The 69,379-nt window shown below is 36.5% G+C and overlaps 1 protein-coding gene and 2 long non-coding RNA genes across 3 annotated transcripts; 2 read left to right on the forward strand and 1 right to left on the reverse strand.

Annotated features, from left to right (window-relative positions):
* The first annotated feature begins 22,595 nt into the window (after window positions 1–22,595).
* On the forward strand, window positions 22,596–23,873 carry LOC116403413. Its single transcript, XM_031884548.1, has one exon. The coding sequence runs from the start codon at window positions 22,596–22,598 to the stop codon at window positions 23,871–23,873; it is 1,278 nt and encodes a 425-aa protein (XP_031740408.1).
* Window positions 23,874–45,197: 21,324 nt separating this feature from the next.
* On the reverse strand, window positions 45,198–46,631 carry LOC116403214. Its single transcript, XR_004215865.1, has 2 exons — window positions 46,163–46,631; window positions 45,198–45,380 (listed from the first exon to the last, which is right to left on the reverse strand). It is a non-coding gene; the product is annotated as an uncharacterized LOC116403214 (long non-coding RNA).
* A 3,833-nt stretch (window positions 46,632–50,464) lies between these two features.
* On the forward strand, window positions 50,465–51,489 carry LOC116403216. Its single transcript, XR_004215867.1, has 3 exons — window positions 50,465–50,680; window positions 50,842–50,887; window positions 51,315–51,489. It is a non-coding gene; the product is annotated as an uncharacterized LOC116403216 (long non-coding RNA).
* Window positions 51,490–69,379: the final 17,890 nt, after the last annotated feature.

The raw sequence follows: 69,379 nt of genomic DNA on the forward strand, positions 1-69,379 counted from the left end.
CAAGTTCGAGTATATAGCCTAAATAGTCTATAGTATATGAAATAAAGGTTGGGCGCCTTATTTAGAGAAACTATGGATGCGGCCCACTTTGTAGTACAAACGAAGTGATCCTAATCGTTCATGTAGAGACATGAATGTGGGGGCATCCTATGTAAAATGTTTACATAAGACTGAACCATGAATTAGTCTTTTTTACGTTATAACACCGTTTACTGTTTAAAACTAACCATCTCAATTATTGATGACCTAGGTAACTTAGTCTTAATCCTGAGTTAACTATGAACTCTTGTTCACACGAGATTATCCTTAGATTTGCATAGGTGAGGGCAGCTCATCAGCGTTGGCCCAATAAGCCTCCCATTTCAGGGGTAAGATCAGGTGGATAGCTGGGAACATAGGGTACAAGATGGAATTCACTCCTACCCGCTTTAGGGTTAGTAGATAGGTTGTTCTCTTAAGCACTGAATCCAAGTCTTGAACAAGGGGCCCCACCCTCTCATTGGCCCGAGAGGGATTAAGTTTATAGGTTGAACCTTAAACCAATTGTTCAATAGTGGATTAGTGGGATTTAAGGAGCAAGATGTAATCTTAGGGGTAAAACGGTATTTTGACCCAGCCAAGGTTACGAGCAACCTATGAAGGATTAACTTACTGATTATGGTTTTATCAAATGGACACAAATATATCTATAGTGAGGGGAGTGCAACTACGGAACTTTAGTGGAATGACCCGTTAGTTAACGAATGTTGATTAACTCGGTTTAAAAGAGTTTAGCTAGTTAATCTTGAATCGTTGGAGCCCATGATCTATAGGTCCATTAGGTTCCTCTACTAGCTCATATGGATTAAACATAGAACAGTGTGATGAAATAAGTCGAATTGTTCGAATTGGGGAAGAAAGGGAAACCGACAAATATAGTGATATAGCCGTCGATCTTCTAATTAGAAATAGAGCTTTATGTTTTACATACTATAAGTATGAATGCGGATTCATACTAAGAAGCTCGGAATTGATGGAATTGGTCAAAAAATAGTAAAAAGTCAAAATGTTGACTATTGACTTTGAAAAGTCAAACTTTGACCGGGCTTATATTCAAATGTGATTTGTATTTTGGAAAAATGAATGCGGATTCATGCTCGGGAGGTTGGAATTAGTCAAGACGGACGAAATGGTAAAAAGTCAAAATATTGACTTTTGACTAAGTTTTGACTACAAATATCTAATGACCATTTTACCCTTGGTTCTAAGTTTAATCCATATGAGCTAGCAGAGGAACCTAATGGACCTATAGATCATGGGCTCCAACGATTCAAGATTAACAAGCTAAACTCTTTTAAACCGAGTTAATCAACATTCGTTAACTAACGGGTCATTCAACTAAAGTCCCGTAGTTGCACTCCCCTCACTATAGATATATTTGTGTCCATTTGATAAAACCATAATCAGTAAGTTAATCCTTCACAGGTTGCTCGTAACCTTGGCTGGGTCAAAATACCGTTTTACCCCCAAGATTACATCTTACTCCTTAAGTCCCACTAATCCACTATTGAACAATTGGTTTAAGGTTCAACCTATAAACTTAACCCCTCTCGGGCCAATGAGAGGGTGGGGCCCCTTGTTCAAGACTTGGATTCAGTGCTTAAGAGAACAACCTATCTACTAACCCTAAAACGGGTAGGAGTGAATTCCATCTTGTACGCTATGTTCCCAGCTACCCACCCGATCTTACCCTTGAAATGGGAGGCTTATTGGGCCAACGCTGATGAGCTACCCTCACCTATGCAGATCTAAGGATAATCTCGTGTGAACAGGAGTTCATAGTTAACTCAGGATTAAGACTAAGTTACCTAGGTCATCAATAATTGAGATAGTCAGTTTTAAACAGTAAACGGTGTTATAACGTAAAAAAGACTAATTCATGGTTCAGTCTTATGTAAACATTTTACATAGGATGCCCCCACTTTCATGTCTCTACATGAACGATTAGGATCACCTCGTTTGTACTACAAAGTGGGCCGCATCCATAGTTTCTCTAAATAAGCGCCCAACCTTTATTTCATATACTATAGACTATTTAGGTTATATACTCGAACTTGATCCACGTTTATGTTTACACATAAAGTTCAAGTTTATTCAAAAATAGCCTTGGAACTTGATTTATTGGATTTAAGATTATAATATTTAATTTCTCAATAACAACTTTATTGAACAGAATATGATTTACAAACTACGAGTTTTAGGACAAAAAATTCCAACAAACTCCCACTTGGACTAAAATTCCTAGTGGTATGAGAGATGTGGTGTGAGAGAATATATATGAAACTAGGGCACTTGGCCAATAAGTCTCCCACTTGTCCTAGTTTACAAACATCGTAGACCTAAACTGTGTAGGTGACCCTCAAACACTTTAGCCGTGAGGGCTTTTGTAAAAGGATCAGCAATGTTTTGCTGAGAAGAAATCTGGGTTACTACAACGTCACCACGATGTACAATTTCCCTGATAAGATGGTACTTGTGTTCAATATGCTTTTCTCTTTTATGACTTCTAGGTTCTCTTGAATTTGCAACTGCACCACTGTTGTCACAGTATAAAGTGATTGGTAGATGCATATTTTGTTAGCCATATAGCTTCTTTTGCTGCTTCACAAGCCGCTAGGTATTCAACTTCAATTGTGGAATCAGCTATATAAGTTTTGCTTTATGCTTCTCCAAACTACTGCTCCTCCATTTTGAGTAAATACTGATCCTGATGTAGACTTTCTAGCATCTTTATCAGTTTGGAAATCTGAATCAGTGTATCAAGTAAGGATCAGATCCTTTGTACCATACATGAGCATGTAGTCTTTTGTTCTTCGAAGATATTTTAGAATGTTTTTAACGGCTGTCCAGTGATCACGTCCAGGATTGGATTGATACCTACTGACCATCCCTACTGAGTAGCAAATGTCAGGTCTAGTACATAACATTGCATACATTAAACTTCCAACAGCGGAAGCATAGGGAATATTTCTCATATCCTCAACTTCTTGAGGTGTCTTAGGACATTGTTCCTTTGACAAATGAATTCCATATCTGTACGGCAGCAGACCCTTTTTGGAATTCTGCATTTTATATCTAGACAACATTTTGTCTATGTAAGATGCTTGAGACATGGCTAGTGTTTTGTTCTTACGGTTTCGAACAATTTGGATTCCGAGAACGTATTGTGCATCTCCCAGATCTTTCATTTGAAATTGCATAGCTAGCCATTTCTTGATATCAGTAAGATATCCTACGTCATTTCCAATAAGTAGAATATCATCTACATATAAGACTAAAAATGCTATAATGGAATTGACGACCTTTTTGTAAACACAAGGCTCGTCAACATTTTTTCAAAGCCATAAGATTTGATCGCAGTATCAAATCTTATATTCCAGGATCTAGAAGCTTGTTTTAATCCATAAATGGATTTTTTAAGCTTACAAACCTTTTGTTCTTGATCTTGTTCTATAAACCCCTCTGGTTGAGACATATAGATACTCTCTTCAAGATTACCATTCAAAAAAGCTGTCTTGACATCCATCTGCCAAATTTCATAATCATAAAAAGTGGCGATGGATAAGAGTATTCTAATTGACTTTAACATGGCAACAGGAGAGAAAGTTTCCTCATAGTCTACTCCCTCTCTCTGGGTATAACCCTTTGCCACAAGTCGAGCCTTGAAAGTCTGTACTTTACCGGCATGGTCTCGTTTTCTCTTGTAGATCCATTTACAACCAATAGGTTTTACGTCATTTGGTTGATCTACTAGAGTCCAGACAGAATTAAAGTACATAGACTCCATTTCGAGGTCCATGGCTTTGATCCATTGGTCACGATCTACATCTTTCATTGCCTGTTTATAGGTTAATGGATCCTCTATGCCATCGTCAGGTATGACGACTTGAGTTTCAATTAAACCCAAATAGCGATCAGGCTGATGAACAACCCTCCCACTACGTCGAGGCTCTCTCAACTGTTGAGAAGGATGTGATTGTCCAGATTTCCTAGTCTTATCAACTACCTTAGTGGATGAACTAGGTTTATCTATAGCACTTTTGGAAATTTCTTTTAATACTAGTTTACTACGAGGTTGATGATCCCTGATGTGGTCTTCCTCTAAGAATGTGGCATTTGTTGACACAAATATTTTATTTTCTTGAGGATCATAAAACAAACCACCTCTTGATTCTTTTGGATAACCTATGAAAAAGCATAATTTTGAACGATGTTCCAATTTCTTTGGATTTTGTACCAACACGTGTGCTGGACAACCCCAAATTCTAAAATGACGTAAACTGCCTTTACGCCCTTTCCATAGCATAAGGTGTTTCTGAAACACTTTTAGAGGGAACATTATTCAAAATATAAGCAGCTGTTTCTAAAGCATATCCCCAAAAAGAATCTGACATCTGAGAAAAACTCATCATAGAGCGAACCATGTCTAACAAGGTCCGGTTTCTTCTTTCTGATACACCGTTCTGTTGAGGTGTACTAGGTGCAGAGAGTTGTGACTGGATTCCATTTTCTATTAAATAGTCTCGGAATCGTAAGTCCATATACTCTCCACCTCGATCTGATCGAAGTATTTTTATTGTTTTACCTAATTCGTTTTCTACTTCAGCCTTATATTCTTTGAACTTTTCAAGACTATTAGACTTAGATGTATTAGGTAAATATGACCATACCTTGAATAATCATCAATGAAGCTAATGAAATATTCATATCCACCTCTTTGACATTCATTGGTCCACAAAGGTCCGAATGTACGAGCTCTAAGGGTCCTTTGGCTCTTAGACCTTTTCCAGTAAAAGATCTCTTGGTCATTTTTCCTTCAAGACAAGATTCACAAGGAGGTAAAGTATTATCTTCTAACTGACTTAGAAGCCCACTTTTAACCAATCTCCCAATCCTATTGAGATTTATGTGACCAAGTCTTAAGTGCCATAAATAGGCATTAGAAGAAACTTTTTGTCTTTTATTCTGAGTTTCAGCTGTTCTGAATATTTCAGTATTTAAGACAAAATTTGCTCTAGTTGGTCTTAACTTATATAAGTTGTCTTCAAGTATAGCAGAACAAACTAGAATACCTTTATAGAAAACGAACGCTTCATTAATTTCAAAAGATATTCTATACATTTGTTCCAAAATACAAGAGATAGATATTAAATTTCTTTTCATTTGAGGTACATATAAGACATTCTTAAGTATGACATATCTATCTCTAAAAAACAACTTTAAATCTCCCACTGCTGAAGCTGAGACCATCTCTCCTGTTCCAACCTTGAGAGTGATCTCGCCTTCTGAAAGCTTTTTCCAAGAACTATTTTCCTGAAATGAGAAGCAAATATGGTTAGTGGCTCCTGAATCTAGTATCCAGGTAGAATTTTCATATTCCACTAAACATGTTTCTACAACTAGTAAATCATATTTACCTTGTGTTTCCTTCTCTGCCTTTTTTTCTGCAAGGTATTTTGGGCAGTTTCTTAACCAGTGCCCGTTTTGGCCACAATGGTAACACTTACCTTTTTCTGCAGCTTTCTTACCCTTGTTCTGTTTGGGAGTCTTTCCCTTTCCCTTCTTTTTTATTTGAGCATTAGGTTTTGAGGGTCCAGCTTTGGTTTTAGAGGACGATCCTCTTATAAATTTTCTTTTTGTGGTAGCAACATTTGCTTCCACTTGTTTTCCTTTACCCATAGTTAGGTTTTGGAATCGCTGGAGTTCATTCAGAAGGGTTGTCAAGTTAAATTCTATCTTGTTCAAAGACGAATTCGTTTGGAATGGAATGAAGCTCTTTGAAAGAGACTCTAAGATAAAACTAACTTGATTAACCTCTTTGATGGGACAACCATTCACTTCAGCGATGTTGAAGTGCATCATCACGTCCAGAACATGTTCTCTAACAGAGGTCCCTTCCTTCATACGCTTAGTGTAAATGTTTTTGACTGCCTCGTGTCTTAAGGACCATTCTGGTTGCCCAAACATTCCCCTTAATGAATCCATAATCTCTTTAGCCGTGGCTAAGGATTCATGTTTCTTTGCCAATACATCAGACATGCTGGCAAGAATGTAGACACGGGCTTTTTCATTAGCTTTTATCCATCGATCATATGCATCCCGACTAGTTCGGTTAGCATTAGAGGCAGGGTTTTGAGGACATTCCTCAGTTAAGACAAATCTTAAATCGTCAACCACTAGTATTGTGTTAAGATTTGATTTCCAAGCCGCATAATTATCGCCATTAAGTTTTTCGGAAGCTAAAAGTTGAACTATTGAGCTATTCATGCTGAAAAACAAACATATTTTTTTTAGGAAAAAACTATAATCATAAAAAATATCCAATCTAATTTAGCAATTACTAATAATGTACCCTTTCATTATTTGTATTTTGCAACAATATTTCAAAGGTTTAGAACAACCTTCTCCGAAGGGTAGTTGATTATTCCTCCTTTGAACCAAGACAATCTTGACTAGATGCTATCTCTAGAATAACTGCTTTATTCTTTATAGCACTTAGTTATCGCTACTTTAGTCAAGAATATACTAACAACTTAGTAATTCTTGTAAGTGTTACCCGCCATTTTCAGACTTCATAGATTAGAATCATTTATGAAAACTAATCTAAGAAAACCTATCCAGATTTGGAGTTCGCGGTGTTCCGAATCCTATAATACAACCCTCCGAAGGGAACGTCGCTCCAGGGCAGACAAGTAGGCATATTATAGAAATCTCACGGTGCGACCTAATGGAAGAGACCGTGGGATGTGCTGCCACAAATCCCTCACCCACTTACTATGAACTACTTCCCCTATACACCTTGATTTTGATCCATGCAAACACTCTCCGAAGGGAGGCCGCTCCTATGCACGGCACAAAGCCCTGCATGGACCTCACGGTGTGAACTCTTAGGGACACTAGAGCTAAAATACATTATTTTTCTCTAGTTGAAGTGTTCTATTTTAAAGAAGAAGAAAAAAATAGGGTAATCCAAGCTTCAAGATTTATATTTAGGCTAACTTAAAGAAATCTTTAAGTCTAGATAAAACGTCCAAGTATAACCATTATACAGGATTTTAACCTATGATGTCTAGGTGATAAACCATTTTTATTACCTCACACCTCTTACGAATGCTCATAAAACTAGGTTAACTAGGCTCAAGAACTGATTACGATCTCCAGGTAGGAGGTGTTCCGTAAACCGTCAACTTAAGAACCTCCAGCCTTAGTCATCTTATCTGACTTGTTGACAAGATTGAACCAGGTGAGCCTTTTGTAACCAGTTTTACAAGATATCGACCTATTTCTATGAAAAATGGAAGATATGTTTAACCTAAGTGAGCATGCATTTAATCTTTGTTATTGATTTTAAAAGTCTAATTTATTTTATAACACTTATAAAAACTTTTAGACTTAATCAATCATTTTATCAATATATAACCTTATAAAAACAATCAATTAATATGGATTTTAATTTATTTAACTTTAATTAAATCATATTTAATTTTTAATTTAATTAAATCATATTTAATTAAATTAAATCAAACAATAATTAATTAATTTGCTTAAATCATATTTAATCAAGAATAACTTAATTAATTAAATAATCAATTAATCACATTAATTAATTTCCATATTAAGACCTTTTCCAGTAAAAGATCTCTTGGTCATTTTTCCTTCAAGACAAGATTCACAAGGAGGTAAAGAGTTATCTTCTAACTGACTTAGAAGCCCACTTCTAACCAATATCCCAATCCTATTGAGATTTATGTGACCAAGTCTTAAGTGCCATAAATAGGCATTAGAAGAAACTTTTTGTCTTTTATTCTGAGTTTCAGCTGTTCTGAATATTTCAGTATTTAAGACAAAATTTGCTCTGGTTGGTCTTAACTTATATAAGTTGTCTTCAAGTATGGCAGAACAAACTAGAATATCTTTATAGAAAACGAAAGCTTCATTAATTTCAAAAGATATTCTATACATTTGTTCCAAAATACAAGAGATAGATATTAAATTTCTTTTCATTTGAGGTACATAGAAGACATTCTTAAGTATGACATATCTATCTCTAAAAAACAACTTTAAATCTCCCACTGCTCTAGCTGAGACCATCTCTCCTGTTCCAACCTTGAGAGTGATCTCGCCTTCTGAAAGCTTTTTCCAAGAACTATTTTCCTGAAATGAGAAGCAAATATGGTTAGTGGCTCCTGAATCTAGTATCCAGGTACAATTTTCATATTCCACTAAACATGTTTCTACAACTAGTAAATCATATTTACCTTGTGTTTCCTTCTCTGCCTTTTTTTCTGCAAGGTATTTTGGGCATGTTCCTAACGAGTGCCCATTTTGGACACAATGGTAACAGTTACCTTTTTCTGCACCTTTCTTACCCTTGTTATGTTTGGGAGTCTTTCCCTTTCCTTTATTTTTTATTTGAGCATTAGGTTTTGAGGGTCCATCTTTGGTTTTAGAGGACGATCCTCTTATAAATTTTCTTTTTGTGGTAGCAACATTTGCTTCCACTTGTTTTCCTTTACCCATAGTAAGGTTTTAGAATCGTTGGAATTCATTCAGAAGGGTTGTCAAGTTAAATTCTATCTTGTTCAAAGACGCATTCGTTTGGAATGGAATGAAGCTCTTCGGAAGAGACTCTAAGATAAAATTAACTTGATTAATTAATTAATTAATTTTAGACTTAATCAATCATTTTATCAATATATAACCTTATAAAAACAATCAATTAATATGGATTTTAATTTATTTAAATTTAATTAAATCATATTTAATTTTTAATTTAATTAAATCATTTTTAATTAAATTAAATCAAACAATAATTAATTAATTTGATTAAATCATATTTAATGAAGAATAACTTAATTAATTAAATAATTAATTAATCATATTAATTAATTTCCATATTAATCAATTAACATGCATACAATATAATATAACCTTTATATCATACATTTTAATGCATGAACATGTTAACCTATGGTTGGATTTTAAATCTATATGACACTCAAAATGCACATACAAATTTAAAGTAATTTAATCATACATCACATGCATAAATAAAAAAAACACCCTAAAATGGACTGATTTTTGGCTCCTAAATTAAGCTAAGTACTAAATTATTACATAATTAATTTGGTGTAGTACAGAACCACTCCCAAAAACTTCGAACCGGCCTAAAAACCAAATTTATTGGCTTGAACCGGGCCAATTAACTAAACAGGCCCAGGCGCACACAGGTCAGGCGCAGGCGGGCGCGCGGGCGCAGGCGGGTCGCGAAGCGGGTCAAGGCCGGGTTTTCGGGTCTGTGACCTTCTTTTCTTCATTTTTTTTCATTTCTCTCACCCGGTTGAACCAATTACAGCCTAACTTCAACTCTAATGACTTTTTTTTATTTTAAAAAAATTACAAACACTTTGCAACAATAAAAATAAGCCATTAACAAGGCTAATTACAATAATTAGAACAAAATGTTGGATTTTCCGACTAACTTAGTCCAAGGGTAAAATGGTCATTAGATATTTCTAGTCAAAAGTCAAACTTTGACTTTTCTTAGTCAAAAGTCAATATTTTGACTTTTTACCATTTTGTCCGTCTTGACTAATTCCAACCTCCCGAGCATGAATCCGCATTCATTTGTCCAAAATTCAAATCACATTTGAATATAAGGGCGGTCAAAGTTTGACTTTTCAAAGTCAAATGTCAAAATTTTGACTCTTTACTATTTTTGACCAAATCCATCAATTCCGAGCTTCTTAGTATGAATCCGCATTCATACTTATAGTATGTAAAACATAAAGCTCTATTTCTAATTAGAAGATCGACGACTATATCACTATATTTGTCGGTTTCCCTTTCTTCTCCCAATTCGAGCAATTCGACTTATTTTATCACCATGTTCTATGTTTAATCCATATGAGCTAGCAGAGGAACCTAATGGACCTATAGATCATGGGCTCCAACGATTCAAGATTAACTAGCTAAACTCTTTTAAACCGAGTTAATCAACATTCGTTAACTAACGGGTCATTCCACTAAAGTCCCGTAGTTGCACTTCCCTAACTATAGATATATTTGTGTCCATTTGATAAAACCATAATCAGTAAGTTAATCCTTCACAGGTTGCTCATAACCTTGGCTGGGTCAAAATACCGTTTTACCCCCAAGATTACATCTTGCTCCTTAAGTCCCACTAATCCACTATTGAACAATTGGTTTAAGGTTCAACCTATAAACTTAATCCCTCTCGGGCCAATGAGAGGGTGGGGCCCCTTGTTCAAGACTTGGATTCAGTGCTGAAGAGAACAGCCTATCTACTAACCCTAAAGCGGGTAGGAGTGAATTCCATCTTGTACCCTATGTTCCCAGCTATCCACCCGATCTTACCCCTGAAATGGGAGGCTTATTGGGCCAACGATGAATAGCTGCCCTCACCTATGCAGATCTAAGGATAATCTCGTGCGAACAAGAGCTCATAGTTAACTCAGGATTAAGACTAAGTTACCTAGGTCATCAACAATTGAGATAGTCAGTTTTAAACAGTAAACGGTGTTATAACGTAAAAAAGACTAATTCATGGTTCAGTCTTATGTAAACATTTTACATAGGATGTCTCTACATGAACGATTAGGATCACCTCATTTGTACTACAAAGTGGGCCGCATCCATAGTTTCTCTAAATAAGGCGCCCAACCTTTATTTCATATATTATAGACTATTTAGGTTATATACTCGAACTTGATCCACGTTTATGTTTACACATAAAGTTCAAGTTTATTCAAAAATAGCCTTGGAACTTGATTTATTGGATTTAAGATTATAATATTTAATTTCTCAATAACAGCTTTATTGAACAGAATATGATTTATAAACTACGAGTTTTAGGAGAAAAAATTCCAACACGGAGGCCCCGAAAATTCACGTCTAGCTACTGGGTGGTTAGATTCTGAGTGATCTCAAAGTTCCTTGCCCACAAAAGCTGAACGGTGATGCCCTAGACTCGGTTTCTTCGTTCCGTCCCAAAACGCCAAAGAAAGGCACAATCGCCTAGAAAGGAACGACCGGACTCAGACTCGGTTTCTTGGTTCCGTTCCAAATCGCCGAAGAAAGGCACAACGACCTAGAAAGTAACGACCGGAGTAAGAACGGGGTCGGAGGACCTGCAAGTGCATATCTAACCACTGGGCAGTCCGATTCTGGGTGATCTCGAAGTTTCTTGCCCATAAAAGCCGAACGGTGATGCCCTAGACTCGGTTTCTTCGTTCCATCCCAAAACGCCGAAGAAAGGAACGACCGAACTCAGAACGGGGTCGGAGGATGCGAAAGTTCACATCTAACCACTGGGCGGTCCGATTCTGAGTGATCTAGAAGTTTCTTGCCGACAAAAGCCGAACGGTGATGCCCCAGACTCGGTTTCTTGGTTTCGTCCCAAAACACCGAAGAAATGCACAATGGCCTAGAAAGGAACGACCAGACTCAGAATGGGGTTGGAGGCCTCGAAACTTCACATCTAACCACTGGGCGGTCCGAGTCTGAGTGATCTCGATGTTTCTTGCCCACAAAAGCCGAACAGTGATGCCCCAGACTTGGTTTCTTGGTTCCATCCCAAAATGATGAAGAAAGGCACAACGACCTAGAAAGGAACGACCATACTAAAAACGGGATCGGAGGCCTCGAAAGTTCACATCTAACCACTGGGCGGTCCGATTCTTAGTGATCTCGAAGTTTCTTGCCCACAAAAGGCGAACGGTGATGCCCCAAACTCGGTTTCTTGGTTCGGTCCCAAAAATGCCGAAGAAAGGCACAATAGCCTAGAAAGGAACGATCGGACTCAGAATGGGGTCGGAGGCCTCGAAAGTTCACATCTAACCACTTGAAGGTCCGATTCTGAATGATCTCGAAGATTTTTGCCCACAAAAGCCGAACGGTGATGCCCCACACCCGGTTTCTTTGTTCCGTCGCAAAACTCCCAAGAAAGGCACAATGGCCTAGAAAGGAACGATCGGACTCAGAACAGGGTCGGAGGCCTCAAAAGTTCACATCTAACCACTGAGCGGTCTGATTCTGAGTGATCTTGAAGTTTCTTACCCACAACAGCCGAACGGTGATGCCCATACCCGGTTTCTTGGTTCTGTCGTTAAACGCCCAAGAAAGGCACAATGGCCTAGAAAGCAACGACCGGACTCAGAATGGGGTCGGAGGCTTCGAAAGTTCACATCTAACCACTGGATGGTCCGATTATGAGTGATCTCGAAGTTTCTTGCCCACAAAAGCCGAACGGTGATGCCCAGACTCAGTTTCTTGGTTCCGTCCCAAAACTCGGAAGAAAGGCACAACGACCTAGAAAGGAACGATCTGACTCAGAACGGGATCAGAGGCCTCAAAAGTTCACATCCAACCACGTGGCAGTCTGATTCTGAGTGATCTCAAAGTTTCTTTCCCACAAAAGCCGAATGGTGATGCCCCCGACTCGGTGTCTTGGTTCGGTCCCAAAACGCCGAAGAAAGGCACAGTGGCCTAGAAAGGAACGAGCAGACTCAGAACGGGGTCGAAGGCCTCAGAAGTTCACATCTAACCATTGGGCGGTCTGATTCTGAGTGATCTCGAAGTTTCTTGCCCACAAAAGCCAAACGGAGATTCCCAGACTCGATTTCTTGGTTCCGCCGCAAAACTCCCAAGAAAGGCACAATGGCCTAGAAAGCAACGACCGGACTCAGAACGGGGTCGGAGGCCTCAAAAGTTCACATCTAACCACTAGGCGGTCTGATTCTGAGTGATCTCGAAGTTTCTTGCCCACAAAAGCCGAACGGTGATGCCCCATACCCGATTTCTTTTGTTCTGTCGCAAAAGAACCAAGAAAGGCACAATGGCCTAGAAACGCACGACCAACCTTAGAACGAGGTCGGAGGCCTTGAAAGTTCACATCTAACCACTGGGCGGTCTAATTCTGAGTGATCTCGAAGTTTCTTGCCTACAAATACCGAACGGTGATGCCCCATACCCGGTTTCTTGTTTCCGTCGCAAAACGACCAAGAATGGCACAGTGGCCTAGAATGCAACGACCGGACTCAGAACGGGGTCGGAGGCCTCGAAAGTTCACATCTAACCACTGGGCGGTCAAATTATGAGTGATCTTGAAGTTTCTTGTCGACAAAAGCTGAACGGTGATGCCCTAGACTCGGTTTCTTGGTTCCGTCCCAAAACGCCAAAGAAAGGCACAATGGCTTAGAAAGGAACGATCGGACTTAGACAGGGGTCAGAGTCCTCGAAAGTTCACATCTAGCCACTGGGCGGTCCGATTCTGAGTGATCTCAAAGTTTCTTGCCCACAAAAGGCGAACGGTGATGCCCCAGACTCGGTTTCTTGGTTCCGTCTCAAAACGTCGAAGAAAGCCACAGTGGCCTAGAAAGGAACGACCGGACGCAGACAAGGGTCGGAGTCCTCGAAAGTTCACATCTAGCCACTGGGCGGTCCGATTCTGAGTGATCTCGAAGTTGCTTGCCCACAAAAGCTGAACGATGATGCCCTAGACTCGGTTTGTTGGTTTCGTCTCAAAATGCCGAAGAAAGGGACAATGGCCTAGAAAGGAACGACCAAACTCAGAACGGGGTCCGAGGTCTCCAAAATTCACATCTAACCACTGGGCGGTCCGATTCTGAGTGATCTTAAACATTCTTGCCCACAAAAGCCGAACGGTGATGCCCTAGACTCGATTTCTTGGTTTCGTCCCAAAATGCCGAAGAAAGGCACAATGACCTAGAAAGGAACGGCCGGACTCAGAACGGTGTCGGAGGCCTCAAAAGTTCACATCTAACCACTGGACGGTCCGATTCTGAGTGATCTAAAAGTTTCTTGCCTACAAAAGCCGAACGGTGATGGCCCATACTCGGTTTCTTGGTTCCGTCTACAAACGCCGAAGAAAGGCACAATGGCCTAGAAAGGAACGACCGAACTCAGAACGGGGTCCGAGGCCTCGAAAGTTCACATCTAACCAGTGGGCGGTCCGTTTCTGAGTGATCTCGAAGTTTCTTACCCACAACAACCGAACGGTGATGCCCAAACTCCGTTTCTTGGTTCCGTCCCAAACCGCCAAAGAAAGGCACAATGGCTTAGAAAGGAACGACCAGACTCAGACAGGGGTCGGAAACCTCGAAAGTTCACATCTAGCCACTGGGCGGTTCGATTCTTAGTGATCTCGAAGTTTCTTACCCACAAAAGGCGAACGGTGATGCCCTAGACTCAGTTTCTTGGTTCCGTCCCAAAACGCCGGAGAAAGGCATAATGGCCTAGGAAGGAATGACCAGACTCAGAACGGAGTCGGAGGCCTCGAAGGTTCACATCTAACCACTGGGCGGTCGTATTCTAAGTGATCTTGAAGTTTCTTGCCCACAAAAGGGGGAAGGTGATGGCCCAGACTCGGTTTCTTGGTTTCGTCCCAAAACGCCGACGAAAGGCACAATGGCCTAGAAAGGAACGACCGGACTCAGACAAGGGTCAGAGTCCTCAAAAGTTCACATCTAAGCACTGGACGGTCTGATTCTGAGTGATCTCGAAGTTTCTTGCCCACAAAAGCTGAACGATGATGCCCTAGACTCAGTTTCTTGGTTCCGTCCCAAAACGTCGAAGAAAGGCACAATGGCCTAGAAAGGAACGGCCGGACTCAAAACGGGGTTGGAGGCCTCGAAACTTCACATCTAACCACTGGGCGGTCTGATGCTGAGTGATCTCAAAGTTTCTTGCCGACAAAAGCCGAACGGTGATGCCCAAACTCGGTTTCTTGGTTCCGTCCCAAAACGTCAAAGAAAGGCACAATGACCTAGAAAGGAACGACCGGACTCAGAACGGGGTCGGAGGCCTCGAAAGTTCACATCTAACCACTGGACGGTCCGATTTGAGTGATCTCGAAGAGTCTTGCCCACAAAGCCGAACGGTGATGCCCTTGACTCGGTTTCTTGGTTCCGTCCCAATCGTTTCGACATCTTTACTCAATCGGAGGTAACTATACAGACAACACAATTCAGAACTATAGGTGAGTCCAATAGTAGAGAATCCCTTACCTTATAACCTTACTTAAGCTTATTTTTCAAACTAAAGTGCAACGAACCGACCTGAACATAATTGAAGAGAAATCAATCACTTCTACAAACAATTTAATCCATTCAATTCACTCTATATGTAAATTCCATAACTTACCCAAATTGTGGAGAATCAAATTCTAACGGAGACGGATCGGTGCAACAAATAACCGAACAATTCAAATCTAAACATACATGGCGTGACGGAACCGGAGTGACTCGGTCTAACGGTGATGCGACGATAGGACAAAATTTGATTGACGTTCGGTGTAGGTGGAAGACGATGATGAAGTTGATTGGAGAATGAAAAGAGAAGGAAGAAAAGAGACGGTGGTGTGGCCGTAGGTTGAAGAGGAAGAGAAAGGAAGAAGATGAATAGGAAAAGAGAAAAAATAAGATTAAATATTATAAATATATATATATATATATATGAAATACAAAAATAAAAGTAGAATAACGATGAAATTTTGAAAAATGAAAATTTGGATAAAGTAAAATTTGAAAATAAAGATTTGATACAAATCCAATATTTGGAGGTAAAAAAAGTGTGTTAAGATAATGTAGGAGGAAATCAATATTTATGCTAAAATTTTGCATATTTCAAAATTAGTTACAGTTTAACTAAAAAGCAGGCGAGGAGATTTTAGGGTTAATGAAAATTCAAAACACGTGAAATGCTCATGTTTGCTATTCTTCTAATAAAATTTTGCTATTTTCTCAAATGAGTGTAATCCAACAAAATGAAGTTGTGTGTGTGTGAACAAAAATGAGGTAAATAGCTTTGATGATGATGGCAAATGGGTAAAGAAAATCTTATCTTATTCTTCACTTTTCATTTAATTGACAAAAAGTAACCAACCATATGAAGGGAAAAACAAAATGCTCTCTCAGTTACTTTACTCAGTTCTTAGTTCTTTGTGTGGGAGATATTTGAAATGGAGATGAAGATCAAAATGAAAGAGAGATTATGCATACACTGTGAGAAGCACACAGAAAAATTGAAAATAAATTGAGAAGAAGTGAGAGATAAGCCTGAGGGAGAAATATTCATGTAACGCCCCAAACTTGAAGGCAAATTATTTTGAGAGAATTATTTCGATTTGTTCAAGATTTTTTTTTTAAAATATGTTGAAGGGGAGAAAGAAGATTTGAAAATGTATTAATATAATTAAATATGTATATGTATTTAATTATATTTTTATTATTATATTTATTTTACATTTTATTAAATAAAAGAAAAGAAAATGAAAATTTTAAATATATATATATATATTTATTTTATATTTTTTATTATAATTATTTTATATATTTTTTTAAATAAAAAGAAAAGAAAATGAAAATTTCTTTTTTCCCTTTTCTTCTTCCGCCCAGCGCCGCGACCCTCCCTTCCGTTCTCCATCTCCGTTCGCGAAGCAACCTTGCAGCAGTCGTCCCGCGTGACTCTCCGTTCGTCTGTTTCCGTCTCCATTCACCGAAGCCGAACCCAACCGCCACCCTCTCTTTTCTCCTTCGGATTGAAACCGCCGCGCCCATCCACCTGTAACTGTCGTGCCTCCCCGCTCACAACCGTCGTCCAGATCTGCATCGCCGAGCCGTCCAGGTCCTCGCTGCCGCTCGTGCTTCACCCTTGCAGTTCGCAGTAACCCAGATCCGTCGCTGCAACCGTCGGCCGGTTCGTGAAGCCCTGCCGCGCAACCTCTGTTTCCAGCCGTCGCCCATTTCGTTCTCCTCTGTTTTCTGCACTGCCACGCGACTCTCCGACCGCGTCTGTCTTCACCTCCGTGAAGTCGTCGATGCATACATCTTGTGAAGCCCGGTCGCCGCGTCAGATCGTCGGTCGATTTTGAGGCAGCCGCCACGTCTCCTTTGGCTGACCGCTGACCGACCCACACTTAGGATTTTTGCTACGAGTTCGATAGTCGTGCGTTGAGGTGTTGGGAGTAACGTTGGGCTCCCTTAAATTCACAACCAATATATGAATTGTTGAGGGTTCAGTTCGCCAATACTTCAGTGAGTTGGAACTTACGTTGAGGAAAGTAAGTGAGATATGTATCTTGAAAGTAATCGAATTTTTGGACTAAGGTACCTTTCGATCTCTAAATCAATAAATAATTTTATGTTCAAACATAAGTTGGACAACCTTTGTTAAAGAACTGCTTCCCAAAACAAATAGCATTAACCACCCTTTTTTAATTCAACACATGGGAATAGAGATCGAATCTCTAATTTTTTGGACTAAGGTACCTTTCCTAAACTTGTCGAATTCTATTTTCTACACCAACTTTAATTCGACCTCCCATGAGTTCTCTTCTTCTAAGGATTAACTTTTCTCTAAGGCTCTGCACTCTACTAAAAAGCCTTGATCTTCTTCCCCCCAATGTTTTCGTAAACTTCTTAAGACAGACCTTGGCCTTGGTTAGGCTCGGATCTCCTTGGATTATCACCTTCTTCCCCTGATATGTAAATGTTAACATCAGATTCTTCCAATTCACTCCAGTCGTTCCCAAGGAATACAATCACTGCATTCCAAGTATGGCAACTACCCCTCCCAACTTCAAGGATAAAAACTCATTCACTACCTTCTAGTCTCCCAGCATTAACTCAACATCTTCACAAATTACCTTCCCTTTGACTACAGTGCCCGAGCCCAAAATGACTCCATAATTTGACGTTTCTCTTGTACTCAGTTACAACTCTTTCACTATTTTTTTCTGAAATGAAATTGCGTGTGACTCCACAATCAATTAGTATTATAGCCACCTTCCCTTGTATCATCTCTTTTACCTTCATTTTCCCTAGGTTGGATAATCCCACCACATAATTAATGGATAATTCCACCATCATTTGACTCTCCTCTACGATCTCAGGGGCATTCAATTCTTTCTGATCAATTCCTCCTTCTTCAATAATTTCATACTCCTCGCCTTCTTCCTTCACAACAATCATTCACAATTCTCTTTGATCTTTCATCTTGCATTTGTGGTCATGAGAATATTTCTCATTACAGCGAAAGCACAATCCCTTCTTTCTAGATTGAAATTCAGCATCAAATAAGCGCTTCGTCTGTCCCTCTTTCCGTACTTCCTCTTTTGTTGTTCCTCGTAGAGTAATAGTTCTCATCGGCCAATTCATTCCTCCTTTACTTTCTTCTGTATTCGCAATGGTATTAGCCTTGGTGCTATTATGGGAGTTTATCACCTTTTCTCCAGAATATCCAAAAAGATTTGCTTCCTGACGTATATCTTCCTTGTTCTCTACCTTTTGCGCAATTCGTATCATTTGTGCTAATCCCTTCGACTCACATAAATCCATCTCCGCCTAGATCCACAGTTTCAATCCCGACATAAATGTCTCTTTTACCACCTTCTCTAATAGGTCCGACAAAGGAGCTACGCACTTATCGAATAAATTTTGATATTCCTCTATCGTTGTCTTTTGTTGAATTTGCAAGAACCTTACATACAACGATTCCTCCCTAACGGATCGAAATCGCACAATAATCTTTCCTTCATATTCACCCAATCTACAAAGTTCTCTCGTTCTTCTTGAGAACGGTAAAAGTTCAATGCTAGTCCCTCAAAACTAATAGTGGATACAGTCATTTTCTCAAATTCAGTAAGTTTATGAATGTTCAAATACCTCTCTACGCAAAACAGCCAAGAATCGGGATCATCTCCATTGAATATCGACATCTCCACCTTCTTAAACTTATTGCAGTCACTATTACTTTCATCATCTATTTTCTTTCCTTCCTTCCCTGTTTCGTTCTCCCATCTTGGTCACCCTTCGCCTTCGTCCACATTCTTCGTCGATGAATTGTGCATTGTTGTCGATTCCATAATTCGTAACATCATCTGATTCTACCTCTCCATATTTTTGGATATTTTGGCCAACGTCTTTTCGATCACCAGTATCTTACTAATCTCTTTCTTAATGTCTTGTATTTCCTGGTCAAACGTCTCCATCTCTTCGATCCGAGTCTGAACCATTTGCATTCTTCTTGCCCGAGATCAATGCTCTGATACCAATTTGATGGAAACCACTCTTGGAATGAAATTGCTACTATATTATTAATGATAGAATAGGAATGAAATCCTAATTACATTATGAAATCCCACTCCTGTTATCCTCTCTCTCAAGGAAGAATAGAAATTCACTTTCTCAAACAAAACCTAACTTTCCCGCCCACGATTACTTTTTATTTATACTAACAATAAGGTAACTAACCCTCACATGCTATTCATGTGCACGTGATATATTTTTTTTAATTTCTTTGTCCCTCTTCCGCTGTACAGATGTAATATAGGGGGTCTATCAGATTCCTCCTCTTTTCAAAGCCTCCAATCAAACTCAATGCTAAGTTTGACTGCTCCCTTCAGAGTGACGACCCTCATTTTCCCCCTTCCGTGGTTTGGGGAGGATTCCTCCTCTTTTTAAAGCCCTCAATCAAACTTGATGCTATGTTTAGAACGCTAAGAATAGGTGGTCTAGTTTTGGTTAGGCCAAAAGTGAAATTTTCCCCCAAAAGCACTAATAGTTAGGGAACTCAACACATTCTACTTGACTTAATCGACTTGACTCTCTAATTTTTATGAGCTTTTTTCAATGCATATTGCATATGTTTTTTTTATAGTTGTTGATTGTCTCACATTTTTATGGTTTGCATTTACAAGCCTCTTTTTTCTTTCTTTGGTATGAAATATGGTAATAGGCCTTGCTAGAACCGGTGGGGTAATCTCTCTATGGTTCTACACTTAGTTTCAAAGTTTGATTACTCCCTTCGAAGTGACAACAAGCCTCGTTTTCCCCTATTGTGGATCAGAGAGGATTCCTCCTCTTTTCAAAGCCCTCAATCAAACTCAATGCTAAGTTTAACTGCTCCATTCGAAGTGACAACAAGCCTTGTTTTCCCCTATTGTGGATCAGAGAGAATTCCTCCTCTTTTCAAAGCCCTCAATCAAACTCAATTAGAGTAAAAAAGGAAAAATTTTCATCTCGGGCGCGTGTACCTCACACGCGTCTCTCTAGGATTTCCAAGTTCTCTCACTCGGGTGGTGAAGGAGGCGAACGGCTGGTGAGTGCTGCGGTCAGCAAGGGATCAAATTCGAAGGTAATTCGTTCGGTTTTGGCAGATTGAATGTGAAAACTAATGTCATTTGGTATCCATTTCGAAATTGATTACAATTGATCAATTGAACCATTACGAATGATATTCGTTTTGATTCGGGAGAATTAACGTCTGTCTAGAAATTGTTTAAATCGATTTCCAAGCTGAATTGATTTGAACTATCTTGAAAGTATTGCGTGTGGTACGAATCGATTTATTGGCTATCAGTTCTGGGTTTGAAGACCGTGATTTAATTCACTCGCTGAAGGGATCTCGCATGAATCTCCTCGGTTGAATTTCAATTCTTTTTTAGTTCATTCGTGTTCCCAGATTGGGCCGAAAAGATCATCACGGGTGTTGGGTTGATGTCCTAAGCATGAAACGATGAAGAAATTATCCAGTGACATTGAGGAGGTGAAGAAACGTGTGATGTCAAGCCTTCAACGCGTACATGATATGGCGGCGAACGACCGAAGGGCGGCGACTGCAAAGGCTGACCTAATTTCTGTGAGGAAGAAATGGTCGGACATGAGTGGACCCGAACCGGTTTACGTGAACCGTGAAACATATAAAAACTGAAATACAGGAAATGGACCGAGCGGAGATGGTCCCATGAAGATTGTTGGCCCAAAGGCGTGTGGGCCGATTGTTTTGAATGAAAACGTGATGAAGCCCAGTGAGCCGGTAAAGGGGCTGAAGCCGAATGGTGTGGACACATTTACGAATGGAATTGGTCATGGATTTCTGGTTGATGGGCCATCGTTGAATGATGGGCCGTCCATCTCACACGAAACTGGGATCTCACAGAAGGAGTGCTTACCTGCTGGTGCTTCAAGTGTTCAGCATGTTGGGCAAATTGCAACAGCCGAAGGATATGGACCTGGGCTGGATGCTATTGCAAGTGCCCCAAAGATTGGGCCGGTTGATGGGCATTTGAATGATGGGCCAGCCATTAGAGAATCGTTTGGTATTAATTCAAATGGTGGGCCGCCTGTTTCGATTCGTGGGCATGAGGTGCAGAAATCTAATAATTCTGGAGGTGCAGGCAAAATTCATGGGCTTCCTTATTTGGCTCAACAAGAGGTTTCTCTATGACCTATACACCTCTGACTACCGTGGGAGAGAAAATTGTGGTGACCCCGTTTGAAGAAGTTATTAGTCAAGGAGTTAGAGTGTGGGAGAACTCCCTCGTCAGCCAATTAATTGATGCAAAATTGCTGTATCTAGTCATCTATCGTCTTATAGAGAAGATTTGGGGTAGAATTGAAATGCCAACAATTACTCTGATGGAGAATGGGCTCATCTGCTTTCAATTCAAACATCTGAAGTCGATAGAGTGGATCTTATCCCGTGGCCCATGGCACCTTGGAGGCAAACCTATGCTCCTCCGCAAATGGACTCCAGGTATAGTTCCTGAATCCTTTGTCTTTGATTCAGTTCATGTTTTGATAAAGTTAGGGAGGATTCCGTTGGAGCTATGGACGGATGCTGGTTTGGCTGTGGTAGCGAGTGCAATAGGAAAACCTCTTTCAGTTGATCTTGCTACTAAAGAGAGGCGTCGTCTTTCTTATGCCCGTATATGTGTGGAATTGAATGTGGACAGTATTATGCCTGCCGAAGTAACAGTCAACCTTAGAGGAGAGGAATTTATTGTAACTGTCACTTATGAGTGGAAACCGAAAAAATGTAACTTGTGTCGATCTTTTGGACACTCGCAGAACACCTGCCCTAAGAAAAGAGGCAATGAAGATAGTAAAAAGGAAGCTGCAAGTAAAGAGGTTCCTGTTAAAGAGGTTGTTCCTACTAAAGAGGTGGTTCCAATTTGTGGGGAGTATGAAGATGTTGTGTTGGAATCCTTCCAACACATGGAAGAAGGAGAAATTATTACCCATAAACTGCCTGAAAAGGTGGAGGTAAATTGGGAGGAATTTACCCCAGTTGACAGGAAAAATAGGGGAATGATCTCTATTTGGGACAGAGGGAAAAGGGCGGAAGTGAGTATCACTAACTCCTTTAACAACCTCATGGAGGTGGATAAAGGAGATAAATGGCCTTTATCTATAGTGGATGCCTCCCCTCCTCCCTTACGAGTAGATGACTCTTCTATGGTCCTTTTGAGTACTGCAGGTGATGTAATTCCTATGGGAGAGGCGGCTCCCATACGACCTCATGGTTAGTTGGTGTACGTGGAACGTGCGGGGCCTTAATAGCCCTATAAAGTGTAGAGCGGTGAAGGACTTCTTAGCTGTGTCTACGGTGGGTTTCTGTTGCATCCTGGAGACTAGAGTTCGAGAGGAGAACTTTGTCTCGATATCTAGAAGATTTGTGATTCGTGGGGGTTCATTAGTAACTACAGCGATAGTGGAGCAGGTCGAATGTGGATTATGTGGAAACGTAACAGTTTTGTGTTCACGACTAACGAGGTTGTCGACCAGTTTATTTTTGGTGTAATAACAGATTTGATCTCTGGGGAGAAGGTAGAGGTTCTGTGTGTGTATGCCTATAATAGTAACATCGAGAGACGTGTTTTATGGAGGCAAATGGCTGAGATCTCTGCTGGTTGGAGAGGACCGGGTATGGTCTTGGGTGATTTTAACACCATCAGACTCCAGTCTGAAGCATTCGGGGGTGCTCCGAACGTGGGGGATATGGAGGAGTTTGACATGGCTATTCGAGAGGCGGACCTTGTTGAACACGCGGTCCAGGGGAACTGGTTTACTTGGACTAGTAAGATACATGGGTCGGGTTTGATGAAGAGACTTGATCGTATCCTAGTGAATGATGAGGGGCTTAGTACATGGCCTAACATGAGGGTTAACGTCCTCCCGTGGGGTATTTCTGATCATTCTCCCATACTTGTCTATCCCAGTAATCAGCGAAGCCAACAAGTGGTCTCTTTTCGTTTCTTTAACCATTGGGTTCAAGAAGCGTCCTTTATGGATGTTGTGTCCTCTGCTTGGACCAAAGATACTAGAGTTTCTCCAATTGTGAATATTGTGAGGAACTTAAGAAATCTCAAGTCGATTCTTCGCAGACATTTTGGTAGGCATATCCGGACCATCAGTGAGGATGTTCGTCTTGCCAATGATACCATGGACCGAGCTGAAAGAGAGATGGAGACGAACTCTCTGTCGGAGGAGGCGAGTAATCACGCGAGCTTAGCCACGGTAAACTTTTGGAAAGCGGTTAGAGTGGAGGAAGCCGCTATGCGTCAGAAGTCGCGAACCAGATGGTTGAAGCTAGATGACCAGAATACTGCCTTTTTTCATCGATCTGTTCGATCAAGGCAGAGCAGCAATGCTTTGAGATCAGTTATTGACCCAGATGGAAATCGGTTGACTAACCATGATCAGGTGACTCAGGTGGTAGTGAATTATTTCAAAGATAGTCTGGGTTCTCAGAATATTAGCTATGGAGAGCTCTCTACTAGTATTGAGGAGATTGTTCAGTTTAGATGGACTGAGGAGTGTTGTCAGGCCCTCCAGTCGCCTATTGGCAGGGAGGAAGTGAGACGTGTTCTGTTCTCCATGGATGGTGGAAAGGCTCCAGGCCCTGATGGGTATTCAGTTGGCTTCTTCAAAGGAGCTTGGACGGTGGTTGGAGAGGGTTTCTGTGATGTCGTCTTACACTTCTTTGAGACCAATTACTTCCCTCAAGGGTGAATACGACTGCTATTACACTTATTCCTAAAAGGAATGGTGCTGATCGATTGGAGGATTTCAGCCCTATATCTTGTTGCAGCGTTATTTATAAGTGCATTTCAAGAATATTGGCAGATAGGCTTCGTGTGTGGCTTCCTTCTTTTGTTAGTGGAAATCAGCCAGCTTTCATCCCTGGGAGGAGTATTATTGACAATATTCTTCTTTGTCAGGAGCTTGTAGGGGCATACCATTTGCACACAGGAAAACCTCGGTGCACTATGAAGGTTGACCTCCAAAAAGCTTATGATTATGTTAATTGGGATTTCCTCTTTGGCCTGCTGATTGCCATAGGTACGCCTTTAAGATTTGTGAGTTGGGTTCGAGCGTGTGTGACCTCTCTGATGTTCTCCATTATGATTAATGGATCGTTGGAAGGTTTTTTCCATGGGAGGAAAGGACTTAGACAAGGTGACCTTTTATCCCCGTTCTTATTTGTGATGGTCATGGAGGTGCTTTCTCGCATGTTGAACAGCCTACCTCAGAATTTTCAATTCCACTAGTTTTGTGAGAAGGTCAGATTAACTCATCTTACTTTTGTAGATGACCTGATGATCTTTTGTACTGCTGATAATCATTCTATGAGTTTCATAAAAGAGACTATTAAGAGGTTTGGTGAGCTTTCGGGACTGTTTGCTAATCTTGCTAAAAGCTTAATTTTTCTTGTGGGGGTTAATAGTTCGAAAGCCTCTCGGCTTGCTGCTAACATGGGTTTTTCCATTGGTCATCTCCCTGTTCGTTATCTTGGGCTTCCTCTCCTCTCTAGAAGATTGCGGAGCTCTGATTGTGATCCCCTTATTCAGCGTATTACCAGTCGTATTCGGTCTTGGTCTGCTAGAGTGTTATCTTTTGCAGGTAGACTTCAGCTTGTTCGCTCAGTCCTTAGGAGCCTTCAGGTTTATTGGGCTAGTGTGTTCATGCTTCCTATGAAAGTCCACAGAGACGTTGATAAGATCTTGAGGGCTTATTTGTGGAGAGGTAACGAGGAGGGAAGAGGTGGTGCTAAAGTTGCCTGGGATGAGGTTTGTCTTCCTTTTGATGAAGGAGGTCTTGATATTCGCGATGGATCTTCTTGGAATATAGCAAGCACGTTGAAGATATTATGGTTGCTACTTGTTAAATCTGGTAGTTTATGGGTTGCTTGGGTGGAATCTTATATCCTTAAAGGGAGATCGCTCTTGGAGATCGATGCTGGGGTGAGTCGATCTTGGTGCTTTAGGGAAATCTTGCGTAAGCGGGATATCCTTAAAGATCATGTTAAGATGGAGGTGGGCAATGGAAGGAAGTGTAGAGTGTGGTTGGTTCCATGGATTCAGGGTGGGCCGATTATCCAGCAGTTTGGGGAGAGGGTGATCTATGATGCAGGTAGTCGGTGGGATGCGAGGCTGGTGGATTTCATGGGTCGGGATGGTGATTGAAGGTGGCCGCTTGTTTCTTTGGATTTGATGGACATTTGGGATAGGGTTCAGGGAGTGAGGCCGAGTCCGAGTGTTGAGGATAGGTGGGTCTGGGTGCCGGGGAGTCATGATAGTTTTTTATCACCAGTGCGTGGGAGACTATTCGTCCTCATAGTAGTAGGGTTGGTTGGTCGGGTTTACTATGGGGTGGGGGAAATATTCCTAAGCACTCCTTTTGTGCTTGGTTGGCCATCAGGGATAGGTTGGGTACTAGAGATAGGTTAAGTCGGTGGGATAGGTCGATTCCTTTATCGCGTTTGCTTTGTGGAGGGAACTATGAGTCTCGTGATCATTTGTTTTTTTCTTGTCATTTTGGGTGGGAGGTTTGGTCGAGGATCCTTTTGCTTATGTCATCTTCTCATAGAATCGGTTATTGGGAAGAGTGTGAGGAGAAAACTGTGGCGCCTTCTCTGGTGTGCTACAATTTATTTCATTTGGCAGGAGCGAAATCATCGTCTTCATGGAGTTGCTATTCGGGAGCCTATGGTTGTATTCCAGCTCATTCGGTCGTGTATTAAAGCGCGTGCTGCTTCTTGGTCGGATGGTGTTCATGGTCTTGTTTAATGTTCTTTTCGTTTGCTTGTCCCCGGGCTGTGGGGTTTCTCTTCTCTTTATTAACTTTGTTGTCTTTCTCTCTTCTTCTTTTCCTTTTAATGTTTGGAACACTAGTTGGTTTCTTTTGGTTTTAGTTCTTGTTCCCGAGATGTGGGGTTGTTTTGGGTACTTATGGGTTGTTTTGTCTAACTACTTGTTCTATGAGTGTTGTTCGCTCTTTTGTCTTGACCTTAGGCTGTGAGGTCCACCTTGTTGTTGTATAATATTATCATTACCTTTTCAAAAAAAAAAATCAAACTCAATGCTAAGTTTGACTGCTCCCTTCGAAGTGACAACAAGCCTTGTTTTTGCCCTACTGTGGATCGAGGAGGATTCCTCCTCTTTTCAAAGCCCTCAATCAAACTTGACGTTATGTTTAAAACACTAAAAATAGATGGTCTAGTTTTGGTTAGGCCAAAAGCGATGTTTTCCCCCAAAAGCTCTAATAGCTAGGGAACTCAACATGTTCTACTTGACCTAACCGACTTGAGTCTGTATTTTTTATGAGCTTTTTTTAATGCATATTGCATATGTTTTTTTTTATAATTGTTGATTGTCTCACTTTTTTATGGTCTGCATTTACGAGCCTCTTTTCTTTCTTTGTTATGAACTGCGGTAACTAGGCATTGCTAGAACCGATGGGGTAACATTTCTATGGTTCTACACTTAGTTTCTAAGTGTGATTGCTCACCTCTAATTTTCAAAACACTTAATTTCTAAGCACATACAATGCTCACCTAGAAAAAAATGAAAATTGTTGTAGTTAAGATCAAAACTAAATAATTATGAAATAAGACATAAGAGATTTGATTTTAACAACCTTCCCGTTGTACTTGGGATCCACTCTGGCTTTGTGCTGGAAAATTGGTTTGGAGCTAATCGTAAGCTTTCGGTTGCTCTTCTAAAACCTTTAGATACTCTTCAAAGCTATAAGCTTTGCTTCCTGACGAAGAATCTTCTACTATTACAATACATAAGAAAATTCTATTTCATAAACCCTGTATCATAATTGAGGCTGATAGAATGATTATTCTATAACCCTACCGATAGTTTCATTCTTAACATTCATAAACACGATGCATGGCAGCTATCCAATTCTATTTCATGTTCTCGAGAATGGCTCGGTTTAACAATAATGTTAATTTTTGTTTTCTATTTTAAAATAATAACGCTGCTTACTAATCTTTTTTTTTCCATTTGGCATTCTACTTTTTCTACTCAGCTTTCTTTCCCTAGTGATAACAAATAATACGGGTGATAAAAAACTTAATCACTCACTTGTTTCAGCCACTGAAAGCCCTTCTGCTTTAGAAATAGAAGATGGGTTTGAGTAGGTAGATTTACTTGCATTGTATGTGCTGTTCATTGAACTCTCAATTTCATCGAGACCAATTTCTCACTCAAACATGGTCTTGCATTCTCTAGAAACGTCCTACAAACAAAAATGAAGAACAAAAAACTACAATAAGGTCTATGAAAAAGTTACAAAGGAAAATCTCAAAAACTAATATGTAAGTCATAACAACCTTAAGTCTTCTTATCGTGGGTTAAAATGCACGTAAGGTTTTTCCAAGAGTCCGAGCAACTAGCATGTAAATAAGTTAAGTCAACTAAATTTGCTATAAATTTACTCGTATTAACATTATCATTGTTATAGACTTGACAACTTCAAATTTATCAATATAAAATATGCTTTAACAAAACGTACCTTGAGGTTCCTCCAACCTTATTAAAAAAGCAAATAATCCAACAATTTAACAAATTTATAGTGCATATTATGTATATCAATTGATCACAACAAAATAAGATCGAACAAATACCCATGAGTAATATTTAGCCACCAAATGAATAATGATGAAAACCTGAAAACAAAACCGAGAAAAAAAAAGAAACAATTCATCAATAAAACAAATTTAGGGGACTAAAAAGTTGTTTACCTTATTACACACTTCAAAATATTAAGAAAAGTGGAGGGAAAAAACCAACCAATAATCAACAAATAAACTTCAACACAAATAGCCATAAATTTTCTTCTTTAAAGGTATCACAAATAAGTCCATCAGTAATAACAAAATAAAAAAGGGCAATGTGCAATTGAATTCTGCAGTCGTAAAGCTATGCTAAAGGCAGTATGAAATCAAACTTGAGCACTAACAAGAAAATTTGCAAAACAAAAATTACTAGACATCATTAACTAAAGTACCAGCACAACAATGAATGTGTAACCTCCGCAAGAGCAAACCCGAATGGAGAAGAACATGAAGAAATATATAAATAGAAGAAACATAAAAGACAAACATGAAACACATGGAAATATACAAAGGGGATAAATAAAAGTACAATTATAAAGTGATGAAGCACAAATATAGGTATCAACAGAACCAGAATACAAGTCTTACCCTATCTCGACTGTCGAGGAGTGTTAACCAACCGTCGGAAGGTTGGTTTATTTTTTAGAAAAAATTAATGTTGTCTGAATTCTTTTCCAAGCCACTAACCAGCCCCTCCTTATCTATGATCGGCGATCAACTCCTCAACCTCTAATTACATTTAAAAGAGTGATGCGAACATTGTGTGAAATCCCAAACCTTTGATGGATCCCACCATCACTCTCTTTCTATCCCCTTCAAAACCTCATTATTTTCAAGAGAGGCCTCAAAGCTTCTTCCAATTAACATAAAAGAAGAATGAAAGAGAAGGAGAGAAAGGGAAAGTGGTTCAAAAGCTATGGAAAAAAAAGTAAAAGAAAATGGTCTACTCATTGGCACATCTTACACAGATGATAATGTTAGGGCAAGGCAATGAGAGACAGAATGCTTTTGGAGCCTTCTCCTCTACTTTCGAAGATTTTAACAAACTAAAATATGCAAATGTTACAAGAAAGATCTTTGGAGATTTGAAATAATCCAAAATAAAGAAAAAGGAAAACCCCAATATGTACAAATTTCATAATCTAAAACTTGAAAAGTGATTGAATGATGAGATATGTTTGTACAATCAATTATAGAGACAGTGAAACATTAAAACAAAAATGAAACGTACCAAGATAAAAAGAATAGCAACTAGTATTATGACCTTTGTATGTCTTCAAAATACAAACATCAAAATGAATCAAGAGATCTACCACACAAATACTGGTATCAACACAAATAAAGCAATTGTTTTAGTAACAATATTTGAGTACAATTAAACTAAGCATGCTATTGTCCTTGACAAATTTACATTCTTCTAATCGAACAAAATCTGACCTTTAAATAATGATAGAAACTGAAGATGAAAGCAAGTTTAGCTACAACTTCAGACCGTGATATATATGATGGAACCTATAAAAAAAAAGAAGAGTACCTAACTATATATACACAGAGGAGATCTGATGCTTTCTAGCACATCAGAGGCTCAATCAATTTATATTTAATTGAAAAACAATCCCTATATTTTAATGCATACACATTGAATAGCCCCTGTTTCAATCCAATTTACAAAACTACCTCCATAAAATTACATAATGGGGGAAGTTCGACCGGATGCACTGTGCTTTACCAGAACCACATGAAATTATTGGAACATAGTTCATTCAATTAACTTTCTATTCAATAATTGAAACAAATGGAAAGAGGATAATTGAATATTAAATAAAGATGGAATTAATTGGGAACTCACGGAGTAATGCGATTTGTTCGGGGGCTCACCACTGGAGTTGGAAGAGAGACAAGGATTAGAAAGGAAAGGAAGAGGAGCGTCTGATAATCCAGCGGATTCTTTGATGAGTGGAGTACTAGTAGTAGTAGTGGAGGTTCCAAGGACATTGAAGTCAATCCGGTGAGACTGAGGGAATCCAGAAGGTTGAGGTTGAAGAGAGTAGAAATTGCAACCAAAATCGGTGACGATGGTGGAATCGAAATTGCGAGGGAAGAAGAAAAGAGCATCACAAGTCGAAGTAGAGGAGGAATCAACACTGGAGAAAGGAGTAAGATGAGGAGAACCTGCCATTAATGGAAGAGGGAGGAAGTGAGAGAGAAAGGAGAGGGAATTAATTAATTAAAGAGAATTAGGGTTTGAGAAGAGAAAGGGAAAATGGAGTGTACGAACAAAGAAAAAGAAGAAGAAATGGAAAGGACGCGCTAAGAGAAGAAGATGGAGATGGATCGGTGAAATGGGTATGATAGGGTTTCTTCCTTAAAGAAACGGAAATTGAGAGATAGGCCTTAGGGTTTTGAGAAGAGAAAGGAAAAATGGAGTGTACGAAGAAATGGAAAGGACGCACTAAGAGAAGAAGATGGAGATTGGATCCGCGACTAAGAGAAGAAGATTGGAGACTAAGAGAGAAGATTCAGATGGATCCGCGAAATGGGTATGATAGGGTTTCTTCCTTACAGAAACGGAAATTGAGAGATAGGCCAAAGAAGACAAGAGAGCAAGAGAGAAGGGGGAGAGAGGAGGAGAGGGAGAGGGAGACTTGGCCGTTAGAGAAGAGGAGAAAGAAACTTTAAATGAGAGAGACTGTACATGTAGGGTTTTTATTAGATTTTTTTTTTTTTTTTGAAATCTTGCTTAATTGGATTTAGAGAATTTTGTGTATTCGGTTCACCGACTCGTATTAGCTGTCCATTGGTCCATTGTTTTGTCCTTTTTTTTTCAACAAACTAAATGTTTTAAGCCATTTACAAATTAGATTTCGATAAATCGATAATCATATTTTTTACAATATAGGACTAAAAAAGATAACTATATATATATATATATACATACAACAGTATTTAGTTAAATTACAAAAAAAAATTCTTTTGAATTTTGTAGTTTGTGTAAAAAAATTACCTTAAACTTTGAAATGTTAAAAAAAATTGTTTTGAACTTTTAAAAATTATTCATAAATACATCTACATACGTAGGATGAAGGTATTGGCATGCTTCTCTAAAAAAACTTTCCAAAAAGATGTTGTGTGACTTTTGAAAAGAAAAATTACAAATGGGGTCGTTTTTAAACAAATTAGATATATCAAGTTATATTTCTTTAATTTTTTTCCTTTTTTCACATATTATCAATCACATCTTACTTTTTTCTTTTTTCTTTGGAACCCTGCAAAAATAACAAAAACATTTATAATCACATGACTCATGTCACTACATTTTCTAAATTTTAAAAGTAGTAAATTTAAAAGTTGATAACCCTATGATTATCGTTTGATAGTCATCTAATATCACTAATTTTGTCATATTCTTAATATCCAAATAAGGTTTCTTGGTGAGTCTAGAGTCAAACGTGAGGACTTATACTAAAAATATATTTATATTTTGAAATTATCTTAAGGTGATTAATAACATACGCCTAAGAACATAGCGGTATCATCCACTTGTAAGGGGGGAGGGGAGTCATCCACTATAGATAAGGTCCACTTGTCTCCCTCACCCAACTTCATAAGGCTGCCAAAAGAGTTAGGCATAATCACATCCACACGTTTACCCTTCTCTCGAACATAAACCAACTCTCTTTTCTTCCTAATAACGAGTAATTTCATCTCGATTACCTACCTCCTTTTCCTTAATATGCCTAATGGGGGAGCTATTAGTTTTACTTTCCTCCAACTATTTAACGTCTAACACCACATCCACAAGACACAATTGTCCGTTCCTCCTCTTTGTTTGAAACCACCTTGCTCACATCCTCCTCTCGATGAACTTTGTTTTCCACAATCTTAGGACACTTACCACTAGAATGCCCAAAAGACCGGCACAAATTATACCTTCGAGGCTTCCACTCATAATTCACAGTCATAACGAAATCCTCTCCCCTATGGTGAATTGTAAATTCAGCAAGCATAGGAGAGTCCACATTTGATTCAACACATACTCAAGCATGTGACAACCTTCGTCTTTCCTTAGTAGCTAGATCTAAAGATAGAGGTTTGCCTATAGCACTAGCCACAACAGTCAATCTGACATCTGTCCATAACTCCATTGGAATCCTACCTAGTTTAATCCATATAGGAACATAATAAAAAACAAAGGATTTAGGGACAATACCTGGAGTCCATTTACGGAGGAGCATACTTTTGCCAGCAAGATGTCGCGATCAACGAGATAGGATCCATTCAACAAGTTTTGGGCATTTGAATTGGAAACAGATGAGTCCGTTCTCAAGAATTGTAATCGTTGGCATTTTAATTTTATCAACAATAACAACGAGCTAAACGAAATCCTCTATCCAGGACGCACTAATGAAAACTAAAATGTAAAATAAGTACGAAGTAATTAATTAAAACAGAAGACAAAAGAAACCCAAAGTAAGTTGACAAAATGCCCACAATAAGCTTCAAGATGAGTGAGAGGGAACACCAAGAGAAACATGAATAGCCTTGCTAACTTTTCACTACTAGCCAACTACATATATTTTTACAATACGTGTTAGGGAAATCTTTCCCTTTGCAAAACAAACCAATATATAATCAATCATTGGCTCCTTATGGGAAAATACAGAAGCCCTATACATGTCTGTTTCAAGCCTGTGTTGAACAACTTTTAATTCCCTAAGATAAGGAGATTTATCTGAAGGTTCGAGAATAATGACATGTCCTAAACTAACCCACCATTTCGCAACAGTGAACCAGTTTGATCGTTAGGGGACAACTTTTGATAATAAGCGCACAACCATGCCCCAATTCCAATGTTGCCCAAAAGTAAAGGCCTTTCTTCACAATGCTCCATAAAAAAAAAGTTCGACTTTCACATAAAGATCTTATTTCTTTTTTATTGCTCCAAGAGATCTAATAGATCTATTTTCACCACGCAAATCCCTTTTGTTATCATGGAAAATGTGTTGGTTGTGCTCAAACCAAATCTCTGCTAGCAACACTTTTATCAAATTAACCCATGTTTTTTTTTAAAAAAAAGAGGATATGAGTTTCACTATTATTAATATTGAAAAATGAAGAGACAAAGCTCAATGTCATGAGGATTATACAAAGAGCAATAGGATGGAGGATCAACAGACGCACCTGGACATCTCAACTAGGTTGACACCCCCTTAGCGCCCTCATCACATCCAAAAAGCGACAACACAAGATCAAAACCAAAAGCCACAAATAGAAGGCTTTTTTTGTGTTTGTTTTGCCTTTGGACATTACTCCTTTGTTATGGGTTTTAGCTTGGTTGGATATGATGAGGGTGCTATGGGGGTGTCAACCTAGTTGAGATGCCAAGGTGCACCCCCTGATCCATGGTTACATGTTCATTGTATAACTCTCTTGTACTATGAGCTTTTGTCTAATTATTATTATTATTTTAATATTAATAAAGAGGTTGTCTCCTTTTCAAAAAAAAAAAAAAAAACAAAAAACAAAACAAAACAAAAGCCACAAATATAAAACCAAACAAAATGATAAAATAATATGTCCAAAACAAAATCATAAATCATAGGTAGCAGGTCGAGAACAAAGAAGAATAAGCCTTGATTGAGCAAAAAATCCCAACAAATATTGAATGTTTGGAGAAGACGGAACCAACATTTCGATACAAAGACATAGTCAATTAAAAGGTGCTAAATATTTTTCATGTTATCAACACAAATGGGGCAGACATGAGGTGAGAGGACATGGGAGGGAAGTTTTCTTTGAAGTACTAAAGCACAGTTTAATTTTCCAAACAACGTAATCCATATGGGGATATTTATCCAAAGAGTGAGCTAAATAGCCCAATGAGTGATTGTTTTATAAAACATCGTTTTGAAATAATAAGTATTTAACAATTAACTCTTAACATAAATGAAATCAAACTCAAACAACTTATCTCAAACTTTCCCTTTCAGTTGCTATACCTAGAATCGTCGAGACGAAAAACAATAAACTAGGCATAGAAGCCCTATCCCGTGATACGATACTTACGAGATGAAACTCTAGGCATCAATTGTGCCCTATCTCGTTATAACTACAATGAGATGGAAAACTAGGCATTCGTACAGGCTCTCATCCCTTGAGATGGGAAACTAAGCATCTTTAGAAGTCTTCATCTCTTATCTAATACCAATGATGGAAAGCTAGGTATTTACTGAATATCCAAATCAAATGACCTCTATGCACAGAAATATATCTCCCGAAGGGTTGCTATATATCTTAGAATATTTTAGGTATACACTAAAACATGCTAATATTATTTTCAAGCTTAAACATTTTGAAAACTTAGCACAATCATGATTGCTTATAATTTTCATTAGTAAATTCATCAATAAAAACATGTTTACCAAAATGTTTCTAAATTCATGCTTTGGAAATACTTTATAAGTCAGTATTCTCAAATATTCAAACATCAAAGCATGCTTGAAACATTTGATAGTAAATTCATGTTTAGAAATCAACTTTAAACTCATTTTTGTCATTTATAGAGAGTAGCTTGGACCCTTGGCTTATAAACTTGTTCGATCTCCTTCAGATCTAAAATAATGAAAAATAATGGGAAATAATTCCATTTAATTCCCGTTGATCATAAAAATATCAAAACTTTGCTTAAAATTTCCAAAAACCACAAAAACAGCCCAAAGACATTAGCTTGCGTACAAAATATTGTGGCAGAAGTTGGCAGGTGCGCGTAGGGCTTGCGTGTCACAATCCATGTCTCGTTCTAACCTCATGTGCAGCGTGTCACAATCACAACTTTTCAAACACGGAACAGACTATTGTGCGACACTTGTTGTAACTCGATGAACACGTCAGTTGTATGAAATTCGATACGATGTAGCCTCCCTATAGGTTTTAAGAGAAATTGGTTTTATTAAACATGAGAGAGAAAGGAAAGCATTGGAAACATGGTTAAAAAAAACTTTGAAGACTGTCCATTGCAAAGAGAGCTTAAATTGCAAAGAGTACCATTAGTGTCGTTTTTAAGAAAATTGTTTTCTTCTAGATATTATAACTCTCTTTCCTTCTAGAAATAGAAAATGAAGTACAAGAGAATCATGAGATTCTATTAATTTATAAATAATTAAATTAATATATATTTCAAATCTACTGATTAATTAAACATTAATCAATTAGTTAATAATTAATGAAATCGAATTTAATTAAATAATATTAAACTAAACTATTAATTAATTCTCCAATTAACTAATAACACTAAATTATTTATCTTATATTTAACTTAAATTAAATTTGAATCATATTCAAATATAAGTTTCTCTCAATAATTTTAATATGAATCCAATTTACATTAAATTAATATTTGAACTCATTCAAATATTTTATCTCTCATAAATTAATTTTGAATCATCCCCAAAGTTAAATTTATATAGTAAAGTTTGATCAACATTATATTATAATGTATCACTATACATTATACTAATTCCCAAGTTAAATTTAAACATTTTAAATTACAACCAATACAAATAAATCTCATTACCCTTTAAGAGCTAGGAAAGGGACCTAATGGACCTACAGATCAGAAGCTACAACGATCTAAGATTAATTGGCTAAACTCATTAATCAATATTTGTTAGCTTTGTGTACACTCCACTAAAGACTCACAACTGAACTCTTCTCACTAAAAATATATTTATGTGTCCATGGATATAGACCAATAATAGTAAGTTAGTCCTTCACGAGTGTTTGTAACACCAGTTGGACCAATTTACCGCTTTACCCCTATGTTACCTCTAATCCTTAAAAATCAGTGCTCCTCTAATGAACAACTTGTTTATGGTCCTACTAATAAACAAAAACCCATCTCATGTCATAGAGAGGGTACGAGCCCTTTGTTCAAGTTTTGGAGACACCATTTAAGCTAACATTCATCTACTTACCCTAAAGTAGGAAATGAGTGAATTCCATTTTGTGCAATTATAATCCCAACTCCCCACTCAGTCTTGTCCCCAAAATCACTACTACAAAAACAGGCTCTCTTGACGGTTGTAGTTTTCCTTTCTTGACGATTTTTCCCAAAAACGTCAAGAAAGATGTGATTTCAAATAAAAATACGTCAAGAATTTTTATGAAAGGCCAATTTTCAACTTTCTTGACGTTTATTAAACGTCAAGTAAGATGTACTTTTTCTTGACGTTTTTTAAACATCAAGAAATATCTAATAATTTTTTGACGTTTTAAAAACGTCAAGAAATTTATAAAAAAATTCTTGACGTTTTTAAAACGTCAAGATAATTCTAAAAAATCATTGATGTTTTTAAAAACTTCAAGAAATTTAAATTTGTTTTTGATGTTTTAAAAACGTCAAGAAATTTCCAAAAAATTTATTGTGTTAATTTTCTTTTACAAAACGCAACGTTTCAATTAGATCACTTCCCCTTTTCTTAATTAAACCTAATTCGCCGCGACTTTGTCCCTTCTCCACCCGAAATCAAAAGCGTCGTTCACCTAACCTTCCCTTCGCGTTCATCTGTGCATTCATCTGCGTTCATCGCCGAAAAAGACTTCCCTTCGCGTTCATCAGCGTTCACCTTCATTCATTTGCCTTCATCGTCCGTCATTGTTCGTATGCTTTGCGTTCCCTTCACCTTCGTTGATTTGCGTCCGTCTGTTCACCGTTTGAAATGTGTAAACACATTCTCTATTCGAAAACGAGTAAACACGTTCACCGTCCTTCTGTCGCATTCCACTTTCACTAAACCTCTATTCGTTTACAAATCCTTCATGGTTACTCATTCATTTTCTTCCCTTTCTAAAGGTAATAATTTTCCTTTTTTCCTTTGTGATTAAAATTTGTAATTTTGGAATTTAAAATTGGAATGCAAAATTAAAGAAGATGAAATATGCCTTAGAGAATGGAAGAAAGGTTTTGCATTTTAGGCTTGAAAAGGGGGATACAAGTTATTATATATTGTAATATATAATATTTTGAACAAGGCTACCAAGCGTGCGAATATGATTCATTGGTTAGTTTAGGGATTGGAAAGAGAAGGATTGTGGAGTTTGTGATAATATTTTGGTACACTGGAGCTTGAAACAGAGAATATTAAAAAACACATACTGTTATACACAATATTATAATAATACGAATCACTAGATTTTCTTCTTCGTTTTCTTTTTCTTCTCCTTGACTTTTTGTTATGGGTATTGTATTGAGTTTTGTGTTTTAGATTGTGATTGTGAAGTATGGGGTAGCTAAACTCTTAATCCTAGGGATAGATGTAGACAAAGTTTATGAATTATTCTTTGTAATGCATCTGATTATCTGCTCTTAATCTTTTCATGTTTTTATGTGAATAATGTTCATAATATCTTAATCACAGATTAATTGTTGATTGGCCAATGAACCTTAATCTTTGCATGACTAGAGTGGTTATGAACTTGGAAAGAGCTAATTAAGGATCCTTGAGGAGAGTTGTTGAAAGAAGTGGACCTAAAAACTTTTGTTTGTTAATAAAAAGAAAAATGAACAGAGATTCATCTTCGTGAAGGTCTTGATGTTTAATTTAATTTAAATTGTGTATGAATTTTTAATTACGAGCATTTTAATATGTTGCGTTTTAATCCTAGGGATAGATGTAGACAAAGAGCACTATAGCCAAGGTATAGAGTGAGGGAGATAAGGTTTATATGTCTTAGAGAATGGAAAGATGGAATTTGTGCTAAAATCATTAGTGTTCCAAATACAATTATGAATTGGGTATAGTTGCATTCCCCCTTCTGGATTGCATAGCACATAAATATACTCTCATGGATTGCATAGCACATAAATATACTGTCAAAAACAATAACATAAAACACAAACTTGATTTAGTTTTATTCACACTTGTACACCAACATGTTTCAAGGAATGATCATATATTAAAAATCATTTTCAAATTTGGTAATATAAAATGGACGAAGTGAGACCTTGAGGTTTTGACCACCAATACTATCTAACTGATGAGTTTATGATTTTTGTTTCTACTGTGTTTTTCCTTAAGCTTTAACTTGCTTTAGGGGCAAGATGGTGAAGGTCTAGTCCACAACCTTTCCCAAGAATTTAATGATGTTTGGGTTGACCCAATTATTGTTATTGGACACCGTTTTATGGTAATTGGTTGTTATGGTTTTTAAGTGTGTTTTGATATCTTGTGTTAAAAAGTAATTGCAAAAAGTCAGAAAAGTTTGTTAAAGATTAAGTGTTTTTAAGTTTGTCATTCCACTTTAATTCTCACCAGTACTTGCTGAATGGAAGCCTCTTGTCTAAGACAATTCGAGTGGAATAACTCTCGTGACTACCACAACATTTGGGAACTCACCAAATGTAAGACTATTCCTTTATCCTAGCATTTGATCTCTCTCTATAATTTGGTTTGCTATCGTAAGTTTGATTAAAATAAATGCTGATAATTCAACTCCAATGTTCTTATTTTCTTAACTCTCATTCAGTCAGTTAGAATCAGAACTCATTTATTTATCTTGTCTCCATAATTTGGATTCAAAGATTCATCACAATAATCTTCTCAACAACATTCTTGAAAAGGTATTGAATTTTCAACTGTGTGACCTTTATACACAAATTTCTTCAAAGAAATTTACATTCTTTAGAGTTTAGAGCTTTGAATTCTAGTACAACTTATGAAGCTTTTGATACTTGTTAGACTTTTTTGCTTGGTGCGGATAAAACCTTATTTACATTCTTTCTTTCCTGCATGTTCTCTTTTGATATTTGTTAGACTTTTTTGCTTGGTTGTCCTTAGTGTTTTCCTCTTTAGCTGAAATTTCTCTATCTTGAAAAAAATAGAGCTTTAAAATTCAACTTCAACTTTATTTGATACTATCTTAGTCCATACTTATTTTGGTATTTCTTTCCTTTCTCACAAACACATCTAAGAGGTTGCCTTCACAATATGGCCAAATTAACAATATGGCAACCTTTTTCATTGCAAAACATATTAGAGGTTGGTTACTTAGTTAGCCTTATTGGGTAAATAATTGACATTTAGGTACTTTTTAGTTTGTATATTTATAGATGCCAAATCGATATGTGAATTTTAATTGTTGCTTATTTGAAACATTGCAACCATTTGATAAAATGTTGCTATGTGAATCCATCTTAACTTGATATATTATTTTATTTTGGTTTAGGTTGTGGAATCCAAGTTTGTATTTGAAGTCAAATTCATCCAAGATCATTGAGTTTCAAAGCTTCTTTAATTAAGATTTTGTTTCTTGAACTAGAATTGTAGTCTTGTGATTTTTGGAATAGCATAGTTGGATTGGTTTTGTAATTTTGGGATTATCATATTAGGTTGGGGTTGACTGAAGTAGTGTTTTGTATATGACAATATCAAACAAACATGTAAAGTTTTCGAAATGTTCATACATATATGATTAAATGTTAATATATGTTAAAGTTTTAGAATTGTATTCGTGCATATTTATGAGATTGTTGGGCCACACTACAAGAATTATAGAGACAATACAGGAACAAAAATATAAATAAATTATAATTTAGAAAAAAATGAAACAAGCTTCATGTTTTTTAAATGTCATAAACAAATACATTCTTGACGGTTTTTCAATGTCATTAACAAGTAAATTCTTGACGTTTTTTAAACGTCATAAACAATTGTGTTCTTGACCGTTTTTAAATGTCATAAATTACATTCTTGATAGTTTTTAAATGTCATGAATACTCATTCACTTGACGATTTTTAACTGTCATGAATATTTGTATACTTGACGTTTATAAACTGTTAAGAATCGCTATTCTTGACGTTTTATTAACCATCAAGAACTTTGACTTTCTTGACGCTGACTTCAACGACGGTTTTAAAACCGTCAAGAATAGTGATTCTTGACAGTTTAAAAACGTCAAGAGAGTCTATTTTTGTAGTAGTGAATGATAAGCTTATTGAGTCGGCGATCTAGCCACTCTCACTCGTACAAATCAAAGGACAATCTCTCGCGAACAAGAGTTCATAATACACTCAAGATTAAGACTAAGTTATATAGGTCATCCTAGTGAAATAGAAACCTAACTAGTTAATGTAGTAACACCAAGTGGTTACTATTTCGCGATCTGGTCAATTGCAATCTCATTGCATAGGATACCTTCACTCGCATGTCAACTACATGAACACATTGGATCATTGTATTTGTATCAAATACAAGGTGAGTCGTATTCATAATGTTACCAGGATAAAGGTACCCATTCTTATCCGTATACTATAGACCCTTTAAGCTGATCTCGAACATTGATCCTGTATGTCTCTACATACTATTCAATACTTATTAAACAGTTTAGGATGTTAGTTTATTGGATTTGAGTTATTAAGACAAAACTAATAATATAATCAATAACAATTATTACAATAATAACACTTTATTAACAATGGTCAATGGATTATATTTACAATCTACGAGTTTTAGGACATAAATTCCAACAAACTCCCACTTGGACTAAAACTCTCGTCTCTTTGGGATGTTCATAATAAAGTAATCCTCTAACATTGAAAATGGTAAAATGTACAAGTGTATTACATAGAATGTGTATATACAAATACAATAAACTAGGGCATCCTCATACCCATTACACATCTGCCACTTTTCCTAGATTACCTAATGTACATAACTCGCAGATCTAGACTTTCTAGAAGACCCTCGAACACTTTAGCCATGAGAGTCTTTGTAAATGGATTAGTAATATGCCCCACTATTATCACAATATAAAGTGATGGGGCATGTTCATGTTTGGAACAACTTCCAAATTATGCAAGAACTTCCTCACAAAACTGCTTCTTTTGCTGCTTCACAAGTAGCAATATACTCAACTTTCATAATAGAGTGTGTAATGACGCGTGGCTCAGGCTGCTTGATCATGCCAGGACATGCTTCTTGCATGTCCAAGCCTAAATAACCTCTTTCGCTCAAAACACACGCTCATCTCACCTTGTCATCCTGGCAATCAACCCACCCATGGCCTTGTCTAGAAATATGATTTTTCTACCAGAAACTTAACTCGACTTTGAAGCTTAAATCAATAAGATTCCTTCTACAAACTTACTTAGAATGTCTTCACTAGCTTACCACAAAGTGTCACTAACAAATTCCAAGTATTGAGTTATGTAGCTCAAAATACTCTACATTGTTCAAGTTTTTTTTTTTTTTTTTTTGAAAATGACCTTTGAGTCTTTCTTCACTTCAATGCCTTTCTTCTTGGTAGCCTTTCTCTGATACTACACTCAATTTAGGAGATTTTCGAAGTAGAGTTACCCAATTAACACAAGTTGATTGTTAACATAATTCGTCCAAAGTTGTACATATAGTGATCCTTGCATGCTCTTTGGTTGAACCTTTTTTCTCACCTCTTACGCCCATACTTGCCACTTTCCACTCATGCAAGACACTTATTTGGCAAAACTTAGGTATCTTGTATGTTGTCCACTTGTACTCTACCGCACATCTTACCTCATATTGCTTAAGTCATCCTTGGACGCATATCCCTTTTTCTATGAGGGTTCTTTAGTAAATTCTTACTGCCAAGAATGCCTAAGACTTTTTTTTCTCGCCTAATCTCCCAAACATCTCTCAATGCCTTCAACAAACCATGCCATCTTGACTAGCATTTGGTTGAATTGCCCCATTGGCCGCATGACCTATGTCCACATAGCCCACCTCTTTGTTGCATGACATTCCTTATCCACGTTCTAACTTCTTTAGAGTTTCTTGACATTTCCTAGATGCTTAGCTTCCTTGCCTAGCGCATACCCTTGGTCATATAGCCTTGTCTTATAGAGGTTGTCTTGACACCTTTCGGCCATACCACATCTCAACCTTTGGCCACCCAACATGTCTCTTTAGAGGTTCGCTTGACACTTTTGGCCGCCTAGAGTATGCAACATGCCCTAGCCAACACTTAGCCAATTTTCGAACACCCTTTAGGCCTTTCTTTGTTACGATGACACTTTTCTTTTATCATCTTAAAAATATTAACACATCTTCCATAACACTTCAACTAAACTATCCAATCTTAAACCATCTTTCTCCTAACATCAACCCCTAATGTCCTATTGAGTTCTTTAGATGAATTAAGGATTATTGGGTATCAGTGTTTACACGCGAGATGTAAGTCTTCCTCCTTGGAATTACGTATAGTAGTGTGCGGAGGGAGAGGAATGTGATGCAGGTCTTCCTCCTCAACCCTAAGGAATTCTTCTTCGCTAACAATGCCCTTTTGATCGGGTAAGGGCTTGTTCGGTCAGGTCGTGAGGTGAAGGATGTTGTTATAATGATGGGGGATTTGGTGGTGAGAGGATAATAGACATGCGAGAGGACTTGGGTAAGATTGATGAGGGGAGTTTCAATTTTTGGATGAGGACTGGAATTGAAGGATTTGGATTTTGGAGGAGGCAATGAGAGAGTTAGGGGTAAGATTGCAAGAGGTTTAGGGTCGATGGCCACGTCTAGCTTTCAACTTTTTTCCTTTTTATACGAGTTAGACGCGTCATCATGGACATTTCTCCTCTTGAGGAGTGGTGGCAGCGGAGAAGCCTCTTCTTCTTCTCTGTCATTCCATTCTTCTCCCTTAACTTTATTTAAGGTTTTGAGGTGTCTCTCTTCTTCTTTATTTTGATGGAGTGTTATGGTTTGGTTGAGATTCGCCTGAGAACATGCATAAGGGGTGATTGCAGAAAAGCTAAAAGCTTAGGAACCGTCGGAGGAAGGGCAGATCATTAATTGTATGTAACGCCTTCCTCTTACGTGGTGGCAGCAACTTTGAGAATAGATTTAGGGATTTCCGACGTATCATTAATTGCGTGGGAATATGTTTAGGGATTTCTGACGTTTAACAAATCAGGTCATGAATAGGGTGCTATTCCCGACGTTTTCGTCGTGCGTCAGGAGTTCTCTGTCTTTTTTAACTCCATTCTTTACATAAAGGAAACATAAAGAGAAATAAAATGAGAGAGGGAGAGGGAGACCGAGAGGAAGATTGAGAAGAAGAGGGCATTGTCATCACCATTGTCGTCCCTGTTGTCGTCCCGTCGTCGTCGCCATCGGTAAGTGGTTTAGTTTAGTTATTGTTTTGTTTTAGTTAATTAGTTTTAGTATTTAGATTTCAAATTTGTTTTAGGTGTTAGATTTTAGATTTCAAATTAGTTTTAGTATTTAGATTTTGAATTAGTTGTAAGTTTTAGTAATGAAATTTAATTTCAAGTGTTGTTAGAATTTTGAATTAGTTGTAGGTTTTAGAAATTTGAATTTGAAGTGTTGAAGTTGAGATTGAAGTGTTGAAGTTGAGGTTGAAGTGTTGAAGTTGAGTTTGAATTTAAAATTTTCAATTTGAATTTAGGAATTAAATGAAGTTATTTTTTTTTTAAAAAAATAGAGGATCTCCCGACGCATGGTTCCTAGACATCTCTCGATGCTATATTGACAACATCTTCGACGTTCATACAACGTCAGAAGATGTCTAGAAACCCTCAACGCACAACATTGTGCATCGAGAGTTCCTCTCCCGATACATTTTTCCTCACTTGTGTTCCGACATATATTAGTGCGTAAGAAAAGGCTTTTCTGACGCTTTTTATATATCTCCCAATGATTTTATGCATCGAGAGAGTCCTCATTTCTTGTAGTGTTAGACAAAGAGCTTGAATGTGGTAGAGGGGAAAGGCATGACACCTTTAGGTGCTTTCATCAAAGGGAGGATTGAGGTTCTGATTATGGCGCTAAGGTTAACTGCCATCTTCTTCTTAATGCAATAAATCATCATTGTGCACTCTAGTGGGATGGTGTTGTTGTCAACCAGGCAGGCGGTTTCGTTTTCAAGTCTTAGGTCTTAATTCTTAACAACCTTTGAGTATTGATGCTCTACCCCAACCCTCATCCAAAACGATAACTAACACAATGGTTTGGAAGTTTTTGTGAAACATCATCTATACTTTTTCTTTAATGGTCGATGAAAAAAAAGTCAGGAAAATGGTATTTCTGACCATTTTAAGTGTTACCAAAATATCACATTTGGTGTAGTATGGTATTGTTTTGAATATTTTTGTAAAATAGTGGATCAAGAAGTTTTACTAAGATAAAGTTTCATGTTGGACAAGAGGATAGTGGATGGGAATTAAGTTGAATGGTCCACTTTTTTTTTAAATCCTTTAAGGTTTTATGAAAACCTTTCACAATACCTTTTCATAATCATTTTGTAAAAATAATATCAAATCATTTAAATATACCGAAAAATTATTTCATTTCGAATAAACCTTTCTTTATGCTTAAAAAATCATTTCATTTTGTCAAGGATCCCGAATCGTTCTCTACGCTTGGTCTCATTACCTCGCGTTTAGACTACTGTATCAACAGCATCTGAGAACATACAAATTCGTCTTTGTTGCTATACCGCTAAGCTTTATACGCTCATTTCAATGCATAAGTCAGCTTCTTATTACCATGTAGTTTGTACACTCCATGGTGGCCTTCACTCTTTATGTGCACACAAAAGTTAGCATCATCTCAAAGAAACATAGTATTGAAATCATAGTCATCAAATCAAGCTTTAATATTATAAATAATGCTTGAAAACATAACTTTTCGTAGAAATCTTTCTGAAACATTCTCATCTGAATTCTTCTTTCAAATCAGTAAAGAGAAATCGTAATAAAGTTTCTTAACATAAATTCTTTTGACTGAAAAGCACTCACCAAACTTCACTAAAGAAGTCCTTCTCACAAACCATCTTTTCGCGTGGCTAAACCAACAACACTTTAGCATTTCAACAAAACTCTCGTCATCCCCTCCTTAGTTACCTAAATTCTCCTATTTTATAGATCCCTTATACTAACTTAGTCATGCAAATCCTTAATATTTAACCTAGTCATGCTCAAATCCTTAATCTTACATGTTAACCCATGTCAAATCAGATTTGACATTTTCTTTACAAACCTTGCTCCCCGCCTAACCCAAACCGTGAATAAATTCAACCACTTAACATTTCTCGTGAATAACCTTATCGCTTGATTATATTTTTATTATAAGAAACGTTCCACCTGAACTAACCAACTTTTACTCGCATAAAACTCTTATCACGAATCTAAACTCCAAGGCTTCCTCGTAGACTTCTTCTCCACGAAACACTTGGTTCTTCTCGCGAAGACCACCCAAAACTCCTAGTCTAACACTCAAAACTTTCATTTCTTAACTTAACGACCCAACTTTTTACCTAAGTCGAGGTCATTAACTTTTGACAAAAGACCTTGGTTAATTAAAATTTAAAACCTCAAAAGAACAAAATTTATTTTGTTTGTTTGGGCCCCAGTTTTAAATTACTAAAATTCACATGAAAATTTAAAACTAAAAAGTTTCAAATCTTTGAATACTTTAAAACTTCAAAATTTTCTAAACAGTCTCACGTTCGAATACAAATAATACTATAAATCACTAAGCGGAAGCAAAATTTTAAAGTGTCCCCTGTGGCGGTCACGCTTCCTTCCTGCCCCTCGCCGGTTTGCTGCCTTTATTACCTTTGCCTGAAAAATTAAACATAAGGAGGGTGAGTATAAAAATACCCAGTAAGAGACCCTCTACTGGTCCCGTCAGGGGAAAATAAATTGTTAACATTCTATTGGGACACCCTGTACAGTCGCAGTCTTGTGATCCCGTAGGATGCACATTTCAGTCTAACGCCCCGTGGGACGTACATTTCAGTCTAGTGTTCTGCAGAAACACATATCAGTCTAATGCTCCCGAAGGTCGCATAAAAATTGGTGATCCCGTAGGACACCTACAAGGCATACATCCCAATAAAACTAACAATTTTTCCCCTCAATCCATTCTAACCATCTTTACGGTAATTTATGACATCTTTCAGTTACTTCAAAATATAAAGTTCTTTCACTCAACATTCTAACAGTCAACCTATCTCACTTAAGTTCGAAGGTCGTTGATAACATTTTAATACATCTGTCAAGTAAACAACAAAGTCACAACACCCCTCATTTTTACCAGCGCAAACCACAGTTCAGTATAATCCACATTCAACCGAAAAATTCACTAGTTCACATCCAAATCTTTATACAGCACAATCTATTAATATCATCATGTACACATAAGCATAATTTCAGTCATTCACATGTATACTTTCGGCAATCCACATCAATTCACACATCAATGTATTTATATATATGTTTCCAGTCAAATACAACATACACTAAACATTTAGTCTGCAACCAAACGTGTACATCTTAATCATCATCCATACAGTCCAACACAACTCAAAAACTTTAGGTGAGTCCAGTAGAAAGTCCCTTACCTCAAAGTTAGGGAAGCTCCCTTAATCAACTATCGTCCACGAAACAATCCAAATAAGGGCAAACCGAAATCAAAATTCACAAATTGGTTGTGAATTTAAGTGATCCAAGGTTACCTTTCACACCTTCAAGAATAATTTATCAAATTAGTCAATTAACCCATCCGTAACGTTTGAACACCTTGAAAACATCACAACCCATACTTAAATTGTTTTGAAAACGACTACAATTTCATAACTTCAATCTTACCAACAATACTTCGACGGATCTCAGTAAAAATAGGGGCAGCGGCAATCGATTCTAAACAAAAACCATCGTGCAAACAGATTAGAGTGTACGTCGGTTTGTGAATCGCGGTTAGAAGAAAAAACACGTTGCTGGAAGAAGAGGAAACGCGCGGCTAGAAGGAGGCGTGCGCGCTGCCTCAAAATCGATCGACGATCTGACGCGGCGACTGGGCTTCACGAACGGAAGAAGAGAGGAAAGGAATGGACGACGGCTGGACTTGGCTTCGACGGAGACAGAGGTCACGCGGCGGGGCTGGGCAGAGGGTCACGCGGCGGTGGGCGGAGGCCATGGATCTGAACGGCAAGGGAAGGGGAGAAGATGATGGTCGGCTGGGTTAGGGTACAGGAAAGAGAAGAAGAAAAAGATGGAGAGAGGGTGTCACACGCGTGAGAGAGGGGAGAGAGGAAAAAGATATTTTAATTTCTTTTTCTTTTCCTTTTTTTTATGCTAATTATAATAATAATAATAATATATATTATTATGAAAGACTTTTCCAACACTTTTTTTTTTCAAGACAAAACAACAAAATGACGTCGAACAAAAATTAAGAGTAAAAACATCGAATGGTCCGATTAAATTAATTACCTTAGAGTTTGGGGTGTTACATTATCGCACAACTTCTTTCGCGAACTACCCACTTATCGCAAAAAAGTATACTTAACCGTAAAAGATCTTATCACTTAATCTTTCCATGGATTTATTTGAACACCAACTTCTTAATTCTTAGCCGAATTTTACTTCCTTACTCAAATTAGAAATGGGTCGCACAACTTCCTTCGCGAACAACCCACTGAATCGCAATAACGTATACTTAACCATAAATTTTTTTATCGCTTAATCCTTTTCGTTGATTTATTCAAACGCCAAATTCTTAATACCTAGCCAAATTTTACTTCATTACTCAAATTAGAAATGGGTCTCACATTTAGAGCCTATCGCTTCTTTAAGATACATGATCTTACCGATTCAGAGAAATTAACCACAGGCGTTATTAGTTTTGATGATCTGGCATTGGATTGGTACCAAGCACAAAAGAGTTGGAAGTTTTTAAGAATTGGGCTGACCTGAAAGAACGAATGCTTGTACAGTTTCGATCAATTCGAGAAGGAACTTTGGTTGGAAGATTTTTCTCAATCAAACAGAAAATGAATGTAGAAGAATACCGCAACCGATTTGATCGATATTTAGCTCTGGTAGCATTTCTTCAAACGGTAGTGTTAGAGGAGACTTTGATGATTGGGCTTAGCCCATGAACAAAAATGGAAGTGGAAACCGTGGAACCGATTGGGTTGGCCCAGATGATGAAATTTGCGTTGAAGATTGAGAATAAGGAACTAGTGAGAAAAGAGTGTGGGTTGAGCAGTGCATTTCATGTAAAACTGCAACTCACCCTATCTATTGTGGAAAACAACAATACAATGATGACTAAGGAAGAAACCAGCAATGGAAAGTCTGCTGATGAGAGCTATCACCCTGAAAGGAGTTACTGATAGAACTAAGACATGCACAACAGAAAAAGAATCGAAATTCTACCCTAATTGGGCTTAGTTAACGAGACTAAACCAAAAAATAAGGTTTTTAGAATACTTACATTTGAAGCTGCGTTTTATTCGAACAACCACTAAGTTTGACTTAGTATCCTCTAGACTCATAATCGAGTTGTGGGACCCGTTGGATGAAAGAACCAGACGAGAGAAATAGATGAAAAAAATGGGCGTGGTAAATTTTCTTTTTTTTTTAAGTAAATAAGAAAAAGAAATTCCATTTGGTGTGAAAGCCCAAATATAATAGCCAACCCATCAAATGAGTTCAAAGGCCCCATTTATAAGGATTTTTCATTCAAAATTGTATGTCCATGCAATACTAAAGTCCAACAACTCAAAGTCCACTTTCTCTAGCAAGGACTTGATAAAAAAAGAGAATATGAGTTAATAGGAAAATGAAAGGGAATTCCTTGGAAAGTTGGTTTGTGTGTCATTAAAAGTCAAGGTGGAAAACAAAGTACAACATATGGCTAAATGTGAGAGTAGGCGTGCAAGTATAATAAATACCTACCAAGATGTTTATTAATAACATGTGTTTGATACATAATTACAACACTTTGACCAAACAACCAATGCTTAACTATTTTCAAAACGTATGGTCATCTCGCTGCAAATCCTTCAACCTTCTTCTCTACTTGGCCTAAACACCTCATCTTGGAAGATGAATTTTTGAAAGAATGTCTAAAAGACTAAGGTTTTATGAAATCCTTTTCGCAATACCTTTTCATAAACATCATTTCGCATAAACAACATCAAATAATTTTATCTCGCATAAACCTTTCTTTATCCTTAACATACTCATAACATAACAATTTCACATAAACACACATTAGTTAACATTCATTCCTTTCACCAAGGATTTTGAATCGTTCTCTACACTTTGATGTAGAACATCTCCCTTCTTGATGTTTCTTGAGTTTTATCCTAGAGGAGGGGTTTGAATTACCATTTTTATAGTTTAGGATTAGTTATTTGAATTACCAATTTTGTATCTTGAGTTAGTTATAACTAACTCAACCCCAAGTTAGTTTAACAACTCTTGTAATCTCCAGCCTATAAAAAAGCTTCTCATTTTCATTAATAAGACATAAAAAAAGAGGCATTATACATAAAGATTTCTAGCTTTGCAATTACTGCATCAATTGGTATCAGAGCGTGATCCTAGCTCACTCTTCCCTAAAAAAACTTGGATCCTACCACTCTTATCCATGGACGCGGAAGCCTCCTTCAACCAACGCTTGCAGTTGGTAGAACAAGCTATTGAAGAACTTCGAAAAGGGCAGTCGAATATACAACAATCGTTAGTAGAATTAACAAACCTTTTTACCCGATTTCATGTCCAACCTTTAGAAGAAGCAATTCAGCCCCCAAGAAACCCAATTGCAGCAAACCAAGAAAGACAAGAAAAACCAATAAACCCTGTTGTAAACCAAGAACTACTAAGAAATCAACCTATTCACATCCACAATAATCGATTGTATGGAAACAACGTACTTGGAAATTTCTTAAACGATTCTGACTCTTCCGATGAAGACAACTTGCTGAACATTCATCAAGAACCTCAACAAAGGCTTGGACTTCGACCATACTTTCAAGAAGATCAAGAAATACGTATGAAAGTGGATCTCCCTACCTTCAATGGTCAAATGGACGTGGAGAAGTTTCTTGATTGGATCAAGAACGTAGAAAATTTTTTCGACTATGCCAATACACCCGAACACAAGAAGGTTCGATTAGTTGCTCTCAAACTTCAAGGTGGCGCAAGCGCTTGGTGGGATCAATTACAAAACAATAGACGATTATTCGGTAAACAATCTAAAGATTAGCTGAATATCTTATAAAAAGATGTTGCCATAGGCTTAGTGGTGACAGGTGAGAAAGTAAGCTGTGTCTTTTATGACTCTTAAACGTTGAAGTCAATCAATGAGTTCCAAATGCAATATTGGAAGTTTTCTTAAATATTTTGATGCTTTTGCATGTTGTGAAAGAACTTGGTTAGATGTGAGAAAGGGGTTTACGAGATTAGTTACTTACTATTCCCTTTTTCACTGTCATTGCTACTCAGTAGATATGCTATGGGCTCGTGTTTCTGTAGAATATAATTCAGATGCTCTTTCTCTAGAATATAATTTAAATGTTCTCTCTACAAATTTGAAGTAATTTCTACTGTTTTTGCTAATAATTTATATATTATAGAGTTAAATTTAACACAGTTAATCATCTTAAGCATTTGACTCTGGTGTTCTTAAGATATAAATTCAAATCCCTATAATTTTATCATCTTGATCTTTTCAATCGTCTCACATACCGTCTTCATTTCATAATCTTGCCTACTAGCTGCGTATCATCAATGAAATTACCATAGGAGTCCACATGTGGTAATTATGGATCTAGCACGATATACTGCGTATCATGTTGTTGGAGATCATTTTAAATGATTAACCAGTCTATTGATGGTTTGAGTCTTTCCTTTTGAATCTATAGGTTGTTCAATGGTCTAATATTAACTATGTTTAGATTTATGGTAATTTTCATTCTTTTACAGCCTTAATAACCAAGGAAAGGTGTGCTTTGATAATCTTTTCTTTCTCTTCAGCAGGTTGGTAATGTAGAAAGGATACATGTATACTATGCCCACGGACTAGATAGCCCAACCTTTGTTCGCCGATGTTATTGGCTCCTAGATAAGTATGTTATGGTTGAAAGAAAATTGTTAAATTGCTTGCTACCAGTTGTTTCAGTGGGGTCTATCCCCATCATGCCACAAGCAAAGAAAAATGAAATTAGACAGTGGCAGTATATCGTGTTCTACTTATATAATTTATGACTTGCTTCTGCTTTTTGTTCAGGACCTTTGAACACATTGTCCTTGTTCATTATCGTGAAACACAAGAGGTTAGGTTCAGCACAATGCATCTGCAGTTACTGAAATATTATCTTGAGACAAACTTTTATCATTTGGACTACTACATCTATTTAAGATTTGTTGATTTTTCCTCCATGGTTGCAATATTAGAACTTCATCCAAAATAATGTTGTCATGTGTGTCTTTATGGTGATTCATGTGTTGAGAGTTCTCTTTCTTCTGCTATCCATAAATTTATGGAATGGAAAGGCAATGATCATGACACTATTTTTTGTCAGATAAACACTGGTTTCATATGCTTCAACTTTATGGTGCTTCACAGCACACAGATAAAACTTCCAAACAATCTGCACCCAATATTACCATAATGCATTTGGACACTTCATTAACAACTTCTTACAATTAGCCTTTCTATATTGAAAGTAATTTGTTATCTTAACTTCCTGTTGCTGCTAGTTTCAGAATTTTCCATCCACATCGTTGAACTCAAATTCTGGTTCTGTCTCTAACCCATCAACTCCGTGGCTTTTATCGGAGGAACTTGATTCCAAGGCTACTCATGTTTATTCTCTTGGTGAAAATGAATTGTCAGGTGATACTGGCCGAACCTGTCAAAAATAAATGAGTCATAGTTTGTTTGATCATTCATTTTCTAATCTTTCTTCTTTATATTTAATTAGTTGTTTAATTTCTTAAAAAAGAATTATGGTTTATTTATAGTATATTTGGTAGTATGCATGCCTCAGCTTCTTTAATGCATGTCTCTTACAGTATATTTGGTAGTCTTTTATAATGTTACACCCTTTTTTTAATTCCTAATACCTTTTAACTTTCCAAATTTTCATTCTTTCTTTTAGAAAATTATTTTCATTATTTTTTTATGGTTACAAAACCATCCATTAACTACATTAATTAGACAATTCACTCCAATAATAAATAAATAACTTTTTTGGATCTAAGGTCTTTTCTCATTCTACAAATTTAATTTACTATATAAAGGTTATTATGCTAATTGAAAAATATATTTCTCTCAAGTATGCAATGACAGAAAATTAGGTTATAAATATAAAAAAAAAAATTAGGTATTATAATTTTTTTAAAAAAATTATATTTTAATTTTTTAATAAAACCTTGCATTTGGGGATTCACATGTTGTTACTTGTCGAACCAAAAAGGATAAATTCGCGATGAAAACTCTTTAAAAACCCAATTCGTGGAAGGAAAAATTGAACTGTGGCGTTGAGTTATTTTGTTGTTGAAGAAGATCAGTAAAAAACCCACACCATTAAAACTTCTTTTTGTTTCTTTAAGTATATTTTAGATTGCAGCGTATTTTCTATTTGGGTTTAGTTAGGGTTTCTCTTGTTTATTCCAAGATATGCATGGATAGTTCATGTTCGACTATTTGGAAAGAGGGATTTATGTAGCACGGGTATTATATTCTGGTTTTGGAAGTGTCGAGATAAATTAAGGACTTTTTTAATCTTCTTCAAACAAACCTATACGAAGGTGAAGAATAATTTGTGCTTGTATTTTAGTCGGAATAAGAAGAAACATGAAGATAATGCCCAGGAGGAAAATAACCATGAGAAAAAGTTGTGTATTCCTCCATCCATAACTGAGCTCTCTAATGTGTATTCCTCCCTCCATAACTGGCTTACTTTGGACTGTTTGGATAGAAAGAAACAATAGAATTTTTAAGGATAAATCAAGGTTTATTGTTTACTTGTGGAAAGACATATGTAACTTGATCGGAGTTTGGTCTAGGCGTCATTCATCTTGTAACCAATATGATGTTACTACCAACTCTTAACTTTAAGCTTTGTAAGATTAGGTTGTTTCGGGCTTCCCTCTAGACTTCAACCTTGTAACTTTAACTCTATGTTAATAGATAATGACTCTTATCCTAGGTTTATCTTAGTTTGAAGGATTCGGTTTCTTCTTCTTAAAAAAAAGTTGTATTTCGACTACTATTTGGGAGGAAAATGTGCTTAACTAACTAAAAATCTAATGACACTTCCAAAACCAGTCATTTCAAGAAATGTTTCCTCAATAATATATTTAATGCTCTTCCTTTATAGAGTAAAACAGTAAAGCAACAAAACCATTTTAATTCATTATATATATATATGTAGATATATATATATTTATGTATGTCATTACTACAAAAAAGGCCTTTCTTGACGTTTGTTGTTTTTCTTTCTTGACATTTTTTTTCAAAAAAACGTCAAGAAAGGAGTAGTTCCAAAGATAAAACGTCAAGAATTTTTACGAAAAGGCGGGGGTAGGTCAATTTTCAGATTTCTTGACATTTATTAAACATCAACTAATATGTATTTTTTCTTGGCGTTTTAAAAACGTCAAGAAATATCTATAAAAATTTTGACGTTTTTAAGAATGTTTATATATTCAACATTCTTCAAAATTTTCAAACGTCAAGTAATATGTACTTTTACTTGACATTTTAAAAACGTCAAGAAATATCTTAAAAATTCTTTATGTTTTAAAACGTCAAGAATTTTTATAAAAAGCCAGAGAAGAGTTATTTTTTAAATTTCTTGATGTTTTTTTAGACGTCAAGTAAGATCGTTTTTCTTGACGTTTTGAAAACGTCAAGTGTTATTAAATATATATATATATATATATATATATATATATATATAAAAGAAAATATTGGGTTGAATCCTTCGTAGCCCTAGACTTGTCTCTACCGCATTCGAAAATGCCAAGTTCTTTCTGAGGATCTCTAACTTCTGCCGTGTTCACCGTCCGTCCGTCCGCGTTCACCACGTCCGGGTTTATCTAATATATTTTTCCAAATCTTAAAGAAGAACTTTTGATTTCATTGGAGTTTATCATTAGAGGCATTACTATATTGGCTGCCTCTCAGTGGGCTATAGGTTTTCCAATGGTCATTTGAGACTGGTTGATAATAGCAAAAGTTAGAGCTTGAGAAGAAGGAGCGAAGAAAGTAGTGAAGACAAAAGAAGAAAGAAAGCTGAGTGAAAAACGAAAATTGACAAGGTAGAGATGTGACATGAAAATGATGATGAGAAGTGAAGGAGGCACGACACAATACTGGTACACAATAACAAAGCCTTGATAATTAAAAAAAGGATGGTGCCAAGAAAATTTAAATACAAAAAAAATGAAGGTTCTTGCAAGTGTATTGAGTGAATGGGAGAAAGAAAGGATAAAAAAGGTAGAAAGAGAGAAAGAGAAGTCAAGGGTAGAGATACATAGCTTTGTATATAGAAACTTTATGTTTATACTCCATTATACGTTGTGGAGAATATAACATCCTGATATGTCTGATTCAATTTGAATGATGCAATTATTTATTTTTCTGCAATAATTCTACTTCTAGAACCTAAATCATATTGTTCACATGAAATGATAAAATAATCATTACACATTTACAAGAACAATAAATAAATTATGTGATTTTCGTGAGAAAAATGAAGAAGAAATAACTTCTAACAAAAGTAAATATAAATTAAAGGAGAATATAAAATTGTTGAAAATATTTATTTTCAATAATTTGGAAGTTCTTTGGCTATATATAATGAAAGAGAGCCTTTCCAAGGTGTGATGCCTGGCGTCAACAATGACGCGCTTAGCACAGATACGGAACCGGACACCATCTTCTTGGTGTTTGTCTGTGCAAAAGCCTCGAGTGGCTATGGTCTTCTTCTTCTCTGTGAGGGAAATGGTTGAAGTTGCTAGACTATTTCAATTACTATGTGAGAGGTGGCTGAATTTTATTGGACCTCTCTTCTTGAGCTTACTTTTTACAATTGTTTAACAATCTCTCTCCGAATATACCTTCGTCCCCTTAGCTGCTTTCCACTTTGGTAAAATCGCCAAAGCTTTATGTGTACATTACAAGAGAGAGGAGCAGGGCAAAATAAGGTTATTGGAACAAGGCAAAAGTTATCATTGCTAGCTGCAACTTTCCTCATTCTTTTCACCCTCCTTCAAACCATATTGTCTGCTATGTATGCATTTCCTAGCTAGCCTTCCCCGGCATATTCTATTTTAGCTTTTTTCCTCTACAGTTTCTGTTATGTATTTTTACTGAATATTGATCTCCTTTTTGCTATCAAGATAGTATACCATACATGCATGTGTAGGACTTTAATTTTATCCCTTATATTTTATAATTTGTCTTACTACTGTTATTGACTGATATACCAATATACATGTGTAAAGTATTGACCATATAATTAATATTAAATTTATTACATTCACTCATCAATTTAAGTTTTTTAGTCAATGTATGTTCATGATGTACCATGGTCATATCATAATAGAATAGATCCAAGATTATATATGTTCAAACCAACTGGTGATTTAATTATCAAAGATATTATGATTTTGTCCAGTTTTTTTTTTTTCAGTCACTACTAGAAAAATGGATTTTAATCAAGACATTGTGTCGTTGAAAATAAAAGAAAAAAGAGGTGGGATGAGGTACATTGTGTTGTTGAAAATAAAAATATGGATTATTTCTTAAAACAACCATACACAATTTAATTTATTTCAACACAATTTTTGCGTCATTAATTAACGACAATTTTTTTGTCATTAAAAAAATTTTCAAATGAAAAAACCTCAAATTTCAAAAAAATTCGAAGTGGGCTACCGAGTCGTTATGAAGAACCCTTGCCCTCCAATTTTTTGCCACTTGCCGTCGTCGATTCCACACTCCAACCACTGTTGTCGTTGCTCCCACAACAAGCCTTCGCCGTCAAACCCACCAATCTAGCCACTTTCGTCGAATAAATTTATTTAGAAATATAAGTTTTAATGACACTTGAAATCAAGAAAAAGGGATATGAGGGAATAAAATGTGTCGTTAAAAATAAAAATACAAAATTTTTTGTGACACAAATTGAGTTTTCTTGACAAAATTTTGGCATTGTAAATAATTGCATAAATTATGTGTCATTAAAAATTACCCTAATAAAAAATCAATGTTTTCCTTCAATCATACGTTTTTTGATTTAAAACAAATAATTCGAAGCTTTCATCCCACTTGTGAACAATGACCGAAAAAAACCTTACTTCATCCCACATCGTCGTTGTCTTTAGCTCTCTCACAAATGCTCTCTGGCGACGTTCCCCCCTCTCTCGCAAATACTCTTCACGACTTTTCCTCTCTCTCAAAATTAAGCTCTCCGCCCACCATTTGAAGGAACTCACCAAATTTGCAAGTAATTGAAGAATTCGTGGTCCATGAGATAGATTAAGTCCATTTATGAGTTAGTTTGATTATATTATGTCACATATACATGTATTACAATTAAGGGACACTTGCAAAAATGGCAAAATAAGTTATAATAATTAAGTCCATAGAACACATACCTTATTATTTGAGAAAGTGACAAAAACAAAGACCAACTCACACATCAAGAGGTAAAATGTCAACAAATGCCCTCGTTATTGATGTACATTTGATACACCTTATACACGTCTGATACACCTAATACCTCTTGATACATTAAGTCCATTTATGAGTTAGTTTGATTAGATTATGTCACATATACATGTATTACAATTAAGTGACACTTGCGAAAATGGCAAAATAAGTTATAATAATTAAGTCCATAGAACACATACTTTATTATTTGAGAAAATGACAAAAACAAAGACCAACTCACACATCAAGAGGTAAAATGTCACAAATGCCCTCGTTATTGATGTATATTTGATACACCTTATACACGTCTGATACACCTAATACCCCTTGATACACTTGATACTTCTTACTGATACACTTGATACATTTGATAATACAATTCATGCACTCGGTACTCATTGATACACTCGATACTTTTTGATACACACTTGAAACATCTTCATACACATAATACTTCTCGTTCCACATAATACTTCTCGTTACACTTGATTCTTCTTGATACACTTGATACCCCTGAGACGTTGATACACTTGATTAGTTTGATACACTTAAAGACTTCACTTATAAGTTTGATACACGTAATACACCACTAATAAACTGTTTATACTTCATTGGTACACTTAACAAATTTGATATGTTTGATGTACATGCACTACAAGAAATTTACCCTTTGTCGATGACAAATATCGTCAGTAAATCTTCAAAAACTAATCAACTTTTCTTTTGCCAACAAAATTAAGCTGTCAACACACACCGTCACGTAGGTCTATTGGAAGATCCTCTATCGATGGCAAAAAATAAACTGTCAGCAAAAATAGGAACTATTTTGAGATAAGGTTTGTGCGTACACGTGTGTGCGTTTGTGCATGTGTGTGTGCTTGTGTGCGTGTGGATAGGTGTGTGTGTGAATGCGTGCTCGTGTGCATGTGTGTGTGCGTGGGTTCGTGCGTCTGTGGGTGTCTGTGTGTAGGTGTGCGTGTGTGTAAGTGTGCATGTGTACGTGTGTGCGCAGTGCTTCTATGCTTGTGTCCGAACAAGTTAATATTTTTTAATGTTGAGTTTCTTCCAATTTTAAAATAATAATTTAATTATCTTGATATTTAAGGCATTAATGTTATTTTGAGATAAAGATAGTGAACGGGTTGATATTTTTTAATTTTGAAATTCAATTAAGGTTATTTTAATACAAAATCTATCGTTGAGACTCTCAAATTCCGAAAAATAATAATTTTGTTATTTTGAAATTCAATTTTGTTATTTTGAAATTCAAATTCAATTAGGTTATTTTGAAATTAGTATGATTGAATAAAGTTATTAATATGTTGAATTAATTAGTTGAGTCTCGAGATATTAAGAAAAATATTATGATATGAGTTGATGTATCTATTTCAAGTAAAAGATAATTAAAAGCTGAGAAATGCATAACATAAATTAATTACAATGTAGAGACGAAATAATTACAGTTGAAGAATATTGATATTTTGGTATTTTATAAAATACCATGCACGTGCAAAAAATGCTAGTTGCTAAAATTCAAAGGAAAAAGTAGTTTTGTCATTTTTCAAAATGACCCCTAAAAACGTTGTTATGTCTCTTATGACAAAGAGTGTAGATCTACTGATCCATATTCGATTTGTTTTTTGTTGGTAAAATTGGATAAGACCGCATTATATTGAAATAATTACACGAATGACACTTTTAAGCCAATATTGATAGAAATTATAATTTAATCAATGTTATTAAGTCAAATGAACATGGTTTAAAACTCTTTCTAAACATAATTAATGTATTTGTTTTTTAACTTTAATTAATTTACACATCTTTGTGCGTGCGTGTGCGTGCGTTGTGCACGTGTGCGCGTGTGCTTGTGTGCGAACAAGTTAATATTTTTTAATTTTGAAATTCAATTAAAGTTATTTTTTATACAAAATCTATCGTTGAGATTCTCAAATTTCGAAAAATAATAATTTTGTTATTTTGAAATTGAAATTTAATTAGGTTATTTTGAAATTAGTAAGATTGAATAAAATTAAAATCTTGAATCAATTAGTTGAGTCCCAAGATATTAAGAAAAAAGGATGTATCTTTTTCAGGTAAAAAATAATTAAAAGCTAATAAATGCATAACATAAATTAATTACAACGTAGAAACGAAATAATTACTGTTTGAGAAGGTGAATATTTTGGTATTATAAAATATCATGTACACGTGTAAAAAATTCTATTTGCTAAAATTTAAAAGAAAAAGTAGTTTTGCCATTTTTCAAAATGACCCATAAAAACGTTGCTATATCTCTTATGACAAAGAGTGTCATCTACTGGTACATATTCGACTTGTTTTTTGTTCGTAAAATTGGATAAGACTGCATTATATTGAAATAATTACACTAATGACACTTTCAAACCAATATTGATAGAAATTATAATTTAATTAACGTTATTAAGTCAAATGAACATGGTTTAAAAGTCTTTCTAAACATAATTATTGTAGTTTTTTTTAATTTTAATTCATTTATACATCTTTGTGCATATGTGCGTGTGTGCGTGCGTGTGCGTGAGTGCGTACGTGTGTGTGTATGCGCGTGTCCACGTGTGCGTGGGTGTGTGTGTCTACGTGTGCGTGGGTGTGAGTGTCCACGTGTGCGCTTTTGTGCGTGTGCGTGTGCGTGTGTGTGCGTGTGTGTGCGTATACGCGCGTGTGCGTGTGTACGTGAGTGGGCGTGTGCGCTTTTTGTGCTTTTCTTCCAATTTTAAAATAATAATTTAATTATGTTGATATTCAAGTCATTAAAATTATTTTAAGATAAGGTTATTTTAATATAAAATCTCCGTTCTAAATAAACACAATCCAGATCAGTGCCACTGAACACAGGCATTTCAACCTTCTTGAATTTGCTATGATCGTTCGAGTTTTCATCCATTTCAAACTTGTTTGTTTTACCTTCTACCTTGATTTCCTTCAATGTCTTACCTCCACCTTCGATGATACTCTCAATCGTTTGTCCTTTGCTCGATGATCCTTCCATTCTTCCGGAGATTGTCGAATTATCCTTCTGCTATTCATTTGATGCATTTAGCAACCGTTCTTGTTTTTCTAACTAGATGACTAGTCTTTCGATGCTTTTTGGCAAGAATAACAAGTTTTCTTCAATTGCCAGCAACTTGTGTAACTGAACTTGTATCCCTGAGATTTCCTTATCAGAGGTCTCCAACTTCTCTTCGATCCGTTTTTTGTGCTGCTCTATCGTTCTCCCAAGTAAAATCGCTCTGATACCAATTTGTTAAGATACTGTAAATATACGGCAAGTGCATCTTACTTTATTGAATTACCTCAACGAATTACAGTATAGAGAATAAAAAATCACTCACATCTACTTCCTAAAGGCACACTCCAGTGAGGATCACAACAAAGAACAAGAAAAACTAAGAACAAACTGCAACCATGAAAATGACCAAAACAAACAATAAAAAGAACTTGACTTGGACCCTCTACTTCTCCCGAGCATGAAAGAGGGCAGCCTCTACTTCTTTGGAATATTTTGTCCCCTTTCTCCCTCCTCTTTCCTCCCTTTTTATTTTTCTTTACTAACAAACTAATGGGAAAGATCTCCTCCAATATTCTCTCCTCCTATAATCTCTCATATATTCTCGTGTGGGTCAATATTACCCTTTTTAATTCTTCTACTGTATTTAAATAATATTGGAGACATATGCTTCCTAACAAGAACAAGATCTGAATTTATTATAATGTAACTATAAGAAAATACAAGATAAAACCAAGTATAAAGCATTAGAACCCTCCCTCTTGAGTACTCTCACCCAAGCCTTATATCACTCCCCAGAATTCTCCCCACCACCCTAGTTACCACACTTACATAATAACTACTAGTAACCACACTTACACAATAACTTCCTAAATATCTAATTACCCTTATACCCCAACCCTATACATAATCTAGGTATCTAACAAATTCCATAACATAATGTATTAGGGGAAGAAGGAAATCGAGGATAAAAAACACTAGCTAGCCAACAAATATCTTTCATTAGTGAGCTTGAGCCATTTTACACGTAAAATGGGAAAAGTAAGCCTGCAACCCAAATTAGCCTAATGGTTGTCTTAACAACCACTACCCACCATCATGATAGAAACAACTGAAAAGGAAGAGCATGATACAATCCAACTCAAATATAAGAATTGATTTTGATGTTTAACTAAAAGTAAACAGGCAGTAGAATAAGAAACTATGCCCTTTTAGATCTAGAAGGTTCACAACAATTTCCAGCCTAAACACAACTACGAGCCAATGGAAGAATAACGGCAAAGCCCTTGTGTGCATGGAATCGCTAACTTTGGTGCAAATGAGATGATTATCGGTATTCAAAGGCCAAAAGGACACATAGAAGAGTGTTCGTCTAAGGTTGGAAGACTAACCTTGAAAAGAGAGCAATACAAAAATTTAGAGTTTTCCGCACTTTTCCTGTAATGACATGAGTGCTTGTACTCCCATAAGCAGTGAGAGAACCACCAAGCTCCTCAATCATCTAAATCAGAAAACAAATGCACATTAGAGCAGTCACAATTTGGAATAAATAGAACTTTTTATTGTTAGAATCTTAGAATATTTACGAAAAGTTTATGGGAATATTTTTCTTAATTCCTAAATATTTTCCTTTTTTATTCCTCTGTATATTCTATTTATTCTCCCTTGTACCTATTGTATTTTTCATCAGAAAATAATAAGAAGAAAAATATAGTGGTTTTTCTCCTGATACACAGGTTTCCACGTAAAGTTGTGTGTTTGTTTGTCTCCCTTTCAATATGGTATCCGAGCAGGTGGTCCAAAAAGGTCTTGTCTTGTCGTTTCCTCCCTAATTAAAATCCATTTCCAGTTGTTGGGCCTTTCAAATATTTCAAGCCCACAAGTGAGGAGAGTGTTGGTGATATATAATTGAATTTTCTTTCTTTTTTTAAAAAAGGATACGAGTCTCACTATTATTAATATAAAGAAAGAGACAAAGCTCAATGTACATGAGGATTATACAAAGAGCAAAAGGGGAGAGGGAAGATCAATAGGCGCATCCGGACATCTCAAACTAGGTTGACACCCCCTTAGTGCCCTCAAAACATCCAAAAAGCGACAACACAAGATCAAAACAAAAAGCCACAAAAACAAAGACAAACAAAATGATAAAAAGAATCTTTCCAAAGAAAAATCATAATCAAAGGCAGCATGCTGAGAAATGCATTATATAGGGTATCGTTGCCTGCAAGGATAAAAAATCATCTAGTAGCTCATGTGAGCAACTTGAAACCTTACCATCAAGATCCAGATGACCAGTAGTGCAACAATGGTGTATGGTCATCTAGTGACCTAAAGCAGAAAGACGATAAAGAAATGGAAGAAATCGTTCCTAAGAGAGTGAGGAAGGGTATACCCATGAAGAGGATACATGAATTCCTACTGAAGTGAAAGAACCTCCATGCGGAAGAAACACGTTAGGAATGTGCTGAAGGGTATACCCAGTCGACAGGGACGCCAATTGTTTAAGAGCGGGAGAATGTAACAAGCATGCTTGTCCAGGGCGCTGTTTGCTTATGGCCGCATGCCCAAACACCCAAAATTTACATTGTTTTTATGTATAATCATTTAGTTTTACTTTTTACTTTCCCTTTTATGTCATAAACCTTGGGTGTGATTTGGCTTTTTCTTATGCAAGCCTACCAGAACTAAAAAAGTCTAAAATGTACTATAGATGGGACATAGTAGTTGAATCCCTGCCCAAGCCTTGTTGCACTCTTCGCAATCAAAGTTTTTCTTTGCAATTGACAATCTTCAATGCTTGCTTTAACGATATTTTCATTGAATTTCTTTCTCCTCACGTTTTATAAAACATTTTCTCAAGAACGTGAAGAGAGGCTACATCGTATCATGTGTTTGTCCGTGGTTTTTGGATTTTGATCAGCTAACTTGTTGTCTACGTAAAACAAGTGCAACATAATCGCTCCTCTCGTGTTTGAAAGCTCGCGATTGTGACACAAGAAATGCACTAGCCAAGAATGCACACGAGGAGGGCTACACGAAATGCCAAGCACGCAACCAAGTGAGGTTCACAATGTGCTTGTGTGTGAGGTTAGCACGCGGGCATGCCCAACGCGCGTGAAAAGCCTCTTGTGAGATTCACACACACTAGCCAGCGCCCAACCAAGGCCCTGCCGCGCACCCATTCGTGTCAGGCAGTGTCATATTGCGTGTTGAGCTATTTTTGGTAATTTTTTGAGTTTTTTAAGTATACTTTTGATATTTTCTTGGCAAAAGATAATTAATTGTACTATTTTACCATTATTTCAGGACATGAGAAGATCATACAAATTTATAAACCAAGGATTTGAGCTTGTATCTTTGAGTGGAAAATGTTTTATTTAAAGTGATTTCAAGCATGTTCTTAAGTCATGATTTATGACGGATTTATGCTAAAATGTTTAAGTTATGTTATGAAAAGTCTTTCAAGCGTGTTATTGTTTAAAGGTATTTATTCAAGCATATTTTTTACTCTTCAAAATGCATAATATTCAAAATGTTTTCCCACTTTCTAGGTAGAGATCGTGTCCTCTAAGCCTAACTTGAACCTGTCTACTAAAGGATTTCATTTTGTTATCGTATGTGTCCTGTTATTTTGTACTAATGGTAAATTAGTCTTTTGTGCTATCAGACTTACGCTTTTGGAAAGGTTTTATAAGGTTTTGTTCTAGATAAATAAGATTACGTTTTTTCTATGTAAAACTTGTCTAAGGTTGTTAAATGAAAAAGGTTTAGCCCAATTGGTTTTAGTAAAACTTATGTGTTATGTTTCCGCTGTTGTTTAGAATTTAAAGGTTCAGGCTAAGGGTCAGATAGTGTCGTTCTTGACGTGGGTGCTATCGATTGGCTTCACGCCATATCTCGAGCCACGCAAGTAGGTGCTCGTGGTGGGGTGTGATAGCCTAAGTTGGCTTATTAACGGTTAAAATGTAAACATGTCCATAACAAAATAGTTGGGCAAGGCCCATGTGGACCGACTGGTAAAGGTTGAAGAGCAAATGCTCTACCTAATGAAAGTTCCTAACTCAATTCGCTTCTCGGAAACCCGCCTTGAAGAAATTTTTTAGAAAGCTGATGCTATTAATTAAACCACCACCCAAAATCTTAAGCTAGTGATTAAAAGTAAATTTAATTATATATCACTAACAATCCCCCACTTATGGGTTCGAAATATCTAAAAGGTCCAACAAGTGAAAATCAATTTTAATTGGGAAGGAAACACCAATACAGGGACTTGAACATAAGACCTTTTGAACCACCTGCTCTAATACCATATTAAACCCCAAATTCACCCAAAAGCTTAAGCTAGTGGTTGAAGGTAAATTTAATTATATATTACCAAAGTATGAGGTTTCATCACAATACCAATTGGCAATGAGAGGAGTAGCTCATCTATTTTATAAAGAGTCTAAGTTTCCTTGGTTTTTCAATTGTGGGAACATGCCCCTTCAAGATGGTGCCTCTTTGGTTTCACCTATCTTGAACCAAATATCCGTTTAGGCTTAATGAGCTCTAATACCATATTGAAAGCAATATATACGAAACCAAAGCTTAAGTGAAAACGTAAGAATCGAAAGAAAAGCATTGTGTTTGTAGTTTTATTATTTTTATGATAATTACAGACGTACAATTGGTGGTTTAATATATATCACTAACACTATTGCTGCAATGATCGATCATCTCGATGGATTACCCATTTAAGAGTTGTTGACAAGAGTTGACACTCTAGAATCAAAAGTTGTAAGAACTAGATGTTGTAATAAATGTCCTAAAACTCGTTGTAATCATAATCTATTCATTAAAGTCGTTATTGATACTATAATCTTAAAGCCAATAAACTAAGGACCCGAAGTTATTATTAAGTAAACTTGAACTTTATGTAGAGACATAAAAGTTGATCAAGTTTAAGTATAGAGCCTAAATAGTATAGATTGTACGAATACAGTTAGGCACCTTATTCCAGGACAATGAATGCAGTCTGCTTTGTATTTAGTATAAACGATGTGATCCTAAATCCTAGAGACATGAAAGTGTGGACATCCTATGTAAAGAGTTTACAAAAGACTAGAACCATGAAATAGTCACTTTTAAGTTATGACACCGTTAACTTTGAAAAACTTACTATTTCATTGATAGATATCAAATATAACTTAATCTTAATACTGAGCTAACTATAAGCTTCTGTTCTCACCAGCATGCTTGTTTAAGGCGTTGTTTATCTATGGCCACATGCCCAAATACCCCCAAATCACCTTTTCTTTATGCCTTGTATTTAGTTTAGTCTATTGCTTTTCTTTTTATGTCATAGACCTAGGGTGTGAGGTGTCACACATTTTCATTTGCAAACCTGTCAAAGCTCAAAAAGTCTAAATTGTACTATAGAAGAGACCCAATAGTTGAATCCCCAACCATGTCTTATCGTATTCTTTATAATCAAATTTTTATTTGCAATTGAAAGTCTTCAACGCTTTCTTTAATGATGTTTTTAATGATATTCTCTCTCACATTTTATAAAATAATTTTTTCAAGAACGGGAAGGGAGGTTATATCATATCGTGAGTTTGTTCGTGATTTTTGGATTTTACATTACTGACTTATTGACTGAGCAAAACAAGTCCTCTACAATTGTCCGTTCCATGTTTGAAAGATTGTGATTGTGGCACGCAGAGTGTCACAAGTGTGCTTGTCCAATGCATTATTTGCCTATGGTCGTATGCTCGTATATCCTCAAACCACTTTATCTTTATGCTTTGTACTTAGTTTAGTCAACTGCTTTCCTTTTGTTGTCACCGACCTAAGGTGCGTCGTTTCGCAATTTTCATATGCAATGTTGTCAATGCTAAAAAAGTTTAAGATGTATTGTAGGGGAGGCATGGTAGTTGAATCCCCAACTAAGCCCTATTGTGATTTTTGCAAATCTAAGCTTTCTTTGCAATTGACAATATTCAATTTTTTCTTTAAGGATGTTATCAATGTTTTTCTTTATCTCTCACGTTTTATACAACCAATTTCTCTCAAAAGATGAAGCGAGGCTACATCGTACCATGAGTTTATCCGCAACTTTCAAATTTCACAAGGTTGCCTTGTTCATCAATTTAGAACAAGTGTTGCACAATCGCCCGTCCCGTATTTGAAAAGTTGCATTTTGTGACAAGTGGTATTAAAGCTTTCTTAGCTCCTTGGCTAAGCGAGATGCAATTATGTCGACAATGAAACAACTATCAAAGTTGCAATCTGAGCGACTGACTGAGATTGAAGAGGAATTCTTGGATATGAAAGAATTGTCAAAGGAAGTAAGATTTCTCCAGACCTAACTTGAGATGTTTAAAGAAAAAGTCAGAGAAATAGACGCATTGAATGCCTAAATAGACAAACTACCCATAAATGAATTGGCGTTGAGGGTTGATTCGTTAGAACATAAAACCACCAAAGTAGGTAGTTTTAAACGTGGAAGTAGCTCTTCAAGTTCTATCGCACAAATGGAAGAGCGTGTCGAAGAGTTTGACTTTTGACAAGCTCCAACATAATCAGTTATATTTCAAGAAAGAGAAAAGTGTTTTTGCTAAATAGCATATCAATTTTCTGGGTCACATCATCGAATGTAGAAAGATTTGAATGGATGAACATAAGTTGTGAGCTATTAAGGAGTGGAGAGCCCCCACTTCCGTGAAAGAGTTACGTTTCATCCTTCAATATATTCTAAAATAGGGTTCACCTACTATCCTCTAGACTCAGTACCGAGAGAAAGAAATAGATGGAAAAAGAAATGGGCTTGGTAATTTTTTTTTCTATGTAAATAAGAAAAAGAAATCCAATTTGGTACAAGAGCCCAAATTCAATAGCCAGCCCATCAAATGAGGTCAACGACCCTATTTATAAGGATTTTCCATGCAAAATTGCATGTCCATGGAATACTAAAGCCCAACAACTCAAAGCTCTATTTCTAATATGAAATTCGATGGCTATAACACATATACTTGTCAGTTTCTCTCTCTTCTCCAATTCGAACAATTCGACTTATTTTATTTATTCCATCACACTGTTTTAAGTTTATTCCATATGAGCTAGCAAGGGAAACTAATGGACCTATATATCATGGACTCTAATGATTCAAGATTAATTGACTAAATTCTTATAGACTAAGTTAATCAACATTCGTTAACTAACGGGTCATTCATGTATGTACTGGAACGATTCAGAATCACCTCGTTTGTACTAACTACAAATCGGGCGACATCCACAGTTTCTCTGAAAAAATCTGGGTTACTACAACGTCACCACGATGTACAATTTTCCTGATAAGATGGTACTTACGTTCGATATGTATTCCCCGTTTACGGCTTTTAGGTTCTCTTGAATTTGCAACTGCACCACTGTTGTGACAGTATAAAGTGATTGATAGATGCATATTTGGAACGACTTTCAGATCTGTCAAGAATTTTCTTAGCCATAATGCTTCTGTTGTTGCTTCAAAAGTTGCTACGTATTCTACCTTCATTGTGGAATCAACTATACAAGTTTGTTTTATGCTTCTCCAAACTACTACTCTTCTATTTAGAGTGAATACTAATCCTGATGTAGACTTTCTAGCATCTTTATCAGTTTGAAAATCATAATGAGTGTATCCACTAAGGATCAAATCTTTTGTACCATACACGAAAATGTAGTGTTTTTTTCTTCAAATATATTTTAGAACATTCTTAACGGTTGTCCAGTGATCACATCCAAGATTGGACTGATACATACTGACCATCCCTACTAATTAACAAATGTCAGATCTAGTACACAACATTGCATATATCAAACTTCCAACAGCGGAAGAATAGGAACATTTTCTCATATCCTCAATTTCTTGAGGTGTCTTAGGACATTGTTCCTTTGACAAATGAATTTCGTAGATGTATAATAGCATACCCTTTTTGGAATTCTACATTTTATATCTAGACAACATTTTGTCTATATAAGATGCTTGAGACATGGCTAGTGTTTTGTTCTTGCAGTTCTGTACAATTTGGATCTTAAGAACGTATTGTGCATTTCCCAGAACTTTCATTTGAAATTGCATAGCTAGCCATTTCTTGATATTAGTATGAAATCCTATGTCCTTTTCCAATAAGTAGAATATCATCTACATACAAGACTAAGAATACTACAATGGAATTGACGACCTTTTTTGTAAACATAAGGTTCGTCAACCTTTTGTATCAAAGCCATAAGATTTGATCATAGTATCAAATCTTATATTCCAGGATCTAGATGTTTGTTTTAATCCATAAATGGATTTTTGAATCTTACAAACCTTTTGTTATTGATCTTGATCTATAAACTCCTCTAATTGAGTAATATAGATACTCTCTTCAAGATTGTCATTCAAAAAAAGTTGTCTTGACATCCATCTGCCAAATTTCATAATCATAAAACGTGGCGATGCATAAGACTATTCTAATTGACTTTAGCATGGCAAAGATAGAGAAACTTTCTTCATAGTCTATGTTAGAAAGTGACATGCGCAGTGGAAAAATGGAATACAAAATTACCCTAATTGCACCTATTTAACTTGCAACCCTAAATTAAAAGAATTAGGGTTTAGGAAATATTATACCTTTGTATCTATTGGAATATGAACGTCTATACCTCTCACAAAATTCCAAAAGTTTTTGAAACCAAAATGTAACACCTTAAACTTAGGATTTGGAATTCGTATCTCCAGCATTCTCTGCATCCCCTGCGACCTGGCAGCATCATCCTTACTATTCTTAAAAACTTATTAGAATGAAATTCCTCTTCACAAACCAACACGAAATCTTTCATCATGCTTTTCCTCACTCACATATATCCTAGGAAAATTTCCAAGAGGTCACCCAACATAGAATTTCTTCAAGCTAAGCAAGCTTAACTATGAAGTCCCTATAATCGAGCCACCGAAAAAAAAAGGTTCACATTGTTGGTATAGGTAATAAGTTTCAATTCTTTTAAGTCTTTCTTAACATGACTTTCATGTCCTCAAGGTGCACCTTGTCGGTATACTTGTCGATTTCTCTCTCTTCTCTCAATTCGAACAATTCGACTTATTCCATCACAATGTTCTAAGTTTATTCCATATGAACTAGCAGGGAAACCTAATGGACTTATATATCATGGGCTCCAGCGATTCAAGATTAACTTGTTAAACTCTTTTAGACCGAGTTAATCAACATTCGTAAACTAACGGGTCATTCCACTAAAGTCCCGCAGTTGCACTCCCCTCACTATAGATATATTCTTGTCCATTTAATATAACCATGATCAATAAGTTAATCCTTCACATGTTATTCGTAACCTCGAATGGATCAAATTACTGTTTTATCCTTGAGACTACATCTTATTTCTTAAGTTTCATTGATCCACTATTGAACAATTGGTTTAAGGTCCAACCTATAAACTTAATCCCTCTCGGGCTAATGTGAGGGTGGGGCCCCTTGTTCAAGACTTGGATTCAGTGCTTAAGAGAACAACCTATCTACTAACCCTAAACAGGTAGAAGTGAATTTTGTCTTGCATCCTATGTTCCTAGCCATTCATCTGATCTTACCCTTGAAATAGGAGGCTTATTGGGAGAACGTTGATGAGATACCCTCACCTATGCATATGTAACCCTAAAACAAGTAGAAGTGAATTCAGTCTTATGTAAGTACTTTACAGTGCTTAAGAGAACAACCTATCTACTAACCCTAAAACAGATAGAAGTGAATTCAGTCTTATGTAAGTACTTTATAGTGTTTAAGAGAACAACCTATCTACTAACCCTAAAACAGGTAGAAGTGAATTATGTCTTGCATCCTATGTTCCCAGCCATTCATCCGATCTTACCCTTGAAATGAGAGGCTTATTGGGAGAACGTTGATGAGATATCCTCACCTATGCAAATGTAAGGATAATCTCATGTGAACAGGAGTTCATAGTTAGCTTAGGATTAAGATTAAGCTACCTAAGTCATCAATAAACGAAATAGTCAGTTCTAAACAGTAAACGGTGTTA

The sequence above is a fragment of the Cucumis sativus genome, chromosome 4 (assembly GCF_000004075.3).
Source record: "Cucumis sativus cultivar 9930 chromosome 4, Cucumber_9930_V3, whole genome shotgun sequence".
Taxonomy (NCBI): domain Eukaryota; kingdom Viridiplantae; phylum Streptophyta; class Magnoliopsida; order Cucurbitales; family Cucurbitaceae; genus Cucumis; species Cucumis sativus.

What these genes read in the sequence shown, in the direction of transcription:
- LOC116403413 (XM_031884548.1), top strand. Translation starts at nt 22,596, where the DNA reads ATGTGGAAACGTAACAGTTTTGTGTTCACGACTAACGAGGTTGTCGAC.